Raw genomic sequence first — 69447 nt, forward strand, 5'->3', positions numbered from 1 at the left:
CCTTTGAGATATAGCATTTTGCAATTAGAATCATTTTATCTTGCTTAGTAGGTTGCAAAAACGACCAGTTTTATATTATGTGTGGAATAGTTAACGGGCAAGACTAATCCAATGGTCAACAGAATGTGGCATTCCTTTTCATTGCCCCGATTAGATTTCAATGGGGCAACTCGTTATCTATAACGTAGTTCGTTAAGTACTATAACTTCTGGAACCGAAAGCAAAGGAAAAACCAGCATGAAAAATGATGGGTTCTCAACCTTACCTTAAGACGTCTACTTTCTTATGTGCAAGAGGTCCTTGCTTTACGAGAGAGATGATAATAAATAACATCACAAATGTCAGCATAGATGCAAACAATGCAACAGCTTTGTTTAGGTGTTTGTTTTTCTTTGTGGTGTTTTGGGGGGGGGGGGGGGTTGCAGAGGTAGAATCTCATTGATTTTTCCAAATCCCAAAGTGGCATTGCAAAATAATTGCTAAGCTAAGGATGGATTTCTAGCTGCAGAATGTATCGGGCCTGGACATTTCCGAACCCGACACCTTAAAACCTTTCAAACCCTAAATAAAAGAAGAGTTCAGATAAAATGTTTCTTATTTATTTAACTTTCAGTTTCACATTAATGTAGATATTTTTCTCCTGGGTTCTCACTAAGTGAAGAATTGAGAAGACTGGTAATTTGATTAGAGTAAGCTCATTGAAGCAGTTCTCCTTCAAAATTTTTGGACCGACTTGGGTAGTTTCTTTGGACGTTACCTGGCAAATTGAGTCACGCATTACTATTGAAGGTAACTCCTAAATGATGCTGTGAAGGGCCTTTCTATATTTCTCAAATCACATCCATCAAATTCATCGTATATTACTACGTATGTTCATTGAGTCTCGCATTTGCTCGGTCCAAATAGTTCAAATCCACGTAAAGAGAAAACTATTTTCCATGTATACATAACTGTTTACATACAAAAAATTTGTTGTCCTGCCTGAAACTCCAATTCGATGCAAGATGAGAGTTCAAGGTTGCATTTTGGCTAGTGGAACACCATGGAAGCATTCATCACACTGAAGCACAAGAGGAGGTTAAAGCCTAAGAAAGCTCTCCAGAGATGGATGGATTCACTAAAAATATAGAAGCTGGGAGGCATCACATTTATAAGTCCACAGTTGATCCTTCACCAAAGGAGTCCACCATAGTGGGAATACGGAATACGAAATACGAATAGCTAGACGTATAACTTTGGTCCGGTCAAAAACAAATAGCCCTAGGATTAGAGTCGTCAAGCTGAATAACAATCGATGTAAACACACGAGTCGAAGGAAATGCAGAGGTTAAACTTGTTGCCATCTCATTCTCTTTTAGGCGATGAAGGACCAGCAGCTATAAGAGTAGCATTTTAAGCGTCCTCAAGATAACATCTCTCTAGAGATGAATATGACAAAGAAACACAATAGTAGAATAAAGGATCCAAAAAACACAATAGTAGAATGGAGGATCCTTACTAAAAGCTGAACCTACATAACAAAAGCCAAAAAAAAAAAAAATGTATACACAATCCATTTTGTAATGGGAGAGGGTAACTCACGAGTCATGACTAAGCTCCTGCTCCTAGCAGTACTGGCAAGGAAAGGAGATTGAAGCTCTGGCTATAAAGAATTTAAGTTGTACATATATATATATATGGAAAATTGTTCTCTTTTTTTTTATTGGACTTATCATTTTCATCAATGATATTGAAAGGAAAAACAAAAGAAGATCAAATAACATTATTTTTTAATGCTAGTAATGAAACATTATGACAATGAAATTTATTCCGATTGTAAAATTTATAAAAAAATTTCAATATAAAAAACTCGGGATTTGAATCAGCCATTAGAATTTCAAACTTTGATTATTGAAATATCTTGAAGAATATTTGACTACAAATATCCAATAACTTAAAGTTCAATTCATATTTGATAAAATTAATAAAATTAAAAACTAGGGCTTTGACTATCAAAATTTATATAATTTCCAATATTTAGTAGGAATGAGTTTAAAAGGTACTTTGTGTAATAAAATATCATTAAAGGAATCGTGATGAATCTTGACCCCCAAAAGAAAACGCAATGAATGATTTCAGAAGGCCAATTATAAAAGCTAGTAACGAAAACATTTATAATGAACTAGCAGGCAACCAACGAAAAACATATTAAGATGGATACGATAGAATAGGAAGGAAAAGGGCAAAATAATAATAATAATAATAATAATAATAAGAGTTTTGTTCTGTTAAATTATAGAGTGAAATGCAGGTAATTCAAAACTTTATAAAATCCAATAATTCTACCAAGAAAATGAACTAAATGAAAATAAAATTCATCACAAAGTCGACCAAATTCTGATCTGCCAAGTACCTTAACCTCACAAAAGACGATTTAAATCTAGAAACTTTAGGATCTTGCAAGAAAGATTTCATGAATGAATAAGCAAAACTGTCACTCTGCATAACATAATCTTTAGCTTCAAAATAGTATCGAACAAAAACACATGCTACAGTTAACCCTATGAGCATCCCTCCAAACAGAAGATCTGAAGCACGTGTTCCAATCAAATAGATCCATAGGGAGAAAAAGTTTTCTAAAGAACTAAATAAACAGCATAAAGCCAAAAAGTAAAGCACAAAACATTTAACATTTATGAGTCTGCAATGGTGACTTCCACCTCAACGCCAGGTTCAATTGTAATTGAAGTAATCTGCTTGACCACCTCTGGGGAACTGAACAGGTCAATAACACGCTTGTGGACGCGGAGCTCAAATCTGTCCCATGTATTGGTTCCTGCAAACAGGAACAGAAGGTAAAAATTATTCATGGTGTGATACATTCTCTAATAATACATAATCTAAACAGCAATAAAGACCCTAATAATTTCAAAAACCAAGAACGTGAAATAGAAATGTAACCAATCAAAAATCAAATGCCCATAAACTTGTAAATTCATGCTCAATTCACACCTTGGCACTAGTACTTTCCCACCAAAAGTTTAAAAAATAAGTTAGGAACTGCCAATGCACAAGGATGAATGATGTAGCATACATGTGTGATTTGATTATGCCTAACTGTGAGATGATATTTTACATGTATAGTGCTGAAAGGAAAAAAGCAATCAAGTAAGAAGAACAACAAAATACCAAAATGCAACTCAAAAATTAATATAAATCACCATGATAAAGAACAAGCATAACTGAAGCAAAATATCTAACATATTAAAATCCAACTTAAACAGACAAAAAGATGGATTTAGCTTGACAAGTTGTACGGTAGACCAAGGGTGTATAACTGACAATATCAGACATCAATAGTACTGTATCAAAGCGAATCAAAATTATGATCCATGTACAAAATTTGCATGCATAATGCAGCATCACTGATCACAAAACTCCATTCACCGAGAAGGAGAGAAGCATTTCCATTCTTTCAATTTTTTAGTCCCACATCACAAATTTTCTTTTATCTTAAGCAACAAGTTCAAATTACTAACACGACATAGCAGTGGAGAAACACTCATAACATCAAATACAGATATGCATGTAATATATAGCAACAAAAAAAGGGGTCAAAATCAAAGGAATTTTCCTTAACCCTGTATGCCACGCAGTTTCTTAGGATATGACATTACATTAAAGTTTAAACATGACTTAGTCTTTTGGTACATACCTTCACCACAAGGAGATTTCCTAGTAGTAATGTGAAGAACCTTTGTGGGCATTCTCACTGGTCCCTTTACCCTTAGTCGCTTGTCCTTAGCTCCACGAACCAGGTCAGCGCAAACTATAAATTAAACAGACATCATACCATCAGTAACATAAATGCCATGTTATTTACATAAATTTAAGTCGGAAAATTTGACGATTTTTAATGAAGAGGGCGTTGAGCAAATAACAATATATGAACAACAAATTAACCAAGAACTAAAATAATAGAAACAGTAAAATGGGTGATATTGCCAATTAAACTTTGTAGCAGGACAAGATAATAATATGATAAATTAGAGGGAAAAGGACGAACCTTTTTCAAGGTTTTTGACGTTTTTAGAAGAGAGTGTGATCCTGATCTTGTGAATCTGCTCCTGGGGTTCTTCCAACCCGGCCTTTGCTGGCTTCATTGCTGCGTAAGCTGCCATTTTCTCCTTCACTTTCCTTAATAACAAAAAGAGCGCACACATAAAATATTCATCAGAAATCAAACTAACGGGAAATATACAGAAAAAAAAAAATCATCAAACAGCTTTTGCTATCAGGCAGCAAATTTTTCAAAGTTAAACAGCAAAAGATTGATTACTAAACAACAGAAAAAAAAAAGGCATATCAAATATCTTAGCTAAGCTAACGAGAATTTGTTCAACAAAGACAGACCTGAACGACGAGATGGAGGGAGTTGGAGTTGGCTTAGTGCTGCGGCCTCTTCGCTACCTCTTCTCAGAACAATAGAGGGAAAGAAAAGCAGTATCCAGGCTTATATATGTGAGCTAACACTAGGGTTAGGGTTTTGTTATATCCACATAATGGGCCGGGTTCTGTTCAATAGCCCATCTTTTGAGATGGGTCAAACTCGTGAACTTCAGGGATTTTTCTCTAGAAATGAATTTTCATTTTGATGTGGAAGCCTATTGATGAATTCAAATTAATCATTTACGAAATAATTACAGTTGAAAAAATGAATAATCATTAATTCATTATGTTGATATAATTTTTATGTTATTAATACAAATTTAGTAATGAATAATCGGATTTAGTAAATTATAATAGGAGTAATATTGTATTTATTAAAAAATAAATTTTTATTTATATTATATATAAAAGTAAAAAATAAAATAATGAAATTATCGATTATATCTTTATATTATTTAACTATTTATAAGTGGCTTTAAATTTTATAATGAATAATTATTTTATTATTTAAATAATTTTATAAAATAGTTTTAGATATTTATCATATAAAATTGATGTATATTTAAATTTTTTATTTATGAGTTTGATTAATTTTATTTAATAATTATGTAAGTTAATTATTAAAAATTAATAATTTTGATAATATTTAAATTAATTTTTTAGATAAATTATCAAAATAATAAATTTAAATATTAATTAAAATATTAAAATAATTATCATATATCATATTATTAGATTTACATTTAAAATATTAAATAATTATGAACTATAATATAAAACAAAAATTTTATTAATATTAAATTATTCAATAATAAGTGGTTCTTTTAATTATTAATAATTATATAAAAAATTCAATTAAATATTAATTAATTATAAAAAAGAATATAAAATAATAAAATTATTAGATAATGTGCTGATTTTTTAATTATGATAATTATGTTTTATTTTTAAAGTAAAAATAATTGTTATTATTAAAATTAATTTAAATTTGATAAATAAGTATGTAAATTTTAGGATATATATGAATAGTAAAAAAATTCAAATTTTGATATTAAAATTTATAGGATAATAAATGATAATATAACTCAGATAATAATAAATTAATTTTTAATTAAGAATATTAAAATAATTATAATAGTATTAAATTATTAGATAATAAGTCTAAGTTTATAAAATTAAAATTATAAGATAATAATTAAACTGATTATAATAATTTTAAAAATTAATTACCAACTATATATAAATCTAACAATTTTAATATAATTTAAATTTTTTTATGTAATTATAAATGGTTAATAATTTTAATTATATAAAATTATCATATAATAAGTTGTTGTTTTAATTATTTATAATTATATTTAAATTTTAAAGTCAACAATAATTTTTATTATCTCGCTTTATTTAAATTAATTAAATAAATATATAAATTATGAGATATATATATTTAATATAAAATTATCAAAACAACACATTCAAATATTGATATGAGTTCTAAAAAATAATAAAAAATTAACTCAAAATTATAAAAAAAGCTAAATAAATAAACCATTATGGTTTTAGATTATAGTTTTAAGAATTAATTTAATTTTAAATGTTAATATTTTTATATTTTTTAAAAATTAATTATGTGCATATATTGTTAATTATAAAGCATTAATAAATTTAGTAATATTATGTTATAAGATAATAAGTTGTTGTTTATATTATTAACTATAATATTGAAAATTTAAAGTGAATAATAATTTTATTATCTAAATTAATTTAAAGTTAATAAATAATTATTTTAATTTTAAAATATAGGTAAACAGTAAAATAGATATTTTGAGATAAGATTTTTAAAATAAATTTTAATTTTGATAATATTAAATTGATGGATAAGTGTTTCAATTTAAAACATTGATTATAAGGATAATACAGCGATAATATGTTTAAATTTATAAGATCATCATTATAAGATAATAAAGTAAAATTTTAATATATATATATATATATATATATATATATATATATATATATATATATATATATCAAAATCAATAAATTTGATAATATTAATTTTTTTAAAAAAATAAAATAATAAAGTAATCCTAAAATTAATTTTTTATATATTTAAAAGAGTTATAAAAAAAGTTGTTTACATCATCACACATTATTTTTAATGTGTTAAATTAAGTTTCAAAATAATCAGAATAGTTTATTTATTATTTTCATTATTTTCTATATTTTTATTTTAAAAAAAATTAATATAATATTTTAATTTATAAATATTAATTATTTTCAACATGATTTCATTTGTTTATACTTTTATAGTTAATTTATAGATGACATTATTAATATAAAAAATAATAATAATCCATGTATAAATTATTTTTATCGATAATTTATAATTTTAATAAAAATAATATAAAACTACTTGCATTTTATTATTGGTTCGGTTATGTAATTTAAAAATAGATTAAGTCAATTAAAAAAATTAATATTAGCCTTTTGAGTTTTGCGCTTGTAGAAGCCACCTGACTCCTGAGTGGATCCATAAGATCAATGGAACTTGAACAACTTGGAGAAACAAAGCTACCCTTTTGCAGGGATAGTGTTGAAACCAAGCATCTTAGAGTTGAGATACCAGTGAAAGCCTACCAAGAAACGGGCTATGACCAAGATTTTCGTACAGGTGATGCTCGTTGGCGATGAGATGACTTGGAACCATGTTGATCATAGATACGCAACCCAAGTAAGAGTGTAAAACTTCATATATGAAGAAATCCCTGCTACAACCACAAGACTTAATTGAAACATGCACTTTTGTTTATTAATCGGTTACTAATAGGAACAAGCATATTAGCTAGGGAACTTACTGAAATTTCATTTGAAAATTAAACACAGTAGAAAATCAGGCAACATACTGCAGTAGTTGAACCAAACCACTCCGGAAAAGCATTGACCTATTTCCACACCACAACTATAAGATACATGAATCTCCATTGAATGAAAGAAAGGAAGCTTAATCCAAGGGCAAAGAGTGCAGAAATCACATAAATTGAAATCTGGATTCATAGATTCTTTTACAAAGGGTAAACAGTTACAAATAAGGAAAAGAGTTGGCTCCTAAAACAACTAAATGATAGTGCATCCCATCACCCATGCAGGTAAACTTCAAATCAAGCACTCAAAAAGTGAGAAAGATATCTATGTGATATCGCTATCACGTTCAACTATAGACTGCACATCCACTATAAATGGCAGGTAAAAAAACAACACAAAAACAATCACAAGCAAAGAATAATGCTACGTGCTGACTCCAAATCAATTGGGTTTATAGCTTTCCTGAATTAGGTTGGGGCTTTCCCATATTCTCTTTCACAATGGGCAACTTGAAACTTAACACCAAGAATTAGCTCTCATACAAAGAACTTTGTTCCCATTACTCTTTCAAATTCTCTTTCATAATAAGCAACTTGTACCTAAACACAGAACTATTTCCCTTATACAGCAACCACATTCCCATGACTCTCAAGACATTTGGATTACAGTATTTGCCCGTGTTTGTGTTTTGATGTACAGGTTAGTTTTTCAATAGGCTTCACTAATGCTCCCTGTCAATTTACAGAGATGTTACTAATGTGATCAGATGTTCCCAAAGAAACGATGAAATGGGGCAGAAGTTGCTTCCATGAATTCTGTCCAGCATAAAGGGATATTGGGATTATTATATCTTTTGAGACTACAGCAGCATCATATTCTGATGAGGTAAAAGAGGTCAGAATATGAATTACAAAATTTAAGCCTATAAGGTCGTTTCTCCAACCACCATGAAATTAAGCTGCACAAAATTTTGTCAGCTTAATTTTAAGCTGTATAAAATTTTCTATTAATTTATTTATATCCTCAGAGATATTTTGTAAAACCACAAGTTAAAAGCTGTTTATCTCTTATAAAACATATCACATATTATAATTATGAGACTGCCTCTTGGCATGTGGGTGTGGGTGTGCGCGCGCGCAAGCGCTAATGTGTGTATTGTCTATTTTAGTGGCTTATATATGATCACAGAATATATATACATTTGAACATAATGCATGCTGAAATTCAATCTTTGAATTATATCTAATAGTTCTCTTTTACATTCGTTGAACCAAAATGGAGTAGGAATCATAATTCTTCATTCAGTATAATACAGCCAACTAAAGTGAATTTGCGTAATATGAAAAACCACAGATAGAAAGGCACTGTGTAGGAAAAATGGTTCATGCAAAAGCAGCAAGAAATTAACCAGGGAAATATAACTCTGCTTCCCCTTTGCAGTTTGCACGCAATGATAATGAACCCGACATACAGAAAATGAAACAACCCCAAAAGGAGATGCTCACTTGTAATTCAGATTGACAATGGTAACAATTTAGCTCATCATAGACAAAGCTTAAAGTAGCAATGACATTCTAATAAAATAAGACAATTAAAGAACAATGTATGAAACAAAAGAGAAGATTCTGTTCTCAAATTACACTTCAAGAATTATCCAAAAGCATGCATATCATCCATGAGATTACTCTATTGTGGTTCAATAATCAACCCTATAGTCCAAGCACCATCATAGCTAAATGAATAATAAAGTGGGATATCATAAGAATCAAATCAAATATAGATTCAAATTTCCTACAACAGATCCATAAACATTTACACATTACTTGTCTTCCCCGTCCGTGTGTAGAAATTCAGATACCACCGCACAAATTTCTTCAATCCCGTTTGCAAATCAGTGGTTGGCTTATACCCAAGCTCCCTCTGTGCCAAGCTGATATTCGCATGAGTAAACAACACATCACCATTTGCAGGCATTGGCAGCACAATTTTCTTGGCCTTAACCTTCAACAGCTTCTCCAATATATTCACAAGCTTGCTAACCGGCACAGGTGAAGTGTTTCCAAGGTTAAACACTCTCAATTGGGCAGGTCCCTTCTTAACCCCACCACTCCCTGTGCTTTTCTTTGCAGTATCTAATGCACCCAAGCAACCCTTCACTATATCATCAATGTAGGTAAAATCTCTTGCCACTGAGAAATGATCAGGCCCCTCAAAAATCGTTATTGGCTTTCCTTTCAATATATCCTTTGTGAAAAAGAAATAAGCCATATCTGGTCGCCCCCAGGGACCATAAACAGTGAAGAATCGCAAACCAGTGATTGATAAACCGTAGATATGATTATAAGTGTGTGCAATTTCCTCACCAGCCTTCTTGGTAGCAGCATATAGACTCGACGGCTTATCCGTTCGATCTTTTTCAGAGAAGGGAACTTTAGTATTGAGTCCATAGACAGAGCTGGAAGACGCCCAAACAATTGCAGGCTGGGGATTCGCTGACTTGCAGACCTCTAGTAGATTAACAAACCCAGCGATATTGCTGTGAACATATGATGAAGGGTTTTTCATTGCGTAACGGACCCCCGCTTGGGCTGCAAGGTGCATTACGTGAGTGAATTGAACCAATTCAAAGAGCTTGCTTAACAGAGTAGGGTTGTTGATGTCCCCTTTCACAACAAACACGTCTGCCCGTTCCAAAAGGGAGCGACGGGCTTGTTTCAAAGCAGGGTCATAGTAGGCATTAAAGTTGTCAAGGCCAACAACGCCGTCCCCACGGCGGCGCAATGTAGCGCAGACATGGGTGCCAACGAATCCAGCTGCCCCAGTGACAAGAACTCTAAGGCCGCCAGCTCGAGACCTGGGCTTTCCCGATTTGATCACCCGGCTTTCCCAATCGGGATCGGCCAGAATCCGGCGAGGGGCAGAATCAGAGGTTGAAGAAGAAGAAGAAGAATGAGGGGAGTGGAAGAAGAAGAGGAGGATAAGGCCAAGGAAAATGCAGGTCCAGAAGACAAGTCTGGCGATGGAAAAATGGTAACGAAAGCGATTAACGGATAAGGGTTTGTCCATTGTAGGAAACTTGGAGAAGTGGTGAGATTACTAAAGAAAAGTGAAGAATGAAGAGTTTGATCGGTTTGTGGTTACTTGGGATTTGAGGAAAGGAGAAGATGGAAACAAGTAGATTGTTCTTATCTATTGGATTGGATATTTGGGGAGTAAATGTAATGTTAAATTTATTATTTTGGATTCTGTTCGGCTTTTCTATTAATCTAATCTTTGGTTAACACTTAACTTGCAGTTGCCACTGCCAGTTTGTGTTCAGAGCCGATTGCTTCAGACAAAGAGACGCGAGCTAGCGTAGATTCAACTGGGATTCGACTTGAGGAAGCGTACTCTCGACTTTTTCACTAATAATATAATATTTAAAAAATAATTTATATTTAATTTAAAAAATTAAATATTATTAAAATAGTGAGGATTTTGAAGTGTTTGAATGGAACTGAGATTAATTGAAATGCAACTGAAATTAATTGATGAAAAATAATACTTGTACATTTTTAAATTCCTAAATACTAAAAGGGAAATTGGGAATGGATAAGATAAACGTGTTCGTTTCGTCTATTATTGAGATATGAACCCAAAAAAGAAAAAAAACATCGCCGAAAAAAGAAAAAGATAATGTAAATGTGTAAAGTGAAGTGCATCAATGTGGAGCGTGGACCATGAACTTGTAATTATTCGTTGGGCTTTTTTTTCTTCTTTTAATTTTGTTTTTAAAAGCGTGTGGACCATCACCTTATCATTGCTTCATATTTATTTGTCTTTTTTTTTTTTTTTCTATTTGAACTTTACTTATTAGGAACTATAGTTTAAGCTAATTTATATTTCAATATAGTAAATTGCCTGTTAATTTATTAAAAAATTGAATAAGAATGATATATTATTTTAAATTAGTAAATAAATAAAATATTTAAAAAAATAAATTTAAATTGTAGTTTAACTATGTAAAGTTTATATCTGTAAAGTAAAATACATGCAATAATACTTTGTTGGAGAATAAGAAAGAAGTGCGGGAATTTTTCTGATTAACAAAATCTATATATTCATAAAAGTATTAATTACATGGATAAAATAAGGAAAAAAAATCATTAAATGAACACCAGGATTAATTAAAATAAAAAATAAATGAGAAACAAATTTTCTAGGTATATGGTTATGGGCTGCAGTTGTACATGGCCTCGTACGAGAATTCATACTCTGTAGAAACTAGAAATTGAGCCAGGTTATGAAGCCCAAGTGCCCAAAACCTTGTGAAGTTCATGACATATATATAATATTTTGAAGTGGAACTTGGAACCATAGCATTTGAGGAATTGAAGTTGGGCTTCTCATTTAATAACTGAGCCTCATTTTACAATCTTCTTAAAAAAGTTCAAAAATCAATTCAAATTTCCACAAGTAAACCCAGGTTTGAGATCTCCAAGCAAATCACAAAATCTGATTCAGAGTTATTACTTGGCAGTACAACTAATATATACTTGCTTTGTACTCTATTTTGAAAAAAATTTGATTCAATTCGCATAAATCTCTTATTAAAATTGATCCTGCAGCATCCCATATTATTCATGGATAGCATACGCACCTTGATAAAATTGTCTTTTGTTTTATCAATGAGCATGTCCTGCCCTTAAACCGTGTACGTTCTCTGAATGTAAGAAACATGATGGCAAAACAAGGGTTTCAGTTTTGGCCATGTTATGAATTCAGTGCAAGGAATGCAGGGTAGCATGAGGTGGTCCAATTCAAAGTCTTATAGTTGAAATTTGAATGGATAGATCTGAATATCTAATACCATTAATTTCAATTGTTTCACGGGTATGGTTAGGCATGTTATGCCTGTCCACATGCTTTTATTTCCATTCTTTCCTTGTGCCACTAGGAATCGCAGGCTGCAGCTATCATTTTCCTATTAACTTACTTAGACACTGCTATCAGTCACCGCCAATTGTCTATCTTAAGCCTGTTTTGGTCCCCAAAATTCACAACCTCATCTGCCCTCACTTGCCCTCTCCACTCTCCACTCTACCGTTAAAATCCAACCACAAGCCCAATCACTCAATCCTCACTCTGCTTTTATCTGTCCTTTTACCTTGGGTAGTTAAAGAGTCATCTCAACTCTTCATACGAGACTTCAGCAGTAGTTTTGAAATTTTGCTCCCTGTGGAATCCCACGTGGCTAGGGAGTCTTTAATGTGAAATTTCAGGAGGTAAAGAAAAAGGAGAGAAAAAGAACATGATTTGATCAGAATTATGCCAATAAAAGGAAGCTTTACTTAATGATGAAGATGGTCTAACAGCAGAAATGTATTGATTGTTTGATTGGATCCTAAAATGTTGATTCTTTCTGTATGTATTTAGTTTTATTTATTTATTTTTAACTTTTTATGTAAACAAGGTTAGAATTTTCAATTTCTGTCATTTAATCCAAAAATAAATTTATACTTATTTTAGATCGAGAACTTAAAAGTTTAATTTTTTTGTGTATTTAAATTTTGAACTAAATGAAATTTGAATTGGAATTTTTAAATTAATTCAAATAAAAAATTAAAATTAAATACTAATTTTTTTATATAAAAGTAAAAATGATGATTAATCTGATTTTTTTTATTAGAACATATTATTTATATTAAAAGAAATAACATTATATCAAAATAAAAGAAAGGATACTCACCATTCGCTATCAGACATAAAAGGTACTTTAGATGTAGTACAAACCACTACATTTGCTGTTTTTCGAACATAAACCTAAGAAATTAAGTACATTTCACTAAAAATAGTTTTATAATCCTGAATAAGCATCAAAAAAACAGATTAATCTAATGTTTAGATCATTAATATTACATCACCTGAGACTGCTTTTGTATGTTGAATCCTTACAAAATGATTATTTTAATGGTTGCTTTCGGTTGTATAATTTTCTTAGGTTTGGCATAACAAGGTCTCTTCAGTCAATTCCAGTCAACACAGCATCATTTGTAGCTAAATCACATCACCAGAAACAAATGTATGCTTTATTTCAACAACGTTTTCCAATAAAGAAACCACGACCTCAACTAATTAAACCTATTCAATTTAATTATAACCTTTAAGCCCGTTTGGAATTATGAAAAATCAAATGGAAATAATTTTTATATTTAAATTTTTTAAGGAAAGAATTAGAGAAAAAATAATAAATAAAAATAAATATTAATTTTCCTGCCACCGGAAGCGTGAGTGAAAAAAAAAAGATTTTTTTCCTCTAAATATTCAAATAAAAATATTTTCTTTTACAAAATTGGACTCCCCAGAATAAGTGTATGATCTTCCATGGGATGTAGGGCCTATTTGTTATCAAACACTATCCTAATCGTGGTAAACACGCGCCTAACCGAACGTCCAGAAGCCTACAGTAAATCTATTGCCTATGTAATAATGTAACGCTAATAATCCGCAACGACACCAAAGCTTTCAAAACGACAAAGCTTCCGCAAGATCGTCGCACTCGATATTTGATGCGCGCGACACATGACAGTGCCATGCGCGCTTGTTTCAGCTACAGTTAATTTAGTGAATTTGAACGAAATGTGACCTCACTTTAGGGCTGAAAATGAGCCAAGCTATTCATAAGCTAATTGAGATTCGACTCGATAAAAACTCGATCGAATTCGGCTCGTTTTTTAAATGAGTCAAGTTCGAGCTCAATTTTGAGACTCGTCACTTAAACGAGCTGAGTTTGAACTCAATAGTATTCGGTTCGTTAAGACTCACGGGCTGGCTCGTTTTTAGGCTCGCGAACTGGCTCGTTGAGAAGGCTCACGAGTAGACTCGTTAAATAAGTTCGTGAGTAATATTGTTTAAATAAATTGATGAACTAATTCGTTAAATAAATTTATGAACAAGTTCATATATTATTAAAAAAATAAAAATAACTATAAAGTTATAAAATTTAAACTATTATAAATACTTGAAAATTATAGTATTGAAAATTACAAATAATTAAGATTAATTATTATAATTAGTATTATTTAAAATTAAATTATAAAAATCTTTTGTATATACTTATTATAATAAGATTCAATAAAATTAATGTATAATCATAAATAATTAATATTAATTATTATAATAAGTATTTTTTAAAATTATAGTACTACATGATAAATTGAGTTGTAAAAATTATATACATTTTAAAATTAAAGTATAATTATAAAAAAATTTTATATATAATTAAGCATACAATATAAAAGATGATAATAATTATCAAAGTATATCAATAATAATTAATTAAGTAAACAATGTATATTAATCAAGTATTTTTTAGTTAAAACTTTTAACTAAACATTATTGATTAAAGTATCAAAGTATTATTGGTTAAAAATAATAATTATCGACAATAATTTTCGATTTTTGACATTTCGTTCTCAAATTTCATCTTAACCAAGTATTATTGGTTAAAAGTTTTAATTTAAAAAAATATAATCAGTCCTACATCAATACTATAAATAATTAAAAATTATATTTTTAGAAATTCTAAATAATAATAAGTACTTTTTAATATTATTATTCAAATAATATTACCTGATAAATTAAATTATAAAACTAGATACTTTTTAAAATTAAAGTATAATTATAAAAATCTTTTTAAACTAGATGCTACTAAGGACGTAAACGGGTAGGGTACCCGCGAAAATTAAACTATCCGAACCCGAATCCAATTTATATTAGTAATATACGAACCCGTTCCAAACCCGAATAAAAATTAATTTAAATTATCCGAATCCGTCCCAAACCCGATTATTATTATCCGAATAAAATCCGAACCGTTTAATCTTATATATTTTAATTAATAATTTATATAAAAATATTTTTTATTAATAATTTATATACATTTTAAAATTAAAGTATAATTATAAAAAAATTTTATATATAATTAAGCATACAATATAAAAGATGATAATAATTATCAAAGTATATCAATAATAATTAATTAAGTAAACAGTGTATATTAATCAAGTATTTTTTAGTTAAAAATTTTAACTAAACATTATTGATTAAAGTATCAAAGTATTATTGGTTAAAAATAATAATTATCGACAATAATTTTCGATTTCTGACATTTCGTTCTCAAATTTCATCTTAACCAAGTATTATTGGTTAAAAGTTTTAATTTAAAAAAATATAATCAGTCCTACATCAATACTATAAATAATTAAAAATTATATTTTTAGAAATTCTAAATAATAATAAGTACTTTTTAATATTATTATTCAAGTAATATTAACTGATAAATTAAATTATAAAACTAGATACTTTTTAAAATTAAAGTATAATTATAAAAATCTTTTTAAACTAGATGCTACTAAGGACGTAAACGGGTAGGGTACCCGCGAAAATTAAACTATCCGAACCCGAATCCGATTTATATTAGTAATATACGAACCCGTTCCAAACCCGAATAAAAATTAATTTAAATTATCCGAATCCGTCCCAAACCCGATTATTATTATCCGAATAAAATCCGAACCGTTTAATCTTATATATTTTAATTAATAATTTATATAAAAATATTTTTCATTAATAATTTATATACATTTTAAAATTAAAGTATAATTATAAAAAAATTTTATATATAATTAAGCATACAATATAAAAGATGATAATAATTATCAAAGTATATCAATAATAATTAATTAAGTAAACAGTGTATATTAATCAAGTATTTTTTAGTTAAAAATTTTAACTAAACATTATTGATTAAAGTATCAAAGTATTATTGGTTAAAAATAATAATTATCGACAATAATTTTCGATTTCTGACATTTCATTTTCAAATTTCATCTTAACCAAGTATTATTGGTTAAAAGTTTTAACTTAAAAAAATATAATCAGTCCTACATCAATACTATAAATAATTAAAAATTATATTTTTAGAAATTCCAAATAATAATAAGTACTTTTTAATATTATTATTCAAGTAATATTACCTAATAAATTAAATTATAAAACTAGATACTTTTTTAAAATTAAAGTATAATTATAAAAATCTTTTTAAACTAGATGCTACTAGGGACTTAAACGGGTAGGGTACCCGCGAAAATTAAACTATCCGAACCCGAATCCGATTTATATTAGTAATATACGAACCCGTTCCGAACCCGATTAAAAATTAATTTAAATTATCCGAATCCGTCCCAAACCCGATTATTATTATCCGAATAAAATGAACCCGTTTAATCTTATATATTTTAATTAATAATTTATATAAAAAATATTTTTCATTAATAATTTTCATTTAAAAAATCTAATATTTCTAAAGAATATTTAAATTTAAATTTTTAAATAAAAAAATATAAAAAAAATTTATAAATATTATTGTAAAATATATTTTTTATATTAAATTAATTATTTATATAAACGGGTTCGGGTAGTGGGTACCCTGTACATAAAATCCGAATCCGATCCGAATCCGTAATGGGTATTATTTTTAAAACCCGAACCCATCCCAAACCCGATTATAACTACCCAAATCCGTTCTATTAGGGTTCGGTCGGATTGGGTACCCGAAAATACCCGATCCGTTGCCATCCCTAGATGCTACTATAAATATTTAATTAATCATTATTAATATATTTATATAATTATTACTAAAAAATTATAATTATTAATATTATTCGAGCTTTTTTAACGAGTTTCTTATTCGAGCTTTTTTAACGAGTTTCTTAATCGAGCTTTTTTAATGAGTTTCTTAATCGAGCTTTCGAGTTCAAGCTTGAGTTTTATTAACGAGTTTCTTAATCGAGCTTTTCGAGCTCGAACTCGAATTAGGCTCGTTATTAAACCGAACGAGCCTTTCACGAGTCGAGCTCGATTATAATATTTAATTTTCGAGTCGAGCTCGAATCAAATATTAGAGTTCGAGTCGAGCTCGAGTTTCCAAATTTTTTTAATAAACGAGTTTGAGCTTTACAAAACTCGGCTCGGCTCGGTTCGATTACACCCCTACCTCACTTTCAACCTGGAACCCATTCACGCGAACTTTTTTATGACAGCGATTTTCATATTTATTTATAATCTCATATGCTATAATAATATAATAATGGTAATCAAAACTCAATAAAAAATATACTAATGATATTTTTTTTAAAGTAAAATTAATGATTATATTAATAAAATTTTATTAAATAAAAAGAGATATTATCCTAAATAGATATATGATCATATTTAATAAATTCTCCAATTAAAGTATGAGCAGTTAGAGTGATATGACGACGAACTAATCTAATAGAAATATCAGTTTTAGAGTTTAATAAATATTTATAATCATTCAAAATCGAATATAGTTTAGAAATGTCTAAATGTAGAGACCGAAAAATTTAAATTACCTTTCAATAAATTAGAAATACTACGTTGAAATATGATCTCATAATTTTTTACAAATAAAACCGTAGTTAATAAAATATTGGACTTGAAATAAAGTCCAATCAACTTGATACGGCCAATAGAAATTGTCTAAATTTGATATAAATCCTGACGGAGCATAATTACAGAAATCACATAGTCAGGCTTGTCGGTCTCTGATTTCAACTAATAAATACTATGAGAAAATCATCCCAACAAAATTTGATATTTTTTTTCTTCAACCTCAGTTGCAAATCACAAAAAGTCTCCACATGACCTAGTTTTCAACGTAGATAGTAAAAAATAGTCAGATTTTCGTATTGAAACTTTACGGTAAATATAATAGCATAATATCTCCAACAAATTTCTTCCACCGTTTCAAAGATTACCGAATATCCAAATAAATTTTTAACTCTCATAGGATCCGACGACATAACTTGTATCTCATTCTAAACAAGCAGGAATCAATTGTATAACAAAGAGCCCCCATTCCCTATGTCTTCAAAATCAACATTATTAAAAAATCGAAATAGATATCTTTTTGTCTGTAATTCCATAATAGATATCCATTCTAAAAGATGCCATAAATCTGTCAAAAAGGTCTGTATATTTTGAAAATTGATTGAATTGTATGTGAGAAACATCCCACCATACAAAAATCATAAGTGACGATCGGAATATTCTTAGAATTCTTAATAGGGACAATAACATTTTCTTCAGTCAATTGAGCAGATCGTCTTTTATGAGAAATGGGAAAAAAGAAATTAAGTTTAAAAAATAGGAAAATGTGAGAGTATTGAGTCATAAAGGGATTACAGGGAAAAACTTATAATAATAACTTAAGTACATATATATAAATGAGTATTAACTCACTGATAAAATTAATTATTTCTTGAAGCTGTTTGTGTTTGTATATTTTATTTTTTTTGTCAGCATTTTTATAAGATTTCATGGGTTGATTTGTATTGTTGTTGATTATATCATGGTCGGAATGTTTATTTTGTTAGCGGTGAATGGTGGTGATGGACGGTGGTGTCAATAATTATTTCAATGGCATCTATTTAAATTTTTATAAATTTTTCAGTGTATTGAATTATATTTTTTAAGTGATATTGAGTATCAACTAATATTTTATTATCACTTTCAATCTTTAGATATTCAAAATTTTTATTGCATGCTAGAACAATAACCTATCTTCGTATAAACTTTCATTATAAAAAGATTAGTAATGTGAAACTAATGAGCTAATGGTATATTGTATAGAAGTATTTTTAATTTTAAAAAGTACAAAATTGAAAATTGAAAATATACAGATCAATTTGTTATTAAAGATAAAATTTAAGGATCAAATAATAAAATTTCAAAATAATAAAGAATATAAAAAGCAATGGTTGTCCGAAAAGAAGAAGACAATACGTGGGTCCCAATTCCGTCACAACCTGACAAAGAAAAAGGTTACTTTGGTAAAATGCAGGGAGCCAACAGGAATAGTAAGGACCAACTTGCAACCAGAGGGGTCTCTTCAATCTCGATCACGCTCTCTCTCTCTTATATATAATATTGAATATAATTTTTCATTTTTTAAAGATTTCAAAGTAAATACGGGAAAGGAAAAAAAGTTGCCACTTTCACAATTATAATATTAATTTTATCAAGGACTTGTAGCATGTTTGGATGTGGAATCGAGGAGAGTAAATAAAAAAAACAGAAAAATAACTTGAGGAAGATAATTATGGAGTTTTTTTTTATTAAAAATGAAGAAAAATAAGAATGAGAAAATAAAACTTATTTTTCTTTAATTTTTAAGAAAAATAAAAAGAAAACATTATTTTAATTTTAAAATATATTCATGCATTTTATTTTTTTTAACTCCAGTTAAAAATACATGGGAAAGTAATAATTTTAAAAAACAACATACTTTTTTATTATTTATTTATTTATCAGACTTTTTATCAATTTAAAATCAATAAAAAATTATTTATTTAAAATTAAAAAATATTAATTTAGCCGTCCACACAGTATCAAACTTCACTCTAACGCGTTTTATAAATACCTCAAGTTTATATTATATATAATTTAATAATATTATTTATATTACAAGTGGTTCTGAGTAATATCAGCTAATTTTTTTAATTATTTAATATATTATAATAATATATTTATATTATATTAATTTAATAATATTATTTATAATTTACTTTGTTATGATAATAAAAATTTTCATAATTTTTAATATATTTTATTATTAATATTTAAATAAAAATTTATTGATAATATATATAATTTTATCGTTATAAATTAATATTATATTATAATTAAATGTGTAAAAATAAATTAATTATATCGTTTAAATTTATTTTATAATAAGTTTTTTTAATTATTTTTTATAATATATTTTATTATTTTTAACATATCAATATAATAATATTATAATTAAATAATATCAATAATTTAATACTCATTTAATCACAAATAATGTTATTTCATAATTTTTTTTATTAATTTTTATAATACATCTATATATTAAGAATAATAAATTATATTAAATATAATAATTATGTATCAATAAATTTATAACTCATATTATTTTTAATTACAGTGTTGCTATAATAATATTTTAAAAATAAAATAATATAAATATATTATTATAAAAAATTATATTATAAATAATATTAAAATATTTCAAATTTAGTTTTTATAACTTTAAATATTTATATTAATTAATTAATTTTTATGTGATATTTATAATTCGAGAAATAAATATATTATAAAAATAATTAAAAATATTTATTATTATAAATAATATCATTAAATTATTATAATATAAATAAATTATTATAATATAATAATAATTAAAAATATAAAAATATAAAAATTATTTTTAAAAAAAATTGAATTTATTGAATTGCACAGGTTAAATATAATTATCAATTTAAATATTATTAAGAGTGCTATTTTAATATATTATTATAATAATATTGTATTTAAATAGTATCAGCTATATATTTATTGATATATATTTATTATATTTTATTATTTTTAATATATAAAAATTGATAATAAAAAAACTGATCTGAAAAATATTTAAAATTATAATATTATTTTGCTATTAAATATATATAAAATTATTGAATTATTTATAATTCATCAACAAAAATAAATGAATAAATTAATATAATCACATAATAAATTAATTACTTAATTTATTTATTTTTTAAATAACTTGATAATCTCGTATATATTTAATCTATCATAGATAATTTCATTTCATAATTTTAAATATTAATATTTAATATTTAATATATTTTATTATTAATATTTAAATTAAAAATATTATTAACACTATATAATTTTAGTTCTATAAAATTAATATTATCTTGCAATTAGATATGTATTCCTTCATGAAAACATTCTAATAAAATATAAATTTAATTTTTATAATTTTAAGTATTTATATTAATTAATTAATTTATTTATGTTTGATGAATTATAAATAATTCTATGCAGTTTTCTTTGTTATTAATTTTTATGATACTTTTATATATTAAAATAATAAAATATAATAATTATATATTAATAAATTTATAATTAATATTATTTAATTATAATAGTATTACAATAATTTATTAAAAATAATAAAATATTTTATGAAAAATTTACTATTATAAAAAATAATATTATTATAAATTTATTAGTATTTACATGCTCTACAAACCGCCACATGAGTGATCAAACTTCAAATTAGCGAATTTTTTTCTTGTAATCCTAATTTGATAAATTTTTTTTAAATTCTAAATTGATAAAAATCTTCTTGTTTGCCAGTTGGCTTAGCTTCTTTTATGATCTTGTGGTATGAGTCCTCCTTTCAAGATTTTTGGATGGTCCGTGCAAGTAAATGTTGGATTTGGAGCTGTTAGAGACTTGGAAGACTGGTTGGTGCTGTCTTTCTCTGGGATCATACGCTTTGCAGTTGGAGAAGACTCTGGAATTTCTGATGGATGAGTCGATTTGATCAATTTCAGTTGAATTGATTGGCTTTGTTGCTCTTTGATGTGGATTGATTTTATGTACATGGATATAACTTAGGCCACTTCTTGTAATTTGCCTTTTTAGGCAGTGAGAATTATAAAGATGAATCTAAAAAAAATACATGCTGAATAATCATATATAATTATATATAAACACATTTTTCTTAACATCTCCTAAAATAAAATCACATTAAAGGAAAAATCAGATACTGCCAATGCATCATTCTCTCATGAATTACTCCCAACAGCTTCCCGTACTTGCATTTGTACTCCAATTTCATCGCTATTACATTCCTTAATCATTTTTTAATTATGATTTATTCATGTGCCACCACACCACTTCCTAACACATAATATTCAAATGTAACCTGTAAAACTATTATATTATCATCTATGACTAATAAATTCATCCATTATATTTTTTTCAAATTTATTAAATTTTAATTTATTTAACACTTTAATCGTTAAATTCATTTTTATATCTATTATAATATATGTAATTAATTGAATTTAAAATAAATAAATAAAATTAATTTATTTTAAAAAATTTATATTTATTTTTCTTTAAATGTTAAAATCTAAATAAATGAGGGAGAAAGTATCTAATAAATTCAAAATTTTTAGAAATGTTGCAATGTTTTTATGAAAAAAAATATATTAATAATACATTAGTTGCCTTGTTTGACGACTTATCAAATAATTAAAGGGGTATTATTCACCTTAGAAATCAAAATTCGAATCTCTATACCCTCAATTTTAAATTAAAAAAAATCGTCATTCATGGATGCTTTTAACTACCACTCAAAAATAAAATAAATAATAATAATAAATAAATCTAATTAAATCTTATATTTTTTATTTAAATGCCAAATAAATTTAATATAATTTTTTAATCAATTAAATATAGGGTTAAATAATTTTAACTTAAGATAATATTAATTTTTAATAATAAAAAAAGTTTTTTATAATAAAATCTCACTTTTATAATTTTAAAAATTATTTACTATATATATATTATAATTTTTATGTTAATCAAAATATTATAATTTTGACATTTTAAATTATAATTAATATTTTATTAATAAAAATATTATTATATTAAACCAACATTTTTTAACTCTTAAAAAAACATTTAAATTTACTTGATAAAAGAATTAAATTAAATTTATTTGTCATTTGCATAAAAGTTATTTTCAGAAGAAAACAAAGAGAAACCGCATTTGCGATTAATTAAAAACTTGAAATTCCTAAAGTACCCTTGGGCAACATTTTCCCGCGCAATTGGAAACAGAAACTGTAAGCTGATATCAGGTTAGATCAGATGGCGACGACCACCATCATGATGGTGATTATGCCTCCGCAGAGTCTTGGGCCCCACCTTTCTCTATGCCTCTCCGCTTCCCCTCCCTCTCTCCTTGCACCTTTGATAATCTAACTGTCTTCCATTACCCGCAAATCAATGCTTCTGTTCAAATTTTCATTTTCCTTTTTTTTTTTTTTTTTTTTCTTTACAGTATTGTCTTCTTCTATCTCTTTGTCTTTCCCTATCTATATATAGTGCCCTTTCCAGCCTCTGGACACTTGGTCCTTGTAACCCTCTCTTCCACTACCATGATCAGGCCACCTCCCATTTCGCTTTTGCATGTTTTCATCGTATTTTCTTTTCTCTCCGCCGTCTCTTCCGTCTCCGGGTGGCGCCCATGGCCCCACCTCCGATCCAACTCATCTGATCTTCTATATACTGGCTCTAAGAAATTCGAGGGTTCCTCTGAGTTCGTTCACCTGCGTTACCACATGGGACCAGTCCTCACCACTAACATCACAGTACACACAATCTGGTACGGCGCGTGGCAGAAGTCTCAGAAGAAGATCATCCGCGAGTTCATTGGCTCCATCTCAGCCGTTCGTTCCACCCACCCTTCAGTCGCCGGATGGTGGAAGACAGTACAACTTTACACCGATCAAACAGGCGCCAACATCTCCCGCACTGTTCACTTAGGAGAGGAGAAGAATGATCGGTTTTACTCCCACGGGAAATCACTGACGAGGTTATCAATACAATCTGTGATAAAAAGTGCGGTCACAGCTCGATCAAAGCCATTGCCAATAAATCCTAAAAGTGGGCTGTATCTGTTGCTGACGTCCGATGACGTGTACGTTCAGGATTTCTGCGGGCAGGTCTGCGGATTCCACTATTTCACTTTCCCGGCGATTGTGGGGTATACGCTTCCGTACGCGTGGGTGGGCAATAGTGCGAAGCTGTGCCCGGGAGTGTGTGCCTATCCTTTCGCCGTACCAGATTATATCCCGGGGCTGAAGCCAAGAAAATCACCAAACGGGGACGTAGGAGTGGATGGGATGATAAGCGTGATCGGTCACGAGATTGCAGAGCTGGCAACGAACCCGTTGGTGAACGCTTGGTACGCCGGGCAGGACCCAACTGCGCCGGTGGAGATAGCGGATTTGTGTGAGGGTATATACGGAACGGGAGGAGGTGGATCCTATACAGGGCAGCTATTGGAGGGACATGATGGTGCCACGTATAATATGAACGGAATCAGGCGGAGGTACTTGGTTCAGTGGTTGTGGAATCATGTGGTCAGTTACTGCACTGGCCCTAATGCACTGGATCAGTAGATGAGTTTGGTTTTTGTAATTTGTAGTTTTGGGGTTTCTATGATTTTTATATTTGTTTGGGTTTGTGGGTGGTTTTGTGGAATGCATATTTTGGCCGAGGTCGTTAAAAATGTGTAATAATATATTATTTTTTGTTTACTGTTTGTAAATAAAAAAAATATCTTGATGATGAGGTGCTGCGTCAGAAAATAGAAATATCTTCGGACAATATTCATTAATTGGGACAGGGCATGAGAGTGAGAGCACTGTACTGCACTTTAGCATCTGAAGAGGAAGCCGAAGGTGCTTAATTTAACAGTGAGTTTTATGTCTTGTGCCACTGCGAGTTGTCAAATTTTGGATCGCCAACAGCATGGCGATATTAATTGTGAATGTTGCAGCAAGTAGGCGGACAAATTTCTAAACTCTGTTAGTTCTTCGACAGGCTTACGGTATCATCAATTACCATCAACGGTAATTAATTCTCCCTTGATTATAAGCTTAGATTTTTTTTTGACACAATACTTGTAGTATTTTTCAAGACCTATTGAAGGGTAACCATGAGAAAAGTGATTTGATCTCTGTTCCTGAATAATGTCTAAAAACATGCCTTAACCATTTAGATTAAACAACTTTGGCAATTATAAGCCGCTTAAATTATATTATAAGCTTAGATTGGTGTGTAAGGTTGCGCCTGTCAAGGCAGACAAATGTTTTTAATTGGTTGCTACCCTTTGCAAAAATTGATTTTGACACTGGAAATTATCTTAATTTTTCTATGATAGTAACAAGGTAAAAGCATTTAGTATTTGCAACAGGAGTCATTGTCAACAAGCTGTGGGTTTTAGATGCATCTAAGCCAAGGGACCCATCCCTATTGCTTTCTTTCCTAATTTTTAATAAATTTTGTGGAATGATTTGGCCTCTTCCTCCTTTGAAATAATAATTTTTTGGATGCTTTTCCCCCCTGCTTTTCCTGAATAAGCCACACTTACTTTGCCACCTACTCGAATTTAAAGGAATCTATCCTAACCAAAAATAAGCAAAAGGTTCTCTGGAGTTTTCTACCGAAAATTACCATAACTCTTTGCTTTATATTTTGATAAGCTCACATAGATGGATCTTTGGCTGTAAAGGAGTGTAAAAAAAGAAAATGCAATTACAATGAACGATATCGAAATGCAATTCAATAATTCAATTTCCAATTTGTGTATAAATACATGGAAAAAAGAAGACAACGCTATAGAAGAGAATTGATGTAAGCTTTTGAGAATATTTATATATAGAGAAACAATCAAAATCGTAGGGACGAACCTTAATTCTTATGCTAATAAGGATTTCTCTATTTGAAATTGAAACCTGAATCAAAGAGAGCATGGAAGGTAATAACATAATAATGATAGATTTTGTTGAGATCATGCCATGTGTATAAGCTAAGCAGAATTTTCAAATTAGGACTTCGATCTGACTGAACTATAGAAAACACATCTAATAAAGTGTGTAGATCAGTTCTCTTATACTTCCAACAATATCCATGCTTGGAATAGACGAGCCGACCTCGTCTATACTCGGAACTTGCAGATTGAGCACTTCAAAGTGCACAGAACCTCCATAGAATTATAATTACGCGTACAGTAGAACTGATAGAAAAAACGCACATGATGGATAGAATATAGATAAAGCGGCTCAACATTTATTAATTAATAGTTTACCATTAATGAGTCGCTTGACACATTTACTACGGTACATTATCGTCCAATTTGAAAGAATATTTGTCAGAACGTTCTAGCATGGTCATAATATTAATATCCTTAACGAACTAGAGATAATCATCTCTGGAGACCGATTTTTAACCATTTCAAATTAAAAAACTCTAAATCAATTAAAATAATCTCAACCACCATGAAGCAGAAAGACAAATTCTATTAACTGTCATTCCACCCAATCAGAGCCATTAACTTTCCCTGAATTAAACTATTTGACTACGTGTTACCATCTCTTTTAAGCCTTATATATAGCAGAAAAACGTAGAATCAAACCAATGGCATGAAATGCATGAATATTTCTTTACCTAAATCAAATATTGTAAAATTGATGAAAATTTGGGAACCGGCTGGCTGGTTTCTCGTTTTGTCAACAATGTTTTGACGCTAGCATGAAATGAGTTAATTTGACTCGAGCATGAAATGGGTTAATTTGACTCTCTAGTAAGTTGGAACCCACTGTCTTTGGGGCAAAGGATAATAAAATATTCAGCATCTCCGTCGTCTCAATCCATGCCCAATAGTGAAACTATTAGATTTAGAGGTCAATTTCTTCAACCATAGCTATATAAACGCTCACTTAAGAATTCAGAATTAGTGGAAAATTGGTAGAGCGGCACCTGAACACTTTTTAACTTTTTGACCTACCAAGACCTACAGTGCTTTTAAACATCCTTCCTTTGTCCTTTCTCTGGTCTTCCTCAATTTGTTATTTAAACACGAAAAAAAGAAGAGAAAACCCCCTAATTTTAGTCCATTTATTTACAGGCATTAAGTGCATACAGTAACATGTATTCTTGCCGGGATATGATGCTTCCATGCATAGAAGTTGCTAAGACCATTGCTTATAAGCTCACCTTTCCCATTTATGCAGTTTTTGGCATTTGGCCTTGGTTATAACTTCAATTACACCAAATAATCAATCCAAAGAATCAATTAGAAAGGAAGAGCTAGCTGTCTATAGGCTGTAGCCAGCTAGCTGTAACTTCTTGTTAGCTTTGTCTCTTGCTCTCTCCAGAGATAAAAATTAACTAGAAAGAAGGGATCACTATCAATTACACACAAAGAATAAATGATGATCAAGACAGAAGAAAGTAAAGAATTTCCTACCCACATCATGGTCATGGACATGGAGTAATTGTTCAATTGATATCAATGAGAAGAGAAAAAAGAAAAATAAAAGAAAGAAGAGGAAGAGCGGAGAGGGAAGGAAAGAGAAGAAAAAGAAATAAAGAGTTGGTGCAAATTGATTATCATTGAAAAGGGAAGATGTGCAAAGGAGGAGACAATAATTAAAAGAGGGGCCTCTAGAGATCATGTCATCTATTTTTCACACAAATTTGGTGAAGCGACACAAAAGTGCTTGCATTGAATTCATTTGCAAATCTTAAACCAACTACGCGGTAAACTAAATGATTTTTGGTGGTCCAAAAAGATGGCTATCCCATACCTGGAGGGACACCACAATATGACTTCAGATGATTTCTCCTACAACATAAAAATGAATAAAAGGAAAGTAAAACTTGATCACTGAGGTTAAAGTAACAAAAACCACTCAACTTTTCAGGATTTATAGATAAGGCTCCAGCTGCACTGGCTACAGTAATCAATTAGCGCCATAAGGTGCCAAAAGGCGTCATCCTGAGCCATTAGGCATAATAGAGCTTTAAATGCATATGCTCATAATTGTAAACTCTATATGAGGGGCTTTAATGCTTAACTCTATCTAGTAGCACATGTTTGATGTGCAAAATCAAATCACAGAAACTTTTTCATACTTCAAGAGACTACAACTCTAATTACATCTTCCTCAGATTTTCTCAAACTGGTGGAATCAGTGCTCGTTCTGCCAATAATCATCTCATTAATCTCTTAACAACGAACTTCCAAATGTAGAACTGAGCTTCTATCTACATGCAGGACAAATCAAGAAGCCCGCGTAATCAAGAAGCCCAATATTGATGTCCAAGTGAAAATACCCCAATTTTGTGATATAAAGTTAATTTGACTTGAAAATATTGCACTAAAATAATAAAATTTGTACATTTTTTTTTTCATGCGCTGCACATGCGTGATTGGTATAAAAAATAAAAGTGAAATGACGGGAAATTGGCCCCAAAAGTTCCATGAAATTCTTAGTTACAAAATTCAATACCATGATTAGTATTGGAATATAACCGTTTAAGAGACGAACCATGGTGGATCTTTATTTTCAAAAAGATATGCACCAATAGTGGATTAAGAAATATCATTAACTAATAATCGTCTAGAGAAGTTATCAACTTAAATGATGGTCTTCTTGAAATATCAACATTAACAATTTGCAGATGAAATAGACAAGAAATGACCTGTTCATTTAATGTTCATGTATGGCATAGCCACATTTAATATGACCTTATTGTGAGACAGAAGTTGATGCTCACAAAAAATTGGAAAAAAAAAAAAAAGGAACTCGCACCTGGCTACAAAGGCAGAGGTTCTCTGAGACCAACATCACTAAGAGCTCAGATTAACCTTTCCACGACTTCTCACATTCTGGAAACAGATGTACTTGAAAGTTGAAAGAGCGATTCCAAACATGTCGAACAAGTTAATGTGAAAACTTCAACAATGGAATTAAATAAAATCTAAACCACTAGCAGTGATCAATGTCAAAGAAAATCAGGATTTCACGTTTTTCAGAAACTACAGCCAAAACATGCTGTCTTGCAGCATTACATCCACCCTCACCCAGCCCTGCACCAGCAATTATACCATAGGCAAAGAAGAAGAAGAAGAAAATGCATGGTTAATGAGAAAAACAACATTGGAGAGCAATAAATAGAATCCATACCATCAATTTTGGCGCAATAATTGCATAAAAGGAATAAGTTGGGCAAAAACAATAATACTGTACATCAATGGTACATTGGGGAATTTCAGCTCCAACAAATTTACATTAGTAATTTTGCTAATAATGGAAAAGAAAAAGTCATGCTCATCTCAACTGTAATTAGATAATGCAGTATGTCCAATGAAGTATGAATTAGACAAAACAATTAATTATTTGACCAAATTGTGGCATTTGCACTATCTTCCATTTTGGTCCAGCACTTTTGTTTCACATAATCTAGATTGCAAAGAAAAGCCAGGATTCCTACAACTTACTAAAGGTGATGATAAAAAATGACATGCATGCCTAAAATATTTAAGAAATATCAAGTTAGTGAAACCCAGTACCCTCACTTAATAAAGAACCAATAGGATAATATAACTTGTTCCGCCTGTGCATTTAGTTCTAAGTAGTGGCAGCTAAAGTATTTAAGAAATATCAAGTTAGTGAAACCCAGTACCCTCACTTAGTAAAGAACCAATAGGATAATATAACTTGTTCCGCCTGTGGATTTAGTTCTAAGTAGTGGCAACTGGCAAGCAGGCCATTCAGCTTTCAACTGACAGATTCTGCAGCAATTAGTGGCTATGTTTAAGGGATGAGAGGTGGGCTGACTGTAATAGGCCGGGCCATATTCTTTTATTAGTATAAATAGGAGGGAACTAATTGTAATGGAGGCATTCTTGAAATCAAAACAAATGCCGAATTCGGCTTTTTCTCTCTCTTTCTATTTTATGGTCTCTTTCAATATCTCCCCTTCTCTAATTCTCTCTAAATCCTCTCTACTTTCTATTGTTTTTCTCAATCCAGCCTATTTCCATCTTTTCTTCTCCCTATTTCTCTGTTTCAGTAATGGGTGCAGGTCCGATATACCAAGGCATGGTTTTGGAGTGAGCTTGAGCCTTGAGCTGAAAAAATGGAATCAGGTTTCTTTCTGCCTTTTCTTTTTCTTTTTTCCTTCTTTCCCTCTAAATTCTTCATTCTTCTCTGAAATTTCTTCCCTTCTTTTTCTTCTCCGCAAAAACCCCCTTCGTGAAACTCTATTCTTCTTCTTCTCTTCCTGTTCTCCCTCTCTTGCAACTCTTATCTTCACAACCTTTTTGCTGAAATTACTTCTAAATTTCTTTGATTTCCAACTTCCAACTCTGTTTAGGTTTCTAGAATTGAATTTTTATTTTGAAGTTCCTCTCCTCCTTCTTCTATTCCTTTTTCCTTTCCTCCATTCAAATATCTTTTTTTCCCTTCTTCCTTCTTGGAATCGTTCTTACTATTTTCTTTATTTTCTTTGTTCTTGAAATTCCAGATTTAGATATCCTGGTTCTTTTTCTCTATTTCCCTCATTAAATTTTATTTCTCATTGTCCTAGGGAACAGAATACATCTGATCAATAAACCATGAAACTACAGCCTTGGCAATAAGAGACATTGCTGTGCTTTTTTGTAAGTTTAGAGAGAGGCATTGAAAGACAAAAAGAGATGCTGGAAAAATGGGATCTGATACAGGAAAAACTGGGTGAATGAATGCAAGTGAAAATGGAAAATGTTACAATAGATGCTATCTCATTCACCAAAATAGAGGAAAATGTGCCTATTAATATTTGGTGATGGTGAAGAGGAAGAAGTTGATATTGTTGGTAATAGAGAAGAAGAATTGGGAAGGACTGAGATGAGTGAGGCTATAGAGAAGGCTCTCTACCTTAATAACAAGGTAACGCATGAGAATGGAGATGAGCAGAAGAATACTCAAAATGGGGGGAAAAATTTTCAAATTACAGAGGGTTTTACAGAAAACAGAAAGATTTCTCAATGCATGGAAGAGCATCACCAAGAGTTGGATTCAGAAGCTTCCCTAGTCAATTCATGGACTAAAGAACTGGAGCTTAGAAATATTTCAGAAGAAAAACATGCGAAGGGGTGAGATTTGTTAATGACAACACTTGTAAGGTGCCTTCTTAAGGGAAAGGAACTGGATTTTGTTCTGTAATTGCAAGTGGTACTGAAGGTAGTCTTCTTACCATTGGAATTGTTGAAGTTTTTGAAATCAAGTAGTAGCTGTTTAGCATAAATAGGAGGAAACTACTTGTAATTAAGGCCTTCCTGAAATCAATAACAAATGCAGAATTCTTCTTTTTCTCTCTCACTAGTTTCTGCTCTCTTCCAATATCTCCCTCTTCTCTAATTCTCTCTAAATCCTCTCCCCTTTCTACTTCTTTTTTCAACCCAGTCTATTTCTATCTCTTTTCTTCCTATTTCTCTGTTTCAGTAATCGCTGCAGGTCTGATACATAACAGTAGTCTGTTTATGCTTTCTCTTCTACTAAATAAAGCACAGTTAGTAAACAGTGCCCCTTGTCTATGCCAGAAGAGAAGGCCTTTAAAATTTTACTTGTCAACCTCATATGTCCAAGATGAGATCAAAGCTAATACTCTACAATACTTTGAAATGTTGAGACTTCTATATTAGCATATCCTCGTAACACTCTCATGAAATTTTCTATACCTATCTGAACTACATATAAAAAACAACTCCAATATGGAAGTGTATTCCAGCTTGGACAGTGGCATTGAGGTCCAGAAACTTGAAATGGCTCATTTTCCACTAGAGTAAAAGAACGATGAAAAAGTCAAAAGTGAAAAGCATGGTCTGAAAAAGAGCAAACTGGTCAATAATTCAAATAAATCAATTTCTACAGCTAATATGAGTAAATCATGTTTTAGATATGCTGGCTAATTTGAATGAATAAATAAGGCTAATTATTTATAATGCATGCCACAACTGAAAATTAATTGAGAACCAATATGGGATAATATGAATAGCCATGGAAATATACAAGATAAATCACGTTTCTGCTTTAGTAGGCAATTATGGCATTTCAGTAACTTAAATGGATAGCAGCGCTTGCAGAAAGAAGTAATGATAATTTTCTCATAAATACATCTTCACTAACAGTATGTCAAAACATAGCCTAAGAAACGGTGTTGAATACTCGTCTACATGTAAAAATTGATCCTCATACAAAAGGAAATATTAGCTTACTATATTCAGAAAGCATTATTTTTGGTCTTTAAGTTCCTCATTCTGCAGATACTTCAACACTCCATATGCAACAGTTCCAGCAACAAACAAGGCAACTGTAGGGGTGAAAGACGGATACAGATACTTCACAAAAAATTTATCCCATTTGTCAGGTAGGAATCCTGTAGATGTAAAATAGCTTAGTTATATTTGGAATTTGGAAATGTCACAGACTTTAGCATTAAAATCAACTAGAAACAATTCACCTATTCTCGATATAACGCTAAACTAGCCAAGAAAAAGAAAATCATGTCATTACCAATTACCTTGAGGCAGTTAAGACATTGATTCCTTTTTTCCCCATTTTTTCTAATTGGACTCAGCATTTGAAGAATTTTGCAAGGAAATTACGATAGATTTAACCCATTGTATCTGCTGATTAAATAGTTTTACCTTTTTGCCACAAAACTTCATAAGTTCTATGTGCTAATTTAAACTAGAGGTACACAGCCTATTCCAAAAAATTTATAATCCTTAAAATCCTAAATTTACTGAGGCCTGACCAGCCTGTATCGCAAGTAACAGATTACTCGGATCTGTGCTACAGCAACTTGGTGATTGTGTGAATGTGCATGTGCGAGTAGAAGTTCATGTTTGGTCACAGTAAAAAATAAGAAAAGGAGTCAAAATGATGGTAAATAATGAGTTTACCAGAGAACAAAAGGAACATATTCGATAAGTTTGCATTAAATATGGAAAACCAGAAGAAATTCATTGAAAAAGGTAGAAATAAAAGCAGAGTATTAAAACTAGTAACAACATAACCATGGTATCAGCAAGACAACAATCCTTAGTTAACAATAATAGAAGGTAGGGACCAGGTAAAAGTACCGCGAGATAATTTTCAACCTCAAGACACTTGGCAGGAGCCTATGCCCCTCATTTCCAGAAGGAATGCAATGCGTTTTTATCTAATATGATGTGGATGATATATTATTTCAATACTGCTTTAAAGCTGAAATGAACAAATTGTGACCTTAGAGGCAGAATTCTCTAAAAAACAACATCTGCAATTGACTCAGATAGGATGGATAACAGGATAAGCATAACTACATTAATTCAAAAGAGTAAAGGGGACGTCAAACTCCAAAAGAAATTGACAATGATCATAAGTTGAAAAAACGACTTATGTTAGATAGATTAGGATGAAGCAAACAAGACAACCAAACAGTATTGAAACATCCACAATAACTTGATAAGTCTAAGAAGTACATGGTTGGCGTTAGATACAATGCAACTACTGTACTTCCAAGGTTTCCAAATTCCAAGTCACATTGCGAAATTGGAAAATACCGATTTCATCAAGATTTCAAAGTATGGCTGTCTCAAACATTACTCCCATTTAAATTTTAACTGTATTAATCAGAAACTTGTGAAATTCCCATGACACAACTGACTTCTAAATCATTCAACAAAAGGTGAAACAGAATACAGTTTTAGTAAAGCCCAACAAATTTCCAACATCCAACCAGAAACCAATTAAGTTATTAACACGTACCTGATGCAGCAAGCACAATGCCCTCTACAAGAATGATCCCACCAAGGCCCAACCAAGCAAGAAGAAAGGCACTCTCATTCTTACTCTGCTCCTTAGCTTTAGCCTCGTCCTCTTGGCTTACAAATGCTGGTTTCTCAACCGGTGTCCGCCTAATTATGGAGGCCCTCTCCCTTTTATCCCTCTGCTTCCTCTTAGTACTCACAGTACTAGGACCAGCCTTAGTTGAACTTGACTTGGTTGGAGCTACAGAAGATGGTGTCCCGAACCCTAGCCCAGGCGAAGTGGACTTCTTGGGGACTGGTGACTCGTTAGTGGATTCGGTGTTGGAGGTGGTCTTTTGGGATTGGATTGTGAATTTGGGTCTGGATCGACATAGAAGGAGAGGAGCTTGGAGAAGATGATGATAAGATTTTTTGGCGAGAGGAGAAGGTAAGTGGATTTGTAGCGCCATTTTCAGTTTAGGTGGTTAGCGAAATTCCCGTCATTTGCCGTTTAGTACGCTTGGCTTTGTGATTTTTTTGTTATTTCATTAGTCTCCCCTATAATTTTCAGAATAGCATGATTAAGCCTCTCTTTTATTTATTTATTTTTTCACTTGTGTCCTATATAATATGGAAATTGTACATTGATTCAGAAAAAACAAATAGAGAAATCTGAATATGGAGACATGCAATTTTGTTTATTTCACCGAACTAACCTCATATTTGTGTAAAATTACAATATACACAATAATAGATAGTAATAATCAAATATAATAAAATCTATATGCAGTCGATTATGTTAACGGACTATAATAAACCGTGAGTACATGTAGTTACTCTCTTCCATATTTGTTGGGTAAATAAAAATTTTACAATTGAATTCCCGCCTGCAACGGGGACAACAGTAGGCAGTGGAAACTAGAAGTGGTCCCACCCAGATTTGCCAGATTCTCTCAGTTCCACACAGAGCGCAGCTCAACCACAGAGCAGAAGTATAAACGCGTTCCTCTCCTCAACAAAATCGCTTCGTTTTTTCTCCTCCACAATTCCAGATTTCTCTTCAGGCAATCCATGCCAAACGTTGCCTCCTCTTAACTCTAAAATCCCCCTCCCTATCTCTATATCTTCACTGTTTCATGGAGTGTTTAGCATTTTCATCCTTCTCAATTTTCGTCCCATGGCCCTCCTCTTCTTCCCGCGCTCTCTCTCAATCGCCTGCGCTTCAAAATTCACTGCTTGTCGCCGGAGAAATCGGTGCAGTTGCTCTCTCTCTGCACAAGCACCTATGACTACAACCACTGGACGTCGCAGTGGTAGCTCCGCGATTCTCTGGTTCAAGCAGGATCTCCGCGTCGATGATCACCCTGGCCTTGTACAAGCTTCTAAATATCCATCTTTAGTTCCTCTTTATGTTTTCGATCGCCGGATTCTTTCTTGTGAGTCTTCCTCGTCACTTGCTCACTTTTTATTCTCTTTACTTCTCTTAGTTTGGCCGGCCGGTTCTTTTACACCGAAATCTATTGATCAAGCATTTCTGGCTATGGAGTTTGAATGTGTTTTGGGAATATAGTGAGCAAGTAATGGCAATTGCATGATCATGTTAATAACTAATGTGGCCAAAAGGTTATTATTAGATGGAGCTCACCTTAATTAGAGTGTAAACCTGATACAGCTCGGATATAAGATACTCTTGTTAATGCCTAAATTTCCATTGGGAATGAGTTATAGTGATCCTATTGAAAATTTGTGTAGGTTATTCTAATGAAATGCTAGAACTTGTTCTTTTTGCTCTGGAAGATTTAAGGAAGTCCCTAAAGGACCAGGGATCTAATTTGATGATCAGGTTTGGGAATGCGGAGAATGTTGTGAGAGATCTTGTACAGGAGGTTATTACTTGTTAGATTTGCTTATTTCGATGATATTTATAGTTCAGCTATGAAGAGAAATCGAAAGAACCCGTAAACTTGTTTTGCTAAGTTTATCACTGGGATTATTGGAACAGGTGAAGGCTACTCATATATATACTGAAGAGGAGGTAGAGTATCACCTGCACAAGATAATGGCACTTGTTCAAGAGACCTTATTAAGGTTGCCTCTTTTGGAAAAGAATCCAAAGATGATGCTGTGGCAGACTCCATTTTATGATATCAAGGTATCATCTCTGCATTTTCTGATTAATGCAAACATGACTTATTTTCTAAGACCACATCTACTTTGTGCATCTCTAAGACTGTGTTTTGTAGAATCTAAAGGACTTACCTGAATCATATGTTGACTTCAAGAAACTTCAATTGCCTATAACTTCACCTCTTCTTCCCCCAACCTTACCTGGTGCAACAATGGAGTTGGAATGGGGTAAGTTTCCAATCTATTGAAACATTAGCTAATGCTTGTTCGTTCTGTGAATATCTTGATTGAAAAAAAAAAAAAAAGAAAGTGATTTCTGTTTTCAACAAATTTTCTATATGAAAGTTTGATGAACCTTAGGTAGAATAGTGTTTGAACCATGAATCAGGTTCTCTGCCCACATTGGATGAGTTGAAGCAATTTATGAATGAAAATCCTCTGAAATTGAAGGAGAGCTTGACTTTGATTAAGGGGATGTCAATTGAGACTGTATTGCAGAAGAAGCTGTCGAAGTTGAGGGAAACAAATATTAGTAATTTGAATTTCAAGCAAAGTCAGAGGAATAGAGTGGATAAATCTGTTTTTGTCACACAAAACAAAAATGTTGTGGGAGGGGGGACAAATAGCATACTGAACGCATTGGCAGCATACTTAAGATATTTGGAGGGAACAGCTCGAGATGATTGGCAACAGTATGTGATCTTTTTGTATTCATTTACAGTAAGGTTTCTTAAAATCATGCTGAAATATACAGTTTTATTTATCCATTGTTTTTCTGGTGGCCTTTATGCTAGCATTCTGTCCATGAACCACAAGTATTTGTTCTCAGTTCGCTAAAACAGTCTTCAATCTTGCTTTTACCAATATAGAATGTCAAATACTTGCCATGTTCAAGAAGATTACAATCATCTTAATGAATTGCATGCAGCGCAACATTGAACAAGGGACACTGAGATGGCATACTACTCTTCTCTATGGTTCCCATCTTGTATTCTTCAATTTTTTTTATCTTGCCTTTTATGTTTTCTGATATGAAATTTCATATTTATCCAAAATCACGTACACACGCTCTCTCTCTCTATAAATATGTGTGGGTTTTGGTCGGAAGGTGTTGTATTATAAAAGAAATGCAGCTGCATTCTTGGTCTACATCTCTAAATTCTGTTTGCAGTAGGTTTGTATTTTGTGCATTGTATTTTGGAAATGACTTATGAGGACGATTTTAACAGTACAAAATTTACTATTGAGATTCAATTGGTTGGAATGATTTCATGGCTTGATCTCATATCAGGGTACATGAGAAGTTGAGGGATGCTGAAAGTAGGGATGGTGCTTCTTTCTTCACGCTCTTTGGTCCTGCAATTTGTCTTGGGATTATATCCAGAAGGAGAGTTCATTATGAAGCAATAAAATATGAGAAGGAACGAAATGCTGGGTTTCTATCACCCTTTGGATATTCAGCAACCACTGTTACTGCAGCAGCTGATGCTGTGTGCTCAATGGAGGTATTCTGGTGTTGCTACTATGCTTTATATCTATGACACATATATTTTGTTTTTTTTTTTTTGTTTTTATAAATTATGACTTGTTACTCTTTTTTCCCCTAGTTTGTAGTTTCTAATATATATTATTTAATGATCTCTCTCTCTCTCTCTCTCTCTCCCCCACCCCCCCTCTCCTCCATAACCAGTGTCATTTATGCAACCGTTTTGAAGGATTTCAGTTGAACTTTGTGGCAGTGGTATTGGCTTATGGCTCTAAAAGGTCAAATAAGTGATGAAGGAACATATCCTATTCGAATATGGCGATGGAATGGCTATCTAATACAGGTTTGCTACTGAAAACTGATCAAATCATTCAGTATTCAATTCCATACTGATCCTTTGCACAGACTGCAACTTATTTTATAGTTCTCAACTTGTTGAAGTTGAACAAAGAGATTTATTCGTTTTATTCTGGAGAAATATTTGTCCGGGAATAGATTATAGATCCCTTCATTGTTCATATTTCAGTATACAGTAGTCGGTAATGAAGGTCCTGCTGTTCTCCTTGTTCATGGTTTTGGTGCATTTTTGGAGCATTACCGTGACAACATACATGGTATCTCTAAAGGTGGAAACCGAGTTTGGGCAATCACAATTTTGGGATTTGGCAAATCAGAAAAGCCAAATGTTATCTACACTGAACTTCTATGGGCTGAATTGCTCAGAGATTTTATTATTGAAGTTGTTGGAGAACCAGTGCATCTCGTTGGGAACTCTATTGGTGGTATGTGCTGAGTTCCATCATGTGTCTCATTTAATTGTTTTGCCTCAATTGACCAGTTCAATACTCAAAATAGTTATTGCTTTCTGTTTCCAGGCTATTTTGCATCTATTGTTGCATGTTTTTGGCCTGCTTTGGTCAAGTCAGTTGTCCTTATCAACAGTGCTGGGGATGTTATTCCAGGATACGGTTATCTACAATTCTCCAAAGTCTGAATCCCTTGCTCAGTTACTCTTTCCACAAATTTCCTTATACACTGTTCTAATAGATTTGTTTTTATTGCATAGTTGCCACCTGAGCTATTCCATTGTTTCAGTTACTCATATTCAGGATAGAGGTTCACATCAAACATTATTAGTTGTTAACTTCAGACATTTCTCTCTAATTTTCAGGAGAGGAAAACTTCAGTGGTCGCACGGTTGGGTGCTCAACTCCTTTTGCTTTTCTTGAGGTTGAACATAAGAACAATAATGAAGGATTACTATCCAACGGTAAGTGTTTATCTGATTCTACATTTGATGTTATTAAGTGGCATCTAAATGTCAATGGTTTTTATTTTAGAGCCTCTTACCTTGCAGAAAACAGAGAGAGCTGATGATTGGCTTATTAACAAAATGCTGAGAGCTGTATCCTCTTTATTACTGAAAATTTATTTTAATCCTTATAGTAATCTGTTAGGATCAGAATATGTCTTCATCTTAACATGCATTCAGTCCTTCGATCCAGGTGTACTAGTGGTTCTGGAAAGTATTTTCAGTTTGAACCTTTCACTTCCCATTAATTATCTCTTGGAAGGTTTCAAGGAAAAGGCTCTAATCATACAGGTTCACTCTGTATGCTGGGGAACTCGACAAACTATTTGTTTTTCTTCCTTTCCTTCTGTTGCTTGATAATCCAGTTGCAATTGCATACTTATAAGCGTTCCCGTTGCTCCATTTCTTTACTACCAGGGAATGAAAGATCCTATATCTGATTCCAAGTCCAAAGTGTCCATGCTCAAAGAGCATTGTTCTGGAGTCGCAATTAGGAAACTTGATGCTGGTAATTTTATTGTCCTGTCACTAAGTTGTCGTTACCAATCTTTCTTGCCAAGTAATAACCATGGAATTTGGTCAAACTTTCAGGCCACTGTCCCCATGATGAAAAACCCGAAGATGTGAATCCAATCATTTGCCAATGGGTAGTGGCAGCAGAAAGCAAAATTCTGGCGGGGAGCATTTCATAGTTTATAGAGAAGCGGGTAGCCGCTATAAAATATGTAAAACACGAGCGAAAATATCAACTAGCAAAGACAAGAAGACAGAATTAACCAAAGGAAAAGCTAAAATCCAGTCCTGTAAATAAAATATACTTGCGGCGAAGGATAAATTTGTAGTTGGAGCATTTATAATTTTTTAATTTCAGCGTTAGTTTAATGTGTTCTTATGGTTAGTTTTTTTTTAAGTTTGCAAACCTTTCCTTTTGTTTTCTCTTTAATTTTATCTCAACTTTAGTATCTTTTTTAACACTCTTTTATATCAATTGCAGTGTCATTAAACTTCATATTGAAAAGTTCTGACTTAAATTAAGATAAATTTATTATTTATTTTTTTTTATTATAAAAAAATTTACTGATTACTCTTCAATAAATTAAAAAAAAATATTAAAATATAATTAATATTTTAAAATTTTACTAATTAATTACTTCATTAATTTTAATTATTAATTATTATAAAAAATTTAAAATACTCTAAAAAACTAATTAATAAATTTTCAAAATTAAAAAACTAACTAATAAATTTTTACAAATTATATATACTAAATATAAAACAATTTAACAATGAATTAATTAATAAACTTTTTAAAAAATATTTTAATATATTTTTTAAAATTAAAAAATCAATTAAAAATTTTTTCATAATATAAAAACTAAATAATAATTTTCTCCTCACACTGCCTGACGAATGGGCTAACTCAATACTTAGAACACAAGGAAATACACGGTGATCAAGTCAAGCTCTCTCTCTTCAAGCATTTAACTCTCTACAACGAATACACAAGTCAGATGCCCACAAGTAACCGATTCCTGGGTTAGGATAGATTCTGAAGTGGGCCATGGCTTTAAATTAAAACAACACTCCCAGTTATTGGGAGTATTGGCAAATGATGCTCGCCTCATATTAACGAGGCCTTTTAGAACAAGATTTACCTAAATGATACCCATCTCGCCATTATCCTAAAATTGGCTTCTGACATTTGGTTGATTACAAGCGGAGTTGCAGACGCTGATCTTCTACTAGGCTCAACTCATCCGTAAAGGCCGTCATGTCAGGAACTATTCCTGAGTTGCAATATCTAACAATCCCTTCTCCTACGAGATCATTCAACATTTCACTGGGTTCTTTGGCCCCACCATGCTGCAATAACTTTGTTCTCAGACAAGTTCCTGTGCTTGATGAAAGTGGATCTTCCTGGCATAACTTCTTCCATATGGTTGCAGCAAAACATCTAGCATACAAGTAGCTATAGTAACCTACATACATCAACCAATTTGCACAAGAAGCCTATTAGGAAGGGCCCGTTATTACTCTGCAAGAAATTATAACTGCATGGCTGATTACCACATATGGAGACACGTGCTCTCTCGTGCACGCACACTCAAATACAAAACCAAAATAGAAATATCATATGATCCATGGTCAAGACACACCTGCACCATAATTTACAAGATGACTGAACCTGATCTGCCAGTGTGTACTCTCCACATGCTTCCAACTGGTATACTGCGTTTTAAGATCTGCAACAATAGAACTTGTATCCCTACAAGAGGCTTGCTGTTCTCCAAAAAGAGTTTGGTCGACCAAAGCATAGAAAACCTAATGAATACCAAATAAGATATTACGATGTGCTTAAACTTGAATGCATCATAAGCTAGTTTATTCAAGGGCTACAAAATAAACCTGGCGTTGCAATTCAGTTGCAGCAAACATATCTCTAGCACCTTGCATCGACTTCACCAACTCCTCAGGTATTATTTCACCAGTTGAATAGTGCTTGGCAAATGTTCTCAAGACCCGGTAATCCCAGGCATAGTACCTAAGGGTACCACCAAGATTACATTAGGTCAACTACCATTAAATCCATGTAGAATGTAATTATTTTCAGAGGTGAGGTACATGCATAAATACTTGAAGACATCCAAGAAACAGTTGAGAGATAATATAGTAAACAGTTGAGACTTAAAATGGATACATTATACGCACCAAAGGAGAAAGTTTAATAATTGTGAGACAATATAGTAGACAGTCGAGAGAAGTTAGAAAAGTCAACAATAGTGTGCCAGGAATTGAAGGGAAAATTAGTTACAGAGTGTTACTACTTGTAACTGGTCACGGTGGGAAGAGGTGTATGAGAATAAATGAAACAGCTTCTAGAGTCTAATCAATGAGAATCTCCTTCTCTAAATTTTCTCTCTATCTCTCTTTATTCTTTTTCTCTTCTCTCTCTGTTCTAATTTTTTCTTCTCTAACATTTTCTTCTCATTGCAGTAATTACTGAAAGCTAACAAAATGCTAGAGAACAAAGTTATAGAAGATTATCATGTCTATGTAATTAAACATGCTAATCACAATCCAAAACAATGATTACATGGGACTACACTTTGATGATGCTTTGATGACATCTTCTACTGGCTCAAAATGGTTTAACTTTCAAGCTTGTATGCGTTACATGTATTTCCAGTAACACATCTCCATAAGCAATGCAAAATATTTTGCTGATCTAGCAGCAAAAAATTATGAATAAAAAACAATGTATTTTGCTGAGATAACAATGTATAAATTACAATTTGCCACTCACTCAAACAGGTTTGAAGGAGTTTCAGCAAAGTCAAGAACCACCCTAGTACCTGAAAAATGTTGAAAATCCTACAAGAATAATCATGAGATATTATGAATAAATAACAAGGCCGTATGAATTTTTTTCCCTTGCAACAAGCTAGTAACACACTCTTATACCGTTCTTGAGAGCAAGGAATGAAGAGCATGTCCAAACTCATGAAAAAGAGTTTCCACTTCCCAGTGATTAAGCCTCAGATTTGAACTATTTGATCCTGGAAAATTGCAAACAAGGGCCACAACCTGCAGTATAACAGATGTTAAGCCGAGAAAAACAGAATGCAATAAGCAGCTCAGTATGAGCTTTTATTCATTCCATGGAACAAGCATCAAATACAATACCAGGAGTGGTAACTTCATTAAAGATAGTGCTGGAATCATATCTAGGTTACTACTCTAAAGAGCTTAGAAATAGCTTTTATAGGACTAATATTTTGTGATAAAGCCTTCTCTAAATGCAAAGAAAAAGTTATTCTCCTCTCCCCCTTTAAATAACTCAAGTTACTGAACTGTTTGGATATACATGATGATAGTCATTCTTATGATTCATCCTTTATTAAACTAATAATAGAACCTTGCCTCAACTTTGTTTGAAAATAAAGAAAGAAATAAATAAAATGCTTCATATATATACATTCATCTAACTTTAATTCTTCACAAAAATTGAATAATTAACTGTATATGCTTAGATATAACAGCATAAATCAAATACAATGGCTACAAATCAAAAGTCATAGGTCCACCGTGATGGTTTTGGAACTTAAAAGGTACATTCCCATTTAGCAAGACCCAAAGAAGTTTTACATTTTCCCTTTAATTGTAATAATTCAATCACTACCTACAGCACATTCTTATTTATGTACTGATGTAGCATTTTCCAACTAAAATCAGAAATAATACAGGCAACAAGTATAGATACTGTTATGTAAGATTTAGAGAAACAGAATGTGTAACAAAAACTTTGAGAAAAGTGATAATATCTACTAGCATACAGGAAGCTGATATTCTGTTTCAGAAATCCGCCGTCCTCCTTTAATTGCAAAGTTAGCACAACCTGGATATTTGCCCTTCCTGGAGTACAAATCCAGGTATAGATATCCCAAATCACCCTGAAAAAAAAGCATAATGTTTCAATCTGATTAAGCAGTGTGAAAGTTCCCTTGGGGGATCTGTAGGTATTAGCAACATAAAAAGAAAACTACATAAAACAAGTTTGAGAATTTTGAGATAATAACTAATGAACTTTTAAATCATGATGCAGACTGCTGGAATTGATGGCACCATCTAAATTTATAAATAATCTGAAGATGCTCAAACCTTACTAGGCAGAATCAATTAATCTTAATAAGCAAAGCAGAAATCTTTTCTTGGTCCTCCAACGTCAATTCCTTTGCTTCAAGTTTCCTATTTATTGGTGGTATAGATTCACAAACAATGCTCTATTGCTGATGAGTTAATGATAGATATTTTAAGAATATACTTGCATGTTATGTTTGCTTCAAGTTCTTTACTCTGTAGCATCATCCACATGCCCATTACCATAACAGCAACTGGTTCCGTAACAATTATACAAGTAATTAAATGGTTCTCATGTCCTTTTATGCATCCATGATAAAGATGTATATGGAACTTAATTTAACAAAAGGCCATGTTTAGGAAGTGAGAGAAATAGGAGTAAACAGAAAGGGGGAGGCAGCTTCTTTCTGAGGGGGAAAGTGGGGAGAAGGGAAATGTGGAAGGAAAATTGTACATGGCCCACTAAATAAACAATGCAGTGAATTATCTAAATAACTACAGAATTGTTGAGGTCGTTAGAAATATAGACAATAACAAGGGTCACAATACATACCTCTTCAGGATGATGAAGAGACATTTTAAGAACCTCCGGGTGCCATGATTCACCTGGTGCCATTGGAACATTATGAAATGTTGCACCAAATAATGACTTCACTAGTACTTTTAAACCTTCAATACACTGTCGTAGAGGAAAATATGATGCTACTATCTGTACCCAAAGATGGAAAAGTTCAGAAAAAAAAAAAACACTTCGATTTCAAATGATGAAAGGAAAGAGAAAAGATGAAAAAAAAAAGGAGTCAGAGAATTAATCCTTCTCCCAAATATAAAAGTGAAAATAGTTAAGGTTCAAGAAACTAGAAGGAAATACACAAATAAAAAATGAAATGAACAGACAGAAACGTAAAACCTACTGAAGAGTCTAAATTATGATCGCAAGACTTCATCATCCCTGTATAGTATGCCTCATCCCATGGCTCTAGATCAATACATATTTGACCACATTTCTCTCTCTTAAAATTTCTTATTGTCTCAAACTCCTACAAGGAAATAAAGTGCTCGTTGAAGTGCAAAAAACTGTATCACAATCCAAGATAATAAAGTAGGTATTGTTTGTGCTCACAAGTAAGTCCATAAAGACAACACTACCTGATCAGCTTTTGGCCTGATCATCTCACTCATTTCACAGAGAAAAGACATCACAACTTCTGGTGACGAAGCCAAGTTTTGTTTCACCGTAAATTCAGCATAAGATCTATAACCCATTATCTGCAATATGGGAAGCAAATACACTATTATATACAGTATGGAACCTTGAATAATAGATAATTATTACATACCAATTATGATTATAAGAAATTAGACGTTTTAATGAGTTACTGAACAACTACTATATCTTTAGTAGATAATGAAATGCAATTTGAGCAAAGACAAAATAGCCTGGACATCATTCTTCTTTCCCATAATGAAAAGTCTTCATATCATAGCTTGTTTATGGCTCAAAATGAGCAAGAAAGACCTAACTTGCTCCCTGAAAATTTTCAAGGGACTTTCCCAAGAAGGTAAATCTACATCATTCAGTTAGATATCATGGCAAAAACCCAATGTTCTGATGGTTTATAATGTCAAAACATCATGAAGTACAATCAGACTGCCTGAATGTGTGAAAAACGATTCCCAAACACTTGATATGATAAACAACCTGAGCAAGCTCATGGCGAGCAGCAATAAGCTCATCAAGAACTTTGAGGTTTGCACGTGGGACAGAGTTCCCTTGAATATATGCCATCTTCCTAACCTGAAACATGGGCAACAAAACTTTAGTCCAGATGACAGCAAGGAGAAAATGTGCATATGTACGTGAGCAAGTGAACATAGACTTCGCCCCTACATTCCAACGCTAGCAAGTTAATTGTGCAACTCACTAAAAAATAACAACTAAATTTATAATAGCAAAAAGAAGAGAACTAGCAGCTAGAGCTGACATAAGGAAATTCAACCTCCTTCAAAAAGGCAGAGGCAAGAATACCATAGATATTTGCAGTAAATAAACTGAAAGCTACCTCCTCATCTGCTGCGCAATGCAGAACTGAAACTAGAGTTCGTGGCTCTGTTATTATCCGAAATCCTTTTTCTTTCATGTTACCCCATGATCCTGTTGATCCTCCAGAAGTTCCAGATGTGAAGCGATGAATGGGAGTAAGAAGATGGTGTATCTGTTTTGGTATCCGGGACACCGGATATATATCCACATGACCTGGATCAGTACTTATATTTTCACCAAACCTTACCAACAAGCACCATAAATATAAATTAGGATGGATAATCAAATAACTTAAAAGTAACACCAAGATTATGTCACAAGGATACAAAAGAGCAAATAAGGCATCAAGAGAAATGATATCATGCTTACTGCCTAGAGAGTTGAAAAATGTTCATGCTTAACTGATTCACTCTATCTAATTTCTCTGCAAAAAACAAATGAATATAAAAATAATTAAATCAAATGGAAATTGGTATAGAAATTTCCTATAAGAGGAAAATTGTATTGTGGCAGATAATATATAGCCAATAAGGGAAGGAAGTGTACCAGAAGGTAGATGAATTCCACCCTTTTCAAAATCAATGCGTAGGTTGTGTGCAGCCCTATGAGCCTCCTTTGTAAGCAAATGCCCATCTTTCTCTGCTCTTTTCACGGCAGCATATAAAGTATGATTTGTATTAAGATACTGAGCACCAACAAGGAAAGACACCAAATTGGTTACATGAGATATCTAATGAAATTTATCGATATGAGCAACTAATTCAATTACATGGGCCAGTGCTTAGGCAATAAACCAAATAGACCAATGGTCACCTCACATGTAGGTATTCATTGATCCTCATTGATGCCATGTTAGCCTCCTCAACAAATTCCCTGATAAGCATCATAATAGATACCAGAGTATGAAGAAATGCAACTAAATATGAGCCAAATAAGAATTAATTCTTGGCAGGGAAAAGAAGACCTGTCTGGATGAGTATGTCTGCAAAGTTCTGCAGAATCAACAACAGAGCAAACCTGTCAAATCAAACATTAAAAATACTCGAGCTTCATTTGGAATAGATCATATCCAAGAAAACAAATGAATTTTTTTAAATAAAAAGAAATTAATTTAATTCTCATGCACTCACATTGTTTTTTTTTTTGCATGATTTCTATCTCTTAAAATGATTTTTTTTTTAAAAGTTAAAATAATTTAATTCTTTCATTTCCAACCAAGAAAAATGATAGAAATAACATCAATTGAATTAAATTCTAACAAAATTTTAAATTTCAAACAAGGAGTCAAAGTCAAAACACATGAAATTAATTAGATAATCCTAAACAGAAGCAAAAATAAGCAAACCAACTTACTGTGTCCGAAATCTCATCCATGGCTTGGATAATTTCCGCTGATGAAGGCATCATAGAAATACGATTGACCAATTCCCCAGACCTAACAAACACGAATTTGAGTCGCAAAATTTAAACAGCTGCAACAGAAACAAAACTACAACTGTATAAACCTTAGCTAACCAAATGAAATTGATCGAAACAATGCTTAAGATGTACTTCAGCGTTATGTTTCCTGTTGCGAAATAGCATTTATTAAAATAAGTATCAAAATGAAGTCATCCACGCCAATAAAAATTTGCAGTTAAACTCGAAAAATTTTTACAAAACAAAAACGACTGAAGTTAAAATTTTTAATTTCCTTCAATTTCGCAACATTTTCTAATCAACCAGAAATGCGAAAGGAAAAAATAAAATATATGAATAATTTCAGAACCGCAGCTTTTCTTTTTCTTTTTTAGCTTCTAGGTCAGGCAATGTATAAAATTGAGTGAACTGATGATGTTACCTCTCGATGGCTTCGTCGACGAACCGTTGAAAGCCTTTGGGAGTTTTTAAGTGGTCGAATCCGTAGAGACCGGTGCTGGCTCCATCTAATGGAGGTACTGCCCGGGTGCTAAACTGTCGGGTTTTAGGGAGATCCAAATTGCATAGTTTAGGAACATATTTGGGACGGAGTTTCTCAGCAGCCCTGCGGATTAGGGTAGACATGGTGGTGGTGGTGGTGAGGCGCCGCCGCTGGCTATTTGAGTTTCGATGTCCAAAAAGCGGCCTTCAGGCACAGTTCAATCGACAATGCGAGAACTTGGAGGCCCCCTGCGTTTTGCTAGGAATTTCAATAAAAACGGTTGCCGTTTAAAGATGCCGCCCGTTCATGTCCACTTTTGCCAACGCCAAAGTTATTTGTTGAAGTTTTTATAGTAATTCTAAAGTAAAATTTACTTTTTAATATAATAATTATTTAATAAAATATTAAAATTAATTTTATAATACAATATATAATATAAAATTAAAAATAGTTTTTTGAACTCAAAATTATTTTATTAAAACCTAATAAAAACATAATAAGTTAGATTCAATTAATCCAAGTGAGAAGAAAGAAGATTAAAATATTGAGTTCCAGTGCTCAATCAAGTAAGGAGACTAGCATGTAAAATATAAAGGAATAGCCACTAAATTGATTTGTCTTCGACTTATAGTCAATGTTCAACTAAAAGACAATACAACTTAAGTCAATGCCCAATTGGTTACTTATACAAACAAAGGTTTACAATCTGAATAAGCTTTAGTAAACTTTGATATTGCAGAATTTACAGCATCCACCTCCACTTTACAATCAACTTTAATGTCCATATTAAAATCTTATAGGTATAACAAAACCTCTCGAATGTCAATGATTATGTTTTAGATCACTCTCAACATTTAGAGACCCAACAATAAATATATTTGAATAATGTTAAATTACTGTATCTTACTCAATATTTAAGTTATATCTATTATGCAAATAATTCGCTGAACATTTAAATTCAATTTAGAATGAATAGTATTTTTAATAACTATATCTTCAGACAAAATACAGTTCTAATTACTAAAAATAGCAATACTGCTGAAGAATTAATAAGTATATAAATAGTATTCAAATTTCACCGGTTGTTAAAATCAACATAATCATACAAGATATGTTATTTATTTTTAATTACATTAAATAAAAATAATATATTCAAAGAATATGAAATAAAAAAAATAACAAGATAAAAATTCATGTACGTCTTTTTACAAAATAATATTTCCAAAATATCTGTGATCAGCATTTCACAAAATTAGTCTATGTATTATTTATTTTGTTGAGAGTTGGCGGCAAGCTATTTTAAAATAAAGTTTTAAAAAAGAAAAAAAGTTGGAGGAGGAGGAGAAAGAGCAGAATGGAAGGATTCAGGAGACAAGAACGAAAATTCTCCGTTAGTTATCGTGTCAGCCTAAACCGCTCCAATTCCCGCGAAAACCTCCTTCTCTAGTTTCTATCTTCCATTTCTCTCTCTTCCAGCTTTTCTATCTCTTCTCTTCTCTATCTCTCTGAGAGGTAATCCGTAAACAGTAAACACTTGCAATGCCATGAAGGAAATTATCAACGACCACCTAACACTCCTTTTCCATGTCGACATCTGCATCTCCCAAAATCCCCGACAACCAAGATCCTCCCGAAACGACGTCGTCATCTTCGACGTCCACACCAACCAGTTACAAGCTCCGAAAAATCCCTCCCATTCCTATTCGCCGGACGCATTTCCGCGAAAATGCAGAATCTTCTCCTTTTGATGATACTGAAGATGAGAAGGAAGATGATGAACTTTCTGATTTCCCAAAAGAAGGCAAGAATTCGCCGGTTATTCTCGCTTCCTCGCTCGGACTCAACCACATCAAGACGCAGTCTGCTCCGGCTCCTTCGCCTCTTAGGTTTTCTTCCACTGCAGGCAGGCTTTCCAATCTCCGCAATAATAACAACAGCACTGTAAATAAGGAGGATCATGCAGGTGCTTTTATTGAGTCGACGAAGCTTAAGTGGGCCCTTCCTCTTCATAGTGTGTCGTCCATGGACCAAGGTGTCGGTTGGATTAATGAAACTTTTTCTTTTTGGGTTTTGTTGAAGGTTTTCAATTTTGGGATTCTTTTATTATTTAATGGCGATTTACAAATGGATTAAAATTGTAGTGAGATTCTTCCTAGTTTTGTAAGGATATGAAATTATTGCAATTTGTTTTCCTTTTCAGGAAAAAAGGTTGGATGGAATCAATCCAAATCATTAAAATATCCATCACCCGTTCCAGCGTTGGAGGTAAATAAAATTTTGTTACTTTTGTTTCGATTTGTGTGAGAAATTGACATGCATTCATTGGTGTACGTAGCTCAGCTGCATGATTGTTTTGTTTGGGTGGGTGTTGCAGAGTAACCATGCAGCTTTTGCCAAGGAATTGCAATCTCCACGTTTCCAGGCAATACTGCGTGTTACGAGTGGTCGGAAGAAGAAGGCCCCAGATGTCAAGAGCTTCTCGCACGAGCTCAATTCTAAAGGAGTCCGCCCTTTTCCTGTTTGGAGGTCTCGGGCATTCGGGCATATGGAGGTATGCTCATAATGCTCTCTGTTCTGGTTACTGTTTGCCTCTTCTTCCCCCCCTCCCCCCCCCCCCTCTTGGCTTTTTTCCTTTTTAATATATCTGTTAATCTTTGGTCCTTCTGTGCTTCTAACGGGTTGTTCAATTATATTCTATTCGAGTAATGTCTTAGGAAGTTATGGTGGCAATCAGGGCAAAATTCGACAAGTTAAAGGAAGAAGTTGATTCTGATTTAGGCATATTTGCCGGGGATTTGGTGAGCATACTTGATAAGACCTCGGACTCTCATCCTGAATGGAGAGAAAGATTGGAGGATTTATTGATTGTAGCTCGGCAATGTTCAAGAATGCCACCTAACGAATTCTGGATTAACTGCGAGGCCATTGTCCAGAATCTAGATGATAAGCGTCACGAGCTACCAATGGGGATCCTCAAACAAGCGCATACTCGCCTTCTCTTTATCCTCACCCGATGCACTAGGCTTCTGCAGTTTCAGAAGGAGAGTGGTTATAAGGATGATCACATTTTGGGACTCCATCAACTCAGTGACGTTGGAGTTTATCCAGAGCAAATTTTGGAAATTGCAACACAGGATTTTAGCGGTGCATTGGTGGGTGGAAAGTTGGCGAGTGAGAAACAGAGAAAGAAGTCCCATGGTCAAGAACAAGAACCTCTGGTTTTACAAGAAGAACAAACTGTGGAAGTTAGCACTGCAAAAAGTGTTGACTCAACCACAAGCAGCTACAGGATGTCATCTTGGAAGAAATTCCCATCAGCTGCCGGGAAAAATCAGAAGGGCTTTGGCTCCATCGATACACCTACCGAGGATAAATCAGAACGGCTACATATTAAAGACGAAACAAGAACTGTTGGGGATGACAATTCTCAAAATCTTGGAACTCCAGAGCTTGCTGCATCAGCAAAAATGTCAAAAGTTTCTTGGGGATTTTGGGGGGAGCACCATAACGTTGCATTCGATAATTCAATGATATGTCGTATTTGTGAGGTCGAAATACCAATAGTACATGTAGAAGAGCACTCTATGATATGTACAATTGCTGATCGATGTGACTTGAAAGGCTTAACTATAAATGAACGACTTGAAAGAGTTGCAGAGACACTTGATAAGATACTGGAATCATGGGCACCAAAAAGCTCTGATACACCAACAAGGAGTCCTGGGGCTGTAAAATTGTCAAGGTTAGGTATGCACGAGGACATAGATGAGTTATCACCAAAAGAAAACAGATATTCTCGTCAATGCTCTGAAGACACGCTTGATGTCATGCATGAACCTGATAATGCTTTGATCATGGAAGAACTGAATGTTTTATCAGAAATTTCATATGAAGCACGTTCCCCTTTGACAGCTGATTTAGACACAAAAACTTCATCAGCGGGAAGCTTGACGCCACGGTCACCATTATTAACTCCAAGGACCAGCCAGATTGAATTGTTACTGAGCAGACGGAGGACAATGACTGAACTTGAGAATAACCAGCAGGTACGTTTTTAAGGTAAATTATTATGCTAAATGTCTACCTAGGTTTCGCATTGACTCTTTCTGAGAACTCATCCACGTACGTGCATATCAATATTATACAATTTTTAATGATTTTTTGGGGCTATTAACCAGCTGGTTCAACGTACACTTTGTTTTAGTTCCTGGCAAATGAAACATTTATGAATCAGTATTAAAGCTTTCTTTTGAGTTTTGAACTTCATTATCAGTTCCTTGATATATTAGTTGACTTTCTGTATGGGCGATTCCATGATCTTACTATTTGACTAATTATATTCCTAATTAATGTCAGCTCATATATGTTTCCAGTTTCTGAACTTTACATTGCATGGCAGATAACCAAGCTACTGGCTATAGCCCGTTGTGTTGCAAATGTAAATGACAGTGACTACAGTTCATTGGAGTCTATGCTTGACCGCTTGGATGACCTGAAATATGCCATCCAGGATAGAAAGGTGGATGCCCTCATTGTGGAGACTTTTGGAAGGCGCATAGAGAAATTGTTACAGTGAGTAGATTCTACTGACTATAGATGCTGCTGCATTCTTTCCATCCTTAACTTTCCCCCCTGAGAAGGTCATTTATATGAAAATAAATGAGCATTCTGTTAATCGAGCTAAATAGGCTAAAAACCAAATGCAGCCAAACTGATATTTGATCTTGGTTATTTGTTTATCTCAACTATAGATATAAACTATGAATAAAAATTACAATCATAACTATATATTAATAATAAAATCATTTAGAAATTGTATATTATTAATATCTTGTAATAAAGGTAATCGTGTTTCTGCTAAATATGCCATAACTCTCTTATTTTATCTTCATGATTCTTTTTTTGAAATCTATAGGGAGAAATATGTGCATCTTTGTGCACAGATAGATGATGAAAATTTTGACTCATCAAATCATATGGCTGATGAAGAGAGTTCTGTGGAAGATGATGGGGTTCAAAGTCTGCGTGCGAGCCCTATGAATCCATATTCTAAGGATAGAACTTCTATTGAAGATTTTGAAATAATAAAACCAATCAGCAGAGGGGCATTTGGACGGGTTTTCCTTGCCAGAAAAAGAGCAACCGGTGATTTGTTTGCTATAAAGGTCAGAATCTAAACAGCCTATGGATGTTTTTTTTTATTCGATAATGTTGGTGGACATGCAACCATGGATTTGCATTTCCACATCTTCTCTTATAATATTTCAAATTCTGATTCATGCCAAATAAATAATATATTATTATGAAGTTGGGTTACAAGTGTTTATAAAATGAGTCTGATTTATTACTCCAATATTCTTATACTATTGTTGATATCAACACGTATGCCAACGTGACTCCATAGGGTTTTTTTGCAGTTTGAAGCATGAAATGCTTGTTGGAGGTGGGCTTTCTTTGTTTTTTTCTTCCTTTACTTTCTTAAGTTTTAATTTCAAAAAAATTTCTTCAGGTTTTAAAGAAGGCCGATATGATCCGTAAAAATGCAGTTGAAAGTATTTTGGCAGAGCGTAACATACTTATATCAGTTCGAAATCCTTTTGTGGTGAGCAGGTTTTGTAATTCATAAGCATTCTAGAAAGGGGGGGGGGTGCATTATATGCTAAAAACATAAAATTTTATTCTAATGTCTATATGATTAATGACGAACAGGTACGGTTTTTCTACTCCTTCACTTGTAGGGAAAATCTTTACCTGGTGATGGAGTATCTAAATGGTGGAGATCTATACTCATTATTGAGAAACTTGGGCTGCTTGGATGAAGACATGGCCCGTATATATATTGCAGAAGTTGTAAGAACTTATTATTATACTCGACTTCCCCTGGGTTTGCCTGTGCCCATGTCAAATTATCAATTTTTCTCACCAAGGGTACAAATAGTTTGGTTTTATTCTCCCCAGGTTCTTGCTTTGGAGTATTTGCACTCTTTAAATGTCATTCATAGAGACTTGAAGCCAGACAACTTGTTGATTGGTCAAGATGGTCACATCAAGGTTGATATTTCGTAGTTTTCATTCTTTGTGAATTTTTAGCCAAAAAGAAAGCAAGCGTTAGTTCTTTTTTTAAAAGGTTCTGAAAATTTAGAAAAACATAAAAAGAATTTTTCCCCATTTTGGAAACAATGTTAATCGTGTTTGTATGAGGACTGCATCTGGAGCTGTTTAAACTATTTGAGACATTTTCTAATGCTTTCAAGGTCTCCAACAATTTTTAGACATTTTTGTTGAACTCGCCGTGACGATGCCTCTTGTCACTTTTCAAAAATCTCTAATCCCTTATGTTACAGTTGACAGATTTTGGGCTCTCGAAGGTTGGACTTATCAACAGCACGGAGGACTTATCTGGCCCATCATTTAATACTTCTGCTTTTCTTGATGACGATGAAACCAAAAACCAAAATTCATCAGAAAGAGAACAGCGGCAAAAGCATTCAGTTGTTGGGACTCCTGATTATTTGGCACCTGAGATACTTCTTGGCATGGGACATGGTTTGTGACTTTTTTGCAATTAGATAGTGAATATACTGCTCTTTGGTTTTTCTATTGTTTTGTCTTCCCACATTATTCTCCTTTTAGGTGCAACTGCTGATTGGTGGTCGGTGGGCGTTATTCTTTTTGAGCTGCTTGTTGGGATTCCACCTTTCAATGCAGAAACTCCACAGGTAGGTCATCTTCAGATGCCACCCTCAACTCTTGAACAGTTTTGGGGTAGGAGGAAAGAGAGGGATTCGTTCATTACACTTTTGTTTACCATGCACAGATATTAAACACTACTGTAATTTTAGAGTTGCTTGCTTAACTTATATTGCACCATGTTGCCTTCCATGTCGTTATGGACTGGACCAAAGTGCTTACAAAGTGCTTACCACCATGAAAATGCACTCTGGCATAAGTCACGTTTTGAAATGAATTTATTCTGCTGGAAGTCAAAGTCCTGGAATGTGTAACTTGTTGCATGTGGCACTGAAATCTAAGAGTCTTCTACTATTTCCTCTGTTTATTCATACTGAATTCCTTGAACTTCAAATAGAAGAATGTTAATTTTTTTAGTTTTTAAATAATATGTTGTTTCATGCAGCTTGATGCTGATTTTTTAGTTTTTAAATAATATGTTGTTTCATGCAGCTTGATGCTGACTAATCGTCCTATTTATTGCAGCAAATTTTTGACAATATAATGAATAGAGACATACCTTGGCCCAGGGTACCTGAGGAGATGAGTTGTGAAGCCTATGATTTGATCGACGGGTAAGAAATGTGGATTTCCAGGATGTATAGTTTCCACTGCTATCTTCATTACCATCTGTGGCTCATTTATCCAGATTTCTTTTGGATCTTTAAAAATTCTAGGATTATATTTTATCATAACTGTGGTGGTGTAGCATTAAAATTGGTATGATGGCTGTAAGGATAGAAATTAGTGCGAAATACTTATGGTTTGAAAAGGTGTATGCTATTGCTGGGAATCAAAATAAGGCGAGGAAATCAAGGACTGGGACTGTTTATGGTTGCTGGTTTGCCTTGAGCAGAGCGGTTGAACAATGACGTGTGAAGCTATTTTACAGTAAAACAAACTAGGTTTCGATGAATGATTCTCAGGATTTGATGAAGTATTGATCAAATCTTTCTTTGCATGGAATTATTTGTGAAATCAATTCAAAACAGAAGATTCTAAACTTTACCTTCCTGCTTTCTAGGAATTAATCACACCTAGTGGTAAGATTGAATCACAAAATCCCATAGAAGTGAATATAGGTAAAATTAAATCTAGTATTCTTTTCAACTAGAACTTGAACTCCAAATACAAAATTAAGAAGATTAAATGCTAACTTCTTCTTAGAATTAACAGTTCACACGATCTCCAATTAAAGTAAAAAGATCCAATACACTACAACGCTGCAAGCAAAGCTAGTCATATATTCTTCTTGCACCATTAGCAAAGTAGATTATGGCTGCCAGCAAAGCTAATCATATATTCTTCTTAGAATTAACAATTCACATGACCTCCAATTTACCTTCTGAAAAAATAATGAAACGGTGGATTAGAAATTCAAAGGCACAAACAGGGTCATTAAACAGTTTCAGGATTTATCCATTTTCAGGTTTTTGACTGAAAATCCTGTTCAAAGGCTTGGAGCAACAGGAGCCAAAGAGGTAAACTCCTGATGGTCATTGATACGATAGTATAAGTAGCAAGAATTTGAAAATTAAGCAGCTAAATTTTGATACAGGTGAAGCAACACCCTTTCTTTGGTGACATTAACTGGGACACACTTGCAAGGCAAAAGGTTGTCAAAATGGATAACTACTTAGTTTCTTTGGAAATATTACCATTCTTGGAACATTCATTAAGTTCTCCTATTGGTTGCAGGCTATGTTCATACCATCAGCAGAGGCACAAGATACAAGTTATTTTATGAGCCGATACATATGGAATCCAGAGGGTGAAAATTTTCAGGGAGGCAGTGACTTTGATGAATTAACTGACTCATGCAGCACGGGGTCATTCAGCAATAGCCATGATGAGGATGTAAGTAGATATTGGTTATTAAATAATCTAACTGCAATGCACATGCAACTCTCAATCAATTGAACCATGTGTTTGATATCATCCACTGCCAATGATAACATATAGCGAGAATGATTTTGGAATTAGGCTTCTATTCATTTGTTTCCAAAAAGATTTCATTTCAGTATGAGTCGAATGGACTTAAGTTTGGAAGGTTAAGTTTCTCATTCAGACAGCAATCTAAATTAAATCATTTGGAGATAATAGAAGCCAGCCATGTCTTGCCGTAATGGCAAGAGAATGGAATTAAGTGGAATAGGCATCTTACATTCAATTCTTTTTAATTGTTAAAGGAGTGGTTGTCGTATTGTTAAATTTGAAATATCTAATTAGTAACTGAAGCCTAAATTCCTTTAAGAAATGTTCCACTGTTAATTGGACGCCAATCATTTTTCATTTATTTGTGATTTGTATTATATCAGGGGGATGAATGTGGTAGTTTGGCAGATTTCAATGCTCCCACACTTGCTGTGAAGTATTCGTTCAGTAATTTTTCATTTAAGGTGAGACTGAGACCTGACAAGTTAGATATTAGTCCTGTTTTTGTTTACTTAGCTTCTTGAACGAGCCTATGATAGCATGATATATCTATTAAGGTTTTTCTATTAACTATTAATTCTATCAGTGATTTTGAGCTACTGAATTTTTCACTTCTCATGGAAGTTAGTATCACGTAATGTCATAATGGAAAGAATTTTAGTTATTTGGGGCATAAAAGTTCTAATGTTGCATTCCAATTAAAAATTTTGCTTCCTATGTTCTCAGAACTTGTCTCAGCTGGCTTCTATCAATTATGATATGGTGATTAAGAGCGCCAAGGAAGCAGCAGATGCGTCCAAACCCTCCGTTCCTTGATGACTCTTCGTGATTGCTTTAGCACCTACTAGATATTTGTTTTTCATTGCACGGTCAATTTTAATCTTGATTCTCTGATTGTGAGGAAAAAATTTTCAACCTGAAATTTTCATGAAGACACTTTCCTAGAACAGCAGTCGATCTCCTTGGGGAAAAACAAAAGAAGCTAAGTGGCTGTCAGGAAAGCTCGTTGTCCAGCTTTACAAGAATGGTCAGTCAAATTTTCTTATGACACCTTCACTACAGAAAGTGGAACTTTATTTCTACAGTCAACAGATCATGTACATTTTTCTGATTTTGACCCAGCAGCTTTTGTGTATATATATATATAGAGCTTAAAATTGATGAGTTTATTCTATATATTTCTTTTTTCTTTTTCTTTTTCTCTGTATTATAGAAAGTTTTGGAGGAAAATGGTTTTTGAATATCCATTGAGCTAATCAGAAAAATTTATATGGAGATAGCAAATTAATTTAAGGAACTTATGTTTCTTATTAATGTGGTCTTTTTTCATCTTTGGAGTGCCTCTTTTAGAATTTGGAGCAGATATTCATAACCATCAGACGAATAGAAAAAATTAAAATTTCTTGCAATTCTAACCTGCATCACATTATTAATATTCTTTTGAGAAATATTTTGCACTGACAATTAAAGATTTGATATGTACAAGTTGTTTGCTAAATTAAATTTTTAGTAGAACTCAAAAGGCTCTAATAGCATAGTTGCAATGTCTACATTCCATTATTAGATTCACTTGAAAAAGGTGCTTTAAAGTGCAAGTGTGCACTGTGCAGCATCCTGTTTCCACTATACAGATCTGTGGATCCAACAGATGTTATTCAAGCTAAGCTTGCATTTTTTTTTTCTTCATATTTTGCACATTGTTGATCTCAATTTATTTTTATTATTTTGTTATCATTATTTTTTTAATATAAATGTTATTACGAGTTACTTTTAAAATTATGAGATTTTTTTAAAATTTTCACTGAGAGTTAAAAAAATTTTAAAAAAAATCACTTTTTTTTTCAGAATTTACACTTTTTTACTTTAAAATTTTTGACTGTTAATATTGAAAATTAAAATGGATCATCCGTATTGAAACTTAAAATGAATTATCCGTGTGAATCAATCCACGAAAGGCTATATCCACTGACTATAATGGATAACTTATAAAACCCTATGTATATGTTAAAAATCACTTTATAAAATAAACATAGAAATGCACTTAAATAAATGAATAAAGAAAGAGAAAAAAAGTTACAGTAATCAACTTTCTAACTAAACAAGTGTGTGGATTATTTTTCTTCTACAAATAAGGTAGATATTTAAATTATAAAATACTTAATATAGTTGGTATTAAAAATATGTGATTATATTAAAAATTAGTAATATAAATAATAGTTCTAAATATACAAAAATTCATATTAGTTTTATATTTTTTTTCAATTAATATTAACACAATAGTTTACTTTTAACAAAATTTTGGGTAAAAGGACCTAATACATTCGGAGTTTATTTAGCATTATTGCTAAAATTATTGTTAAAAAACGTATTTTTAAATACATAAGTTGAAGGATATCAAAAATTAATTTAATATTAAATTTAACATATTTTAATTATAAAAATTAAAAACTAAATAATACATATCCAAAATTAGCTTTCTAGCTTTGCAATTAATATTACTTACTATAGTGCTATCATATTTTAGCATTTTTAAACAAGTGTCTTCAATTTTGATGTTGGACCTCAACTTTAAGATATATTATAATCATCATCATGAAGTAAAAACAGATGAATCTTTTAAAATGGAACAAATTAGAGGGGGAATTTCACTTTCAAAGTTGGTGCCTATGATCCATCACTTTGAAAGCATTTTGGATTTTGTCATCTAAATAATAATTGTAGATTCTCTGCTTTCTTATGCAAGTGCTGCGATAGGTGAGAAAATCTTATCATTCAATTAATTAAAAATGTTTCATTATCTAAAATTATAATATATTAATTTCTTTTTATTGATGCACACAAGTAATAATATTTTAATTAAATTTAACATATTTTAATCATAAAAATTAAAAATTAAAACCCATAAGTTTAGTCATAATTCTTATTATAAATTATTGGTTAAAAATATCTTTTGATTCTTAATTTTTATGTAAAAAGTAATTCAGCACCTTACCTTTAAGAACTCCTAGTTACCCTTTAATAAAATTTAAATTTCAAATGTGATGCAACTAAAGTGAGAGCATCAGAAAATCAAAATATGCATTCCAATTCTTCTATATCCCTTTAAATAGTAGGTTAATAAAGAGGGGTTTACTCTGTTTCTTGCAAGACAACACCAATATAATCACATCAGAATTATTATCATAACAAGAAGCAAATTTTGAAAATGAAAAAAAAAATGCATTAATTATTGAAAACATGTCAAATCAGCTTTCTAATATTCAGAATAGCTATGTTCATACAGCAGAATTCTCCTTTTGCCTACAGACAGATTGCTCTGCTTCAATCTTCAACCACTCAACCACTCAACTCTTTTAATCGACCTGCTAAATGATATTTAGCATGTGTATTTTACAGACAACGCAGGCAAATGACAAAAACTACTGGCCTTATAAACTATCTTAACTCTTTTTTAAGGTGTAGTTATGGTGACTGGTAACAGATGATATGTTCACAATTTGGCTACGTGACTGCTTCCAGACCATCAATGGCGGTAATAGGTAGCTTTTACTAATTACAGGGGCTTCATTTTAAGCAGTTTCAAATTAATTTAATACCATTTTCCTTGAGTTTCCATTTATGACGAAACCTCCAAGGCCTGGTTCCTTGTTAGTGTTTGTCACTAAAGTCCAAAGCAGTCATCTCCAATATCCTTGTGCTCTAAAAACCAGGGACAGTTACCCTCTGGTGAGAACATTCCAAATTCACAGTATTCGACAGGAAAATTCCATTTTGAATCTTCAAGAAAACTGTCTGAAAATATGTAACTCATCAAAGGATCATCGTTGCTGGAAGGTTCCGATGATTCAGTTGGGGTGGTATTACATGAGGAGGAGGCGTGGGCTTCGCAATTATTTTTTGATATCTGTTGCTGATCACCGCTAAAATTGGGTTGATGATCATAATAAATAACGTCGTGACTAGCTGCTGCTCCTTTGTTGTCTTGCTTATGTAGAGGCTGATGTGTAACTGGATCGATTCCCATCTTGATCAGCTTTTTCTTGATGTGGGTGTGCCAGTGATTCTTGATCTCGTTATCAGTTCTTCCGGGCAATCTTGCTGCAATCTTTGACCACCTGCAAGTGATGAAACATTTGCTTTTATATATTTCACGTGAAATAAATTGAAAATTTCTGCTTGTGTCAAAACGCCAAGAAAAAAGTTGACTAAAGTGTACCTATTGCCAAGACGGGCATGGAGATCCATAACTAGTTGTTCCTCAGCTTCATTAAGAAGACCTCTCTTCAAGTCAGGACGGAGGTAATTGGTCCAACGGAGGCGGCAGCTCTTGCCACAACGGCGGAGCCCCGCCAGCTTGGGGACGGCACGCCAACAACATTGACCATGTGTGAGAATAAAATCGACCAATTTCTTGTCCTCCTCAGCAGTCCAAGGTCCCTTCTTCACTCCAAACTTGTCACAACAAGGTTGCCTCCCCATATCACTTTGTTAAATTAAAAACAGAATTATGAAAATAAATCGCTAGATTGAGAAGTGGCTATACCTCAAGTACTACTCAAGAGGAGCCACAGCCTCTATCACCCACCTTTATATATCAAAATATTTCTCTTGAGGTGCACATTTCTCACGCTTTTCTTGTGCACGTGTATCTCACTTTCGTAACTTTAGTTTCGAATTTCACCTCGTCATCCTCGTCTTTTACTCCCATGGTACGTCCTAGCAAAATACTAAATACAAACTTTTATTTTTATAAAAATCAAATTCTCTAATCAAATTCACTAATTGTTACTAGTCTAGTTTGATCCAATAACTAAAATCATATTACTCATGTAGCGGAGTTCCTATAAAATTATTTTTTTTTCTTAATTCACCGTCTAGTTATATTGCTCTATTTCTAAATGATGCTAAAATCCCAGTTATCAATTCACGGCAAGCTTTGGCAAAGAAAAAAAATCACGGCAAGAATATGAGGCCAACCCCCGTTTTTAACGCCGTACCACTTGTGCTGGACAAGAGGAAAACGGAGCGTCTCTTGCACTCGCCCGACGGATTTAGGAATTTGTGTAGAGAGATGTCGGATGGGTCGCCTCCGTATGCTTTGTGAAAAGAGCTAGCCACCTAAAAATTGATACGCTCCCAACTACAATGAGCTACCGGGTACGGATCATTGGTCGTGGGGTCCATAATTAGGAGGGTTGCGGAGGGAGTAACCCAATCACATGACATGTCAGCATTTGAGGGCTCAAACAACCTAAATGCTTAGTTTAGCATTTCATCACTGCTCTCGTCAGCTATACGCTGAGGAGTCAAGACACAGACCGGAGTCTCCAATTCTTCGCCAAATCGATGTACAACTCATGACAAGGAGAACCCCAACCCCAACCCCAACCCCAACCCCAACCCCAACCCCAATTAAGGAATTCTTGCATCAATACAGTCTAATAAAAAATTACTAACATAATATATATGAATTACTATTTAATTCATATATATTTAAAATTTTAAGATAGGTGTCCATGGTTTGATCAAATATAATTAAAATTGTCATAAATGGTATATTTGTAGAAAGAAAATTATGATTAAAGAAGAAATTAATTCAAGCAATAAAAACAGTTACTTTTTTTATTTCATTTTTTTTATCTGATTTAATTTGTTCCATCATTTCATTACCAATTTGTACTGCAATTTACTGTACACTTTGGCCCCCTCTACAATTCGTCCTCCCAATTGATTACATTGGACAACAATTATATATATATATATATATATTTGGCAGTCATTGATGTAATCTGTGAGTATGGAAAGCGTCACACAAAGTTATTCCTCCAACGTAAAAGAAGAGTTAAAAAATATTCATACTATGAAAAACGGATCATCCTTATTGGATTAGAATCAAATTGAATGTTTAGTTCGATTTTATAAATTCTATATAAGTGTTATCCACACACATTTTACAATCAATATAAAATTTTGAATTATCAATCCATGAGGCACAAGGGGCCTGATTGAGTGCCAGCAGTATTGAAGGTAACAATTAATTTGCAAAAACTGCCGCAATTATGAAGAGTTAATACCGATATTCTTCTGGAAAAAAAAAAAAACACCAATACTCTTACCAGTTATCATCTCTTTTTTTTTTTTTTATCAGACTTACCATCTCAATCTGAATATAAAGGGCCGGAGATTTTTTATAAATAAAAAGAGTAAGTAATACTAATATTTTTTAAGAGACTATAAGCTACCGTAATAAATTTTACTTGGTTAAGAAGTGATGATCTGAGATCCAATAGAATAGGGTTTTTCCAGGGTTTTGCGTTACAGAATAAAGCTTAAACTTTCTGAGGAGGGGACTCCTCTTTTATACATTGTCTTGCTTGCTGGTGACGTGTAAAGGTCTCTCCAGGATTGGGCCACGCGTCTCTGCCATACAGATTCGGGTGTACTAGGGTATCAGCTGCCTGTTACATGCGTAACGGCCTCTGATTCTTCTCATGCGTACGTTCGAGCGGATCTGCCAGGCTGTCTGGCGAGTACTGTTCTGGGCCCCGGGCTGGGCCGAGAGTTGGGCTGGACGCTGGGCCTGAGTGGGGTCTGCTGGTCAGGGATCAGGCTGGACTGAGTGAGGAGGCTTGGTTAAGCCCGGCCCGGAAGCTGGAATGAGCCAGGCTTGTTGGGGGGTATCAAGTACGTGGGCCTCTGTGTCATGGGCCTTTGGCTGTGGTCAAGCCCCTGTTCTGGGGTGAAGAAATCCAGCAGTCATCAATTGCCCCTTCACCTTCTCGGTAGTTATTGCTCCAACTGCCGAGGGGGTGAATATCAAGAACCATCATGGCCGCGCCTGTTCGTGTCTAGGTGTCTTTATAATACTCTTTCATTTTTTTATCTTTGCGCAGTTTCTGAATCCTATCTGCTCTTTCCTCTTTCGGACTTTGCTTTATTCTTCGCGTTCCCGGTTATTTTTGCTTTCCTGTCATTGTTATCTGGACATGTCTTTTCTTTCCTTTCTCATGAATATCTTTGAAGGATTCTGACAGCATTAATTGAGAATTCGGCTCTACCTTGTCCTGCAAAACATAAACTTTTGGATATATATATCAACCTCGCCTCTTTATTATTCCCAGGCACTTTGTTGGAACAGAGAGATTTTCTTGTTTTATCTGTGAAGGATCCATTTGGTGCCTTCTTCAAGCGGGCGAAGGCGAGCTTGATATTACATTGCTGTGTTGCCCCAGGAATTTGTCTTAATCTTACTTTTATCATCTCGACGGAGAATTGCGCTAACTTATCTCTGTTTTGGGACTCTTTCGTAGTACCTGAGACGAAGATGAGTCAATTCAAAATTTCAGAGGAGTGGGTATTACCTCTAAGGAGTTTGAGTGTTGCTTTGGGGATCCGTCTGGTAGGGCGGTTGATGGGTGGGACCATTCGGCAAGTTGCTGAAATTATTTTGCCCAGATCTTCTGGCCGACCTCCCCCGTTGTTGCCTTCTTTGGATATAAATGGAAAGGGCTCAAGTGCTCGGCTTGTTGTTTTCTTTGATGTGAAGCTCCAGTATTATTAGTCTCTTTGATGTGAAGTACCAGTATTACGCGAGACTGAGATCTGCTACACTCAGCCAAGCTTCTGCTGGTACCTTCACATGTTAGCCCGGCGATCCTTCTGAGGTCGTAATCTGAAGCCCGTGTTTTTTTATGCGTGATATACACACAGCATATGACATGTGAGTTTGTCACGCGTATCACACTTGGGCAACCGAATGCCGACCTACAGAGGATCCATGGGAAACGCTTATGAGGATTAACTTCTTGGCTTTCTGCAGCTCTTTCTGCCAAACTCACATATCGAGCTGCGAGAGTTTCTCCGAACCGAAGGCCGAAGTAGTAGGATAGGTGATAACGATGTAATTGTTGATGATGATGCATGTGGCTATGTAAATCCTTTAAGGATAGTCTTTTGTCCCGTAGTGTAGGCCTTTGTAACGTGCTGTAATGTGCTTTTCTTTTGATGAAGTTCTCGTTTTCGTTCATACTTGAGTTGTTCTTTCTCTACCATGGATGGAGTACTGAAACTGCTTTTCTTCGTAGCTTTAACTGAAATTTGTTTTTTCCGAGCTGAACTAACTGTACTCGTGAGCCGGACTTCGGATCCATTTAGCCAACTGGGCTCTCGTATTTCCAAACTGGGTTGCCTGACCGATCTATGAGCTTGGTCTCTACTTAGATGAATTGAGCTTTGAGTCTCCTTCATCCGGGCTCTCAGGTGCGTTGTCCGAGCTAGACTAGCCGACCTGAGAGCTCTGTCTTTCGCTTAGTAAAATGAGCTCTGGGTTTCCTTTAGCTGGCCGGGCTCTCAGGTCATGTTGTCCGAGCTGGACTGTTCCGACCTATGAGCTCGGCTTCTGATGAGTTGAACTCTAAGCTCTCAGCTCAGCATAGATCCGAGGTACCCTTGTTTTAACAAGTCAAATCTTATATATTCTATGTGATGAGTAGGTCTAACCTTGGTGAAGTGATGAATCTTGTGGGTTAAGTTGTCTCGGCTGGAGATCAGGTCTGAACAAGTTGGGCTTGCCTGGGCCTTTAAGTGATGGGCTATCATTGTGGACCTGGCCCTTGATAGATGTAGACAAGCCCAATCGATCATTCTTTTGCCCCTTTACCTTCTCTCCGGTTATTGCTTAACCGTTGAGAGGGTAAACTTCGAGAGCAATTAATGATCGCGCCGCTCCAAGACAAAACTGTTCAGATCAACGTTCCGTCTCATCATTGCCTTTCATTTCGAATTCCTTCTGTCTTCGGAAGAAATTAGCTCTCTTCTGCTCTCTGCCTTCCTGCGACTCCCTTTGCGTTTTTCACCTTATTGTATTCTCAGGTACGCTCCCTTGTTCTTCAATGGCAAGTTCAAAGCTTCCTGATGTTGTTAACCTTGAGTCGCGTATTACGTCTTCCAATATAACTGATTACATCTCCCGGAGGCTTCTAGACACTCCGTTGTATTTTATTCGAGCACCTCGTCCAAATGAGAGGATAGTTCTTCCCTACCCTCCCCCTCCTGGTTTAGTGGATCCTCAAGAGGGTCGTAGCATAGTGTTTTTCCTAAAGCAGAGAGAATTTGGTCTACCGTTTCCTTTTTCCCCTTTCTTTGTTGAGGTCTTTGAATACTTTGGGGTAACTCCTCGAATGTTATCCCCAAATTCTATTTTATTCATGTCCTGTTTCGAGTCTATCTGTCTGTGTTGGGGCTTCACACCTACGGCCTGTCTGTTTGTTACTTTTTTCCGCCTGGTTAGGGCGAAGCAGAACTTCTATTATTTTTCCCCCCGCAATGGGCTATCTCTTCTTACGGGCTACAAGGATTCTATAAAGGGGTGGATAGAGAATTTCCTTGTGGCGGAGCTGAAACTAGGGTCCTGCCGATCATGGGATGTGGACCTAAGTTGGGGGGAGATCTTTCCGGGCTGTAACGATCTGCCCGAATTGAGTCTTATTGAGCAGGTTGGGCTGCTTCGACTGACTTCCGTTGAGAGGAAGTATGATGTCGAGAAGTGTATGTTTGCGTCCAACCTTAGGGATATCCAGGACACGGGTATAGTGCTTTGTCCGGCTATTCTGTTTCTTCGTTGCGAAGACTATCAGATAATATGCTGATTCTGTATAACTTCTTGTTTTTTGCAGCTTCTGAGGTTAAAATGGACGGCATCAAATTCCCCAAGAACCTTGAGTTGTCTCGGGAGAATATGCACGCAATTTTTGACGCCTTCGGGGATGGGCGTTCTGTAACTGAGGTTGCTATGGAGCTAGCTCAGGGCGCTTCCTCCGAGAAGGTCAGCCGGCCTCCTGTTAAAGCTTCTTCTAGAGCTTCCAAGCCGAGCTCTCACAGCACTAAATCAGCTCGGCCCTCTAGCCGTGGTGGGTTGAGCTCAAAGTCTACTGAACAAGTGGGACAGGGTGCTGCCCATTCTACTGAGGGGGTGTCGAGGGGAAAGTTTAAGTCCCCTGCTGAAGACAAGGAGACTTCTGGGACGGGGATGGAGATCATCCTCCTAGGGGATCAAAGTCCAGAGGTTTCTGGTGAAAGTGCCCCTGCCCCTGTGAGGACTGAACCTGAGGGTTCTGAGGGCATTCCAACAAAGACCGGGGGCAAGCGCCCAGCCTCTTCTGGAAAATCTGCCTCCTCTCCTGCCCGGAAGAAGTCCAGGGTTGCCACAGGATCTTCTCCAGCTCTTCCTCCCATTGGGAAAGGGAAAGGTGTTGCGGCTGACCCTTCATTGCCTTCTCCTGGCAATTCTCTAAAGACGTCGGGTATTACATCCGAGTCTCCGGCCAGTGCTGTTGCCGACCTTCTTAGGGAGCAAATGTTTGGTGGAGCCACGGAGGCCTCGGATCCACGCCTTCTTGCTCTGACCGGCCTTTTAGCCAGCTCTACCAAGGAGCAAACATCCTTCCAGTCTCGCTCTCGCGAGGAGCTCGGATCGTCCATTAAGGAGATGCTTCTAATGGTAAGTCATTTGTCCCCTTCCTTTCAGTTTGCTTTGTCTCTTTTTCTTGACGGTTGCTTTTTCATGTTAGGTGACGGGCCTCTTGATGGAGGTGGATATCCGTGATCGCTCCCTTCGGGAGTCCGTGGATCGCCGAATTGAAGAGGCACGTCTAGAAGAGAATATATCTGCCACCAGTGATGCGAGGGGCAATTTGGTAGCTGCTCGGGAGCAGATCCAGTCCCTCCAGGTGGAATTGCATTCTGCGTTGGAGGCCCTCAAAAAGGCTGAAGAGAAAACAGCCGAGACGGCAAAGCATACCTCGTCCTTAGAAGATGAGTTGTCTCGGACTCGCAATGTTCTCCAGGAGGCTGATGAGAGGGCAGCTACCTTGGAGGTTCGCTGTAGAGGAGTGCTAGAGCAGCTGTCCTCTATGACAGAGGCTCTCAAGGAGAGAGATGAGGCCGTTAGCCAGAAAGCTGAAGTCCAGCGCCAATTTGATGCCTTAAAGGCTGATCTCGAAGGACTTCAGACTCATCTGGAGGAAGTAAAGGCTCAGAAAGAGATGGCCTTAGCTCGGGTGCAGGTCCTTGAGCAGGAGTTGGGCACAAGCTCTGATCATATCAGAGACTTGACTTCCTCGGCTGAAGAGTTCGACCTTCGCCAACAACAGCTGAAAAATGAAGTCAGAGTTTTGGAACGTAAATGTTTAGCCCTGCTTGAGGTGGTAAAGTATACCAAAGGGAAGGCTCAGCTGAAGCGCGATCAGTACATAGCGGAGTATCAGGAGTCTGATGAGCTAAAGGGTAAAATTGAGCGGGCCTGTGAAGCTCATCTGCAGGACTACAAAGATTCTTCTGAGTTTGAGGAATTTGTAGCCGAGGCTTGTGAAGAACATCTTGATGAGTATAAAGCTTCTAGTGAAATGAAACAAGCTATCTTTGATAAGGCCTACCGCATGTATGTAACTGGCTACAATCGCGGTTTAAGAGAAGCTAGACAGGCTCCTGATATTCCTTTGGCTAAGCTTCGTAGGCGCGAAGTGGACTCAGATGGCGAGTCAGTGCTATACGGGGAGGATGATTTCCCTTTGCCCCGAGGAGATTGCCGGAGGGACCGAGATCGGCCAGCTGAGTCTTCTTCAGAGGGATCCGAGCTAGGGTCGGAGGAGGACGATCTTGATTCTGTGAAAGAAGGCCTTCATCCTGGGTCAGAAATTGCCCCTACTATTGAGAGTTCTGGTCCGAAGGACACCGAGCTTCCTTCAGGGGTGGCTGTAAATAGAAATAGTGAGGGTGTTCTTATTGATGTAAGTCCTTTAAGGACTATTCATCCTCCTTCCTCACCGGAGAAATAAATTGTAATAGTTATTAATGGAATCTTAGTTTCCTTTTTGTTTTTCATATTCTTTGACATTTATCTTTATTCTTCGTATGTGTAATGTAGACTGCATATGTTTATTCAGAAGCTCTAAATTAATCTTAAGTTGTGAGTTCAGCTCTTAGCTGTCGTCTGAGAGATCAAATCTCGTACCCATTTGATGGCAACTGTCATGCTAGTTTTTGACTTCTAGTCCTTCTTTCTTCGTTGTGACTTTGTATATTTATTTTAAATAAACTGATTTAGGCTTCTGATTATAACCTCAGTATCCTCCTAAGGATTTATGAGTTCTTCTATGGAGGGAGCTCGGCCTTTGTTTTTGGCTTTCGTATCTTGATCTTTTGAAGAAATGAATCTATCCGAGCTAGGAGCTCGGTTTTGGGCTTATTGGTCCGAGCTGGGAGCTCGACCTCTTTTTTTTTTTTTTTTTTTTTTTTTTTTTTTTGGGGGGGGGGGCCCTGAAGTCCTTCACCAACTATTCTTACCGTCAGGAGGTCTTACGAGATCCTGGCTGTGCCGGGGTGACCTTGGGGCCTCACCGGCTATCCTTTATTTTGTTTTTCTGGGAGTTCTACGGGATCCCGGTCTTCTTCTTTACTGAGGTCTCTATGTCTTAGGGAGGTTTTCTTTTGCCAGGAGATCTTGGGGATCCTGGTCTTGTAATTCCGGGACGACCTTGGGGATCCCGGTCTTCTACCTCCAGGAGGTCTCTATGTCTCAAGGAGGTCTTCTTTTGCCAGGAGATCTTGGGGATCCTGGTCTTGTGTCCGGGAGATCTTGGGGATCCCGGTCTTCTACCTCCAGGAGGTCTCTATGTCTCAAGGAGGTCTTCTTTTGCCAGGAGATCTTGGGGATCCTGGTCTTGTGTCCGGGAGATCTTGGGGATCCCGGTCTTCTACCTCCAGGAGGTCTCTATGTCTCAAGGAGGTCTTCTTTTGCCAGGAGATCTTGGGGATCCTGGTCTTCTACCTCCAGGAGGTCTCTATGTCTCAAGGAGGTCTTCTTTTGCCAGGAGATCTTGGGGATCCCGGTCTTGTGTCCGGGAGATCTTGGGGATCCCGGTCTTCTACCTCCAGGAGGTCTCTATGTCTCAAGGAGGTCTTCTTTTGCCAGGAGATCTTGGGGATCCTGGTCTTCTACCTCCAGGAGGTCTCTATGTCTCAAGGAGGTCTTCTTTTGCCAGGAGATCTTGGGGATCCTGGTCTTGTGTCCGGGAGATCTTGGGGATCCCGGTCTTCTACCTCCAGGAGGTCTCTATGTCTCAAGGAGGTCTTCTTTTGCCAGGAGATCTTGGGGATCCTGGTCTTGTGTCCGGGAGATCTTGGGGATCCCGGTCTTCTACCTCCAGGAGGTCTCTATGTCTCAAGGAGGTTTTCTTTTGCCAGGAGATCTTGGGGATCCTGGTCTTGTGTCCGGGAGATCTTGGGGATCCCGGTCTTCTACCTCCAGGAGGTCTCTATGTCTCAAGGAGGTCTTCTTTTGCCAGGAGATCTTGGGGATCCTGGTCTTGTGTCCGGGAGATCTTGGGGATCCCGGTCTTCTACCTCCAGGAGGTCTCTATGTCTCAAGGAGGTCTTCTTTCGCCAGGAGATCTTGGGGATCCTGGTCTTGTGTCCGGGAGATCTTGGGGATCCCGGTCTTCTACCTCCAGGAGGTCTCTATGTCTCAAGGAGGTTTTCTTTTGCCAGGAGATCTTGGGGATCCTGGTCTTCTACCTCCAGGAGGTCTCTATGTCTCAAGGAGGTCTTCTTTTGCCAGGAGATCTTGGGGATCCTGGTCTTGTGTCCGGGAGATCTTGGGGATCCCGGTCTTCTACCTCCAGGAGGTCTCTATGTCTCAAGGAGGTCTTCTTTCGCCAGGAGATCT

General features: G+C 34.1%; 9 protein-coding genes across 26 annotated transcripts in view; 4 read left to right on the plus strand and 5 right to left on the minus strand.

The window, feature by feature from the left end:
* The window catches only part of LOC110599785 (40S ribosomal protein S13), a 2090-nt gene extending 2057 nt beyond the window's left edge, over window positions 1–33 (plus strand). Inside the window, exon 5 of the mRNA XM_043950077.1 lies at window positions 1–33. This exon is cut by the window's left edge and continues 219 nt beyond it. The gene's annotated coding sequence lies outside the window, so the exon portion shown is untranslated.
* Window positions 34–2457: 2424 nt separating this feature from the next.
* LOC110630817 (40S ribosomal protein S20-1) lies at window positions 2458–4547 on the minus strand. The gene is made up of 4 exons (XM_021778410.2): window positions 4393–4547; window positions 4046–4176; window positions 3695–3808; window positions 2458–2815 (listed from the first exon to the last, which is right to left on the minus strand). Exons 2-4 carry the CDS (start codon window positions 4158–4160, stop codon window positions 2673–2675), a joined length of 372 nt encoding a protein of 123 aa, XP_021634102.1. The 5' UTR covers window positions 4161–4176; window positions 4393–4547; the 3' UTR covers window positions 2458–2672.
* Window positions 4548–9002: 4455 nt separating this feature from the next.
* Window positions 9003–10659, minus strand: LOC110630800 (UDP-glucuronate 4-epimerase 3). The gene has a single exon (XM_021778385.2). The coding sequence runs from the start codon at window positions 10354–10356 to the stop codon at window positions 9103–9105; it is 1254 nt and encodes a 417-aa protein (XP_021634077.1). The 5' UTR covers window positions 10357–10659; the 3' UTR covers window positions 9003–9102.
* Window positions 10660–23304: 12645 nt separating this feature from the next.
* Window positions 23305–24558, plus strand: LOC110630632 (protein EXORDIUM-like 3). The gene has a single exon (XM_021778144.2). It carries the CDS (start codon window positions 23361–23363, stop codon window positions 24384–24386), a length of 1026 nt encoding a protein of 341 aa, XP_021633836.1. The 5' UTR covers window positions 23305–23360; the 3' UTR covers window positions 24387–24558.
* Window positions 24310–34086, minus strand: LOC110600244 (protein LPA2). 7 transcript variants are annotated; one of them, XR_002485667.2, is made up of 4 exons: window positions 33573–34086; window positions 32036–32196; window positions 28587–28663; window positions 24310–27616 (listed from the first exon to the last, which is right to left on the minus strand). XR_002485667.2 is itself a non-coding variant. In XM_021737043.2 (3 exons), the coding sequence occupies exons 1-2, from the start codon at window positions 34021–34023 to the stop codon at window positions 32051–32053; spliced, it is 597 nt and encodes a 198-aa protein (XP_021592735.1). In that variant the 5' UTR covers window positions 34024–34086; the 3' UTR covers window positions 28394–28663; window positions 32036–32050. The 7 variants fall into 7 exon arrangements, 4 of the variants coding, with proteins under 4 accessions (XP_021592735.1, XP_021592737.1, XP_021592736.1 ...); XR_002485666.2 differs by having other exon boundaries at window positions 24310–28038; XR_006348442.1 differs by having other exon boundaries at window positions 24310–28038; window positions 28587–28678.
* A 473-nt stretch (window positions 34087–34559) lies between these two features.
* On the plus strand, window positions 34560–39368 carry LOC110600318. 8 transcript variants are annotated; one of them, XR_006348570.1, is made up of 14 exons: window positions 34564–34989; window positions 35306–35439; window positions 35556–35705; window positions 35797–35908; window positions 36069–36372; window positions 36972–37185; window positions 37420–37509; window positions 37693–37948; window positions 38042–38154; window positions 38338–38436; window positions 38507–38571; window positions 38659–38769; window positions 38896–38986; window positions 39070–39368. XR_006348570.1 is itself a non-coding variant. In XM_043950626.1 (14 exons), the coding sequence occupies exons 1-14, from the start codon at window positions 34731–34733 to the stop codon at window positions 39168–39170; spliced, it is 2091 nt and encodes a 696-aa protein (XP_043806561.1). In that variant the 5' UTR covers window positions 34566–34730; the 3' UTR covers window positions 39171–39368. The 8 variants fall into 8 exon arrangements, 6 of the variants coding, with proteins under 6 accessions (XP_043806560.1, XP_043806563.1, XP_043806561.1 ...); XM_043950626.1 differs by having other exon boundaries at window positions 34566–34989; window positions 38524–38571; window positions 38659–38778; XM_021737144.2 differs by having other exon boundaries at window positions 34569–34989; window positions 38524–38571.
* Window positions 39369–39879: 511 nt separating this feature from the next.
* On the minus strand, window positions 39880–47374 carry LOC110600246 (mitochondrial intermediate peptidase, mitochondrial). Of its 3 annotated transcripts, none has more exons than XM_021737048.2 (17): window positions 47001–47374; window positions 46514–46595; window positions 46125–46177; window positions 45979–46033; window positions 45707–45845; window positions 45530–45584; window positions 45180–45402; window positions 44819–44914; window positions 44266–44385; window positions 44031–44156; window positions 43670–43825; window positions 42813–42929; window positions 41941–42063; window positions 41783–41850; window positions 40885–41020; window positions 40635–40800; window positions 39880–40457 (listed from the first exon to the last, which is right to left on the minus strand). In XM_021737048.2, the coding sequence occupies exons 1-17, from the start codon at window positions 47201–47203 to the stop codon at window positions 40189–40191; spliced, it is 2187 nt and encodes a 728-aa protein (XP_021592740.1). In that variant the 5' UTR covers window positions 47204–47374; the 3' UTR covers window positions 39880–40188. The 3 variants fall into 3 exon arrangements, with proteins under 3 accessions (XP_021592740.1, XP_021592741.1, XP_021592742.1); XM_021737049.2 differs by having other exon boundaries at window positions 46514–46632; window positions 47001–47142; XM_021737050.2 differs by having other exon boundaries at window positions 46125–46152; window positions 47001–47036.
* A 995-nt stretch (window positions 47375–48369) lies between these two features.
* LOC110631266 (probable serine/threonine protein kinase IRE) lies at window positions 48370–56898 on the plus strand. 3 transcript variants are annotated; one of them, XM_021779033.2, is made up of 17 exons: window positions 48376–49092; window positions 49261–49325; window positions 49435–49611; window positions 49775–51106; window positions 51460–51632; window positions 51976–52225; window positions 52570–52662; window positions 52770–52910; window positions 53019–53111; window positions 53405–53606; window positions 53694–53779; window positions 54276–54364; window positions 55219–55270; window positions 55348–55404; window positions 55488–55646; window positions 56108–56188; window positions 56451–56898. In XM_021779033.2, exons 1-17 carry the CDS (start codon window positions 48645–48647, stop codon window positions 56538–56540), a joined length of 3588 nt encoding a protein of 1195 aa, XP_021634725.1. In that variant the 5' UTR covers window positions 48376–48644; the 3' UTR covers window positions 56541–56898. The 3 variants fall into 3 exon arrangements, 2 of the variants coding, with proteins under 2 accessions (XP_043806096.1, XP_021634725.1); XR_006348421.1 differs by lacking the exons at window positions 55488–55646; window positions 56108–56188; window positions 56451–56898 and having other exon boundaries at window positions 48371–49092; window positions 53412–53606; XM_043950161.1 differs by lacking the exons at window positions 54276–54364; window positions 55219–55270; window positions 55348–55404; ... (1 more) ...; window positions 56108–56188; window positions 56451–56898 and having other exon boundaries at window positions 48370–49092; window positions 53412–53773.
* A 2029-nt stretch (window positions 56899–58927) lies between these two features.
* Window positions 58928–60267, minus strand: LOC110599987 (MYB-like transcription factor ODO1). Its single transcript, XM_021736641.2, has 2 exons — window positions 59941–60267; window positions 58928–59839 (listed from the first exon to the last, which is right to left on the minus strand). The coding sequence occupies exons 1-2, from the start codon at window positions 60201–60203 to the stop codon at window positions 59386–59388; spliced, it is 717 nt and encodes a 238-aa protein (XP_021592333.1). The 5' UTR covers window positions 60204–60267; the 3' UTR covers window positions 58928–59385.
* Window positions 60268–69447: the final 9180 nt, after the last annotated feature.

The sequence above is a fragment of the Manihot esculenta genome, chromosome 14 (genome assembly GCF_001659605.2).
Source record: "Manihot esculenta cultivar AM560-2 chromosome 14, M.esculenta_v8, whole genome shotgun sequence".
Lineage (NCBI taxonomy): Eukaryota > Viridiplantae > Streptophyta > Magnoliopsida > Malpighiales > Euphorbiaceae > Manihot > Manihot esculenta.

Excerpts from the sequence above, each read along its gene's own strand:
- LOC110600246 (XM_021737048.2), bottom strand. The coding sequence starts at position 47,203 with ATGTCTACCCTAATCCGCAGGGCTGCTGAGAAACTCCGTCCCAAATAT. Across the intron at positions 46,596-47,000 it reads GTCGACGAAGCCATCGAGAG|GTCTGGGGAATTGGTCAATC; the intron begins GTAACATCATCA and ends CGTGTTTGTTAG. Across the intron at positions 43,826-44,030 it reads ATCATAATTTAGACTCTTCA|ATAGTAGCATCATATTTTCC; the intron begins GTAGGTTTTACG and ends CTTTGGGTACAG.
- LOC110630632 (XM_021778144.2), top strand. The coding sequence starts at position 23,361 with ATGATCAGGCCACCTCCCATTTCGCTTTTGCATGTTTTCATCGTATTT.
- LOC110600244 (XM_021737043.2), bottom strand. The coding sequence starts at position 34,023 with ATGGCGCTACAAATCCACTTACCTTCTCCTCTCGCCAAAAAATCTTAT. Across the intron at positions 32,197-33,572 it reads CATTGTGCTTGCTGCATCAG|GATTCCTACCTGACAAATGG; the intron begins GTACGTGTTAAT and ends TTACATCTACAG.
- LOC110630817 (XM_021778410.2), bottom strand. The coding sequence starts at position 4,160 with ATGGCAGCTTACGCAGCAATGAAGCCAGCAAAGGCCGGGTTGGAAGAA. Across the intron at positions 3,809-4,045 it reads CGTCAAAAACCTTGAAAAAG|TTTGCGCTGACCTGGTTCGT; the intron begins GTTCGTCCTTTT and ends TTTAATTTATAG. Across the intron at positions 2,816-3,694 it reads GAAATCTCCTTGTGGTGAAG|GAACCAATACATGGGACAGA; the intron begins GTATGTACCAAA and ends TCCTGTTTGCAG.
- LOC110599987 (XM_021736641.2), bottom strand. The coding sequence starts at position 60,203 with ATGGGGAGGCAACCTTGTTGTGACAAGTTTGGAGTGAAGAAGGGACCT. Across the intron at positions 59,840-59,940 it reads CATGCCCGTCTTGGCAATAG|GTGGTCAAAGATTGCAGCAA; the intron begins GTACACTTTAGT and ends CATCACTTGCAG.
- LOC110630800 (XM_021778385.2), bottom strand. The coding sequence starts at position 10,356 with ATGGACAAACCCTTATCCGTTAATCGCTTTCGTTACCATTTTTCCATC.
- LOC110631266 (XM_021779033.2), top strand. The coding sequence starts at position 48,645 with ATGTCGACATCTGCATCTCCCAAAATCCCCGACAACCAAGATCCTCCC. Across the intron at positions 49,612-49,774 it reads GGGCATTCGGGCATATGGAG|GAAGTTATGGTGGCAATCAG; the intron begins GTATGCTCATAA and ends GTAATGTCTTAG. Across the intron at positions 56,189-56,450 it reads TCAGTAATTTTTCATTTAAG|AACTTGTCTCAGCTGGCTTC; the intron begins GTGAGACTGAGA and ends CTATGTTCTCAG.
- LOC110600318 (XM_043950625.1), top strand. The coding sequence starts at position 34,731 with ATGGCCCTCCTCTTCTTCCCGCGCTCTCTCTCAATCGCCTGCGCTTCA. Across the intron at positions 37,949-38,041 it reads CGTTGGGAACTCTATTGGTG|GCTATTTTGCATCTATTGTT; the intron begins GTATGTGCTGAG and ends TTCTGTTTCCAG. Across the intron at positions 38,155-38,337 it reads GTTATCTACAATTCTCCAAA|GAGAGGAAAACTTCAGTGGT; the intron begins GTCTGAATCCCT and ends TCTAATTTTCAG.